Below are 60,948 nucleotides of genomic sequence, written 5' to 3' on the forward strand. Positions count from 1 at the left end.
GTCATACCTCAACATAATAAAAGCCATATATGACAAACCCACAGCCAACATCATACTCAAGGGGCAAAAACTAAAACCATTTCCCCTAAGAACAGGAACAAGACAGGGATGCCCACTCTCACCACTCCTATTCGACATAGTACTGGAAGTATTAGCCATTGCAATTAGACAAGAAGAAGAAATAAAAGGCCTACAAATTGGAAAAGAAGAAGTAAAACTGTCCTTATTCACAGATGACATGATATTTTACATAAAAAAACCCTAAAAACTCCATCAAAAAACTATTAGACTTAATAAATAAATTTGGCAATGTAGCAGGATACAAAATTAACGCCAAGAAATCTATGGCATTTCTATAAACCAATAGTGAGCTTACAGAAAGAAAGATTAAAAAAGCAATCCCATTTACCATCACACCAAAAAAATTAAGATACCTAGAAATGAACTTAACTAAAGAGGTAAAAGGCCTCTACTCAGAAAACTACAGGACATTGAAAAAAGAGATAGAGGAAGACATAAACAGATGGAAGAACATACCCTGTTCTTGGATTGGTAGAATCAACATCATCAAAATGTTCATACTACCCAAAGCCATCTATAAATTCAATGCACTCTCCATTAAATTACCAACGGCATATTTCACAGACCTAGAACAAACTCTCCAAAAATTCATCTGGAACAAAAAAAAAGACCCCAAATAGCTCTAGCGATCCTGAGAAAGAACAAAGTAGGTGGGATCTCAATACCATATGTCAAGCTGTATTACAAAGCCACTGTTCTCAAAACTGCCTGGTACTGGCACAAGAACAAACATATAGATCAGTGGAATAGAATAAAGAGCCCAGAAATCGACCCAAACCAATATGCTCAATTAATATTTGACAAAGGAGGCAAGAACATACAATGGAGTCAAGATAGTCTCTTCAATAAATGGTGTTGGGAAAATTGGACAGATATATGCAAAAAAAAAAAAAATGAAACTAGACCACCAACATACACCATACACAAAAATAAACTCAAAATGGATAAAGGACTTAAATGTAAGATGGGAAACCATAAAAGTACTAGAGGAATTCAAAGGCAACAAAATCTCAGACATATGCTGAAGCAATTGCTTCATTGATACAGCTCCTAGGGCACTTGAAAATAAAGAGAAAATAAACAAATGGGACTACATCAAAATAAAAAGCTTCTGCACAGCAAAAGAAACCATCAACAAAACAACAAGAAAGCCCACTGCATGGGAGAACATATTTGCCAATGTTATCACCCATAAAGGTTTAATCTCCAACATTTATAGGGAACTCATACAACTTAACAAAAGGAAGATAAACAATCCAATAAAAAAAATGGGCAAAGGACCTAAATAGACACTTTTCAAAAGAGGACATTCAGAAAGCCAAGAGACATATGAAAACATGCTCAAAATCACTAATCATCCGAGAGATGCAAATCAAAACAACAATGAGGTACCATCTCACACCTGTCAGAATGGCTATCATCAACAAATCAACAAATGACAAGTGCTAGAGAGGATGTGGAGAAAAAGGAACACTCGTGCACTGCTGGTGGGAATGCAGACTGGTGCAGCCACTATGGAAGACAGTATGGCGCTTCCTCAAAAAGTTAAAAATGGAACTTCCATTTGACCCAGTGATCCCACTTCTAGAAATATATCCCAAGAAAACAGAAACACCAATCAGAAAATATATGCACCCCTATGCTTATAGCAGCACAATTTACCATAGCTAAGATCTGGAAACAGCCTAAGTGCCCATCAGCACATGAATGGATTAGAAAACTGTGGTACATCTACACGATGGAATACTATGCTGCTGTAAAAAAGAAAGAATTCTTACCATTTGCAACAGCATGGATGGAACTGGAGAGCATTATGCTAAGTGAAATAAGCCAGTCAATGAAAGAAAAGTAGCACATGATCTCACTCACTTATGGATAATTAAGAGCATTATAAACTGATGAACAAAAATAGATACAGAGGCAGAGCAACATCGAACAGACTGTCAAACTACAGTGGGAAGGCCAGGGAGGGTGGGGAGGGGGGTAAGAGATCAACCGAAGGACTTGTATGCATGCATATAAACATAACCAATGGACACAAGACACTGCGGGGTAGGAGAGGCCAGGGGAAAATCAAGGGGAGAGAAAAAAAGGGAGACATATGTAATACTCTTTATAATACTTTAAGCAATAAAACAAAATTTAAAAAAAGAAAATATAGTCAATAATCCTATCTAATAAAAGACAAATAGGGTAATTGACCTACCTTCGCTACCTTCCCATTGGCTAATCAGGGTGATATGCAAATTAACCGCCAACAAAGATGGCAGTTAATTTGCATACATAGGCCCAATGATGGGAGGCGAAAGGGGAAGGATGGAAGAATGGTGATCAGAAACCCAGGCGGCAGGCAAGAGCCGGGTGGCAGGGCAAAGAGAAGGAACCATGGGCTTATTTGCCAATGTTCAGTTCCTGCCTCCAGGCCCTGGATCTGAGAACTGGGGCTGCCTTTGCCCGCCCCCCCAGCTGGTGATCGGGATCACGGCACCCCCGGGACCCAGGAGCCGCTTTGCCTGCGGCCATAATCTTGATCGGCCCCCTGGAACCCAGGAGCCCATTGGCGAGGTCTGAAGGTGAAGCAGCGATCAAGCTATGAGGAGGAGGGTGAGGGGCGGAAGGAGCTACAGGAGCAGCTCTGGCCAGAGACTGAGGAGCAAAGACTGAAGGCTCCAGCCACAGTGAAGACTGTGTCCAGAGCGAAGATGGAAGGCGGTGGCCAGAGTGAAGGTCTGGGTCCCGGGTGCCAGAGGAAAACTGGTGCCAGCAGCCAGGGGAAGGGAAAGCCTATTGCAGGAATCTTTTCGTGCAACAGGCCTCTAGTATTGTAATAACTATGCATGGTGCCAAGTGGGTCCTGGAATTATTGGGGGTATCATTTTGCGAAGTCTATGATTTTTCTAACCAGTATGCTGTACACCTGAAACTAATATAAATAAGTATGAATCATTTAATTACTAAAGACCATGTCTCTCTGACTGTAAATATTTTTATCATCACTGAAATCACTGAAGGAGTTCTGTTGCCTTTCTTGAATCTTATTGGAGGACACATCACACACAAAAAGATGTCAGTTAGTAGCTTATCAGAAAAGTGACTGGAGATCATTTGAGCTAACACAGAAACCATTCCAAATGGATTATGGGATAATAGCAATTTCAGATTTTGTTGTGTTTTCCATTTCATTTTTTAACATTACTTTTCATCCGACCTTTTCCCATAAGTATTTGGGGACTAGATAACAAAGGAGAATTATATAACCCAAGTATGTATGATACTTACAAAATTATTTCAAAAGGAATTTCTAAAAGGGAAATATTTTTTCTTATTAGAATAAATAAAAATGAATTTTTAAAGATATATTTTATTGATTTCAGAAAGGAAGGGAGAGGGAGAGAGAGAAAAATCAATGATGAGAGAGAATCATTGACCAGCTGCCTCCTGCATGCCCTCTACTGGAGATACAGCCCACAATCCAGGAATGTACCCTGACTGGGAATCAAACTGTGACCTCCTGGACTCTTAACCACTGAGCCATACCAGCTGGACAATAAAAAAAATGTATTTTAAAATGTGATTGCTTTCCATCTAGCTGAATCAATGAAGAGTTATAGCTCCCTGATAGGAACTTGCTATTAAAATTAAAGGGGCCCTAACTGATTTGGCTCGGTGGATAGAGCATTGGCCTGTGGACTGAAGGGTCCCAGGTTTGATTCCGGTCAAGGGCATGTACCTTGGTTGCGGGCACATCACCAGTAGGGAGTGTGCAGGAGGCAGCTGATTGATGTTTCTCTATCATTGATATTTCTAACTCTCTATCCCACTCCCTTCCTCTCTGTAAAAAATCAATAAATATATATTTTAAAAAATTAAAGGGAAAGCTGTGTACATGATTTATTTTCACTACTCCCCTCCCCCATTTAGTTTGATGTGGGGGAGGGTGGGAGGGCGGTGTTTGAGGTGAGATATGCATTAAACTTATTAGATTACTCTTATTTTTGCCCCAAGGGGAAATTTTACAGGGTTTTAAGTAGGACATACTACACACCAAAAAGTTCTCTGGTTTTTAAAATTAAACTTAAAAGCACACACAGTCTTCTTACAGTTTACTTACTCTCGTTGTTGCTACTGTTCTACATTTCTAATCTCTAAGCTCATGGTTCCTTCTCTTTAGATAATTTACATTTTCCTAGAAGTATGTTTTACATTCTTTACTTAGCATTTTTTTCTGCCTGTGTAGTGGGGACATTTAAGGCCAGGCCAACATAAGGGCTTTGCTGTCCTCTGCTTCCCACCACCTCGGGTCAGACCCTGGGAAACAAGGTCGTGAGAATGCAGCTGCTTGCTTGCACTGCTCCTTCTCCAGCCCTCAGGGAGGCCCTTTTGGACATCATGTTGAAGAAGGTAGTAGTATTTAGTGCATGAATTCTCATTATTCTTGCCCATATTATTTTAAAACTTCTTCTTACAATCAGACTGAGTCCTTACTATTTGGCAAGAGGCCACTTTGTTTACATTGGCATTTTTCTAGAAAACATCTTAGATATAGAGTCTCATATTAAGCAAATAGGTTGGAAGAGCTGGGAGAAAGGAACACAGCTGAGAAAGGAAAAATTAAAGCAAAAGGAACTGAAATGAAAAACAAATGGCTTTTTAAAAAAAAATGGAGTAAAAAAAAATGCCTTGCTTCATTCTTGCTTTTATTTCATTTCCCCACATGGCTTTCTATATTCAGTAATCAGCCACTAATAAGAATAAAGCCACTTATTACAACATATTATTTTTAATTTCATGAAACACTAATAGTACTTTATATTAAAAACAACAACAACACATTTACATCTTTGCAAATCAAGCACCTTTTATTTTGCCTAATATACCCATGATACCTCTCCAGTTAACAGGAGGAAAGTATATAATACAAGGCAATATTACAAACTGAAAAATATTCAGAATTAATAATACAATTAATTGAAATCTACCTTTATCAATTTCCAAATACCTTTTCCTCTTTCTTATTTCACTTAACCCAATAATACATGTGTCTGGCTTATTCCCCATATTAGAAATTGCCATAACCTCTCCTTATCTTACTTTCAATGATCAAGGTCCAACTCAGACCCTACCTAGCAACATGGGATTGAAGAGTTACCAATTCCAGAGGAAACTTAAAATTACTTAGTTTTCATTTATACTGGTTATGGTTCAGGACACTGCCCAAGCCCACGTTTACTTCAAACTGTTTTTCCCAATCCATTCCCCAGTGCTTGGCAGGTAAACCATAGTAGCTGGCCTACAGCGCGGCCATTGACTGGCTAAGGGAATGGAATCTAACCCAAGGAGAGCTCATTCCTAGGCGGGCAGCCACCCAAGAGGATGTGTGGTTCAAAAGGCTGTGCTCAGCAGAGGGAGGTGACTATAGTTAGCTGAGCATGTCAAACTCACTTCCTAGATTTTGCCTAGGAGAGATTAATAGCTAGGAGAAATGAGGAGCCAAAATTAAGATAAAGATAAGCTGGCCATGACAGGCAGAGAGAGCAAACATCTAGAGCTATCAGGAGCCCTGCCAAGTTTTCTAGTCCTAGATCTAGTATATAAATACTTCTAACAGCTACCCCTCCTCATTTCTAAGGAGCTCAAGTAAGTTCCTCTTACTTGCAAGCAAAATACACGTAGCCTACTTCTTATCCTTCATCACCCCCAAGAACACTATAATACGACATCCCTGCCCAGTGGTCATGCCTTTGTGTAAATATCTCCAGTAGGAATTTACCTCCCAATTTATCCCAGTATATCTCTAGGTAATTAGATTATGAAGCCATTTCTTACATTGAGTAACCCCTTAATCCTCTGAGTCTTATATTCTTCAGTTATTTAAAGAGTCAGGAGACCTTTCATCATTCTGATTCCTCTCTTCTGAAAATGGCCTAATTTATCTGTAAATTTTCCAAATTGTGGCTTCCATAGCTGAAATAATCTACGCATGTGTGATGTAACCAAGACAGATGGCCTGGGCTACTACTTCTCTTGTTCTGTGTCATATGTTTCAAGTCCTGTTGCCTAAGACTGCAGTAGGGTTTTTTTCAATGACATTGTTGAATCATTTAAAACTTACTGTTAATTAAAAGCACTAACTCATTTTGAAATGAGTTTCAGATAACCCATATGTTCCCACCTTGTACCTATATAGTTTGTTTTTTAGATCCAAGGTTAGGATGTTAAGTTTACAAATTAAATTTCAACTTTGCTAGGCTAAATTTTATCAGTTTCCAGTCTTCCATCAGATGTCACTGACCAACCACCCAGCCTTTTAAGATAACTTGATCCTTTGAATTGTTCTAGCAAATATATCTATTTTACTCATTTGGTACATTACTTACACTAATTACCTAATCAAGTTATTCATCTTTTAATGAAGGTTGGCTCCCAATTACAGAGCTAATATGTCTTATTTTCAGAAACTATAGAGTGCTATACACAAAAATTTTACCCATAGTAATAATGTTCAAAAAATGAAAAAAAAATGTGAGCATACCTGGTGGATCATACACTACTTTTCTAGTCAGAATCTATGCACTTCTAGATATGTGGCTAGTATGGGACTATGAAATGGAGCATAGTAAATTTTCCCCTTCCTTATAGAGGACGAGTAGATAATCCTCTTAAAACATGAGTGGATAATTGTTACCTTCAATTGCTAGTATTTGGGGCATGTCTACTAAACATTTGTAAGACAGACAGTGTCTGTCACAGGTGGTTGAAAGGGTCATTTATTTGACTTGAGTCTTCAATGCTTAATGAATCTCAAATTTAGACCTTAATACTACATGAAGTTATACATATAGTTTCAGGGATGCATTAAAGAGATTAAACTTTGTCCTCCATAATCAATTTTAAACATTAAAACACCATCACACTGTTATGCATTATAAATAAATATATTTTAATATATCCTATTATTGTCATACTAGAGGCCTGGTACACGGATTCGAGCACCAGTGGGGTCCCTTGGCATTGTCTGTGGGGATTGGGCCAAAACTGACAATCCAATGCCACCTGCTGCTTCTGCCTGCCAGTCCCGCTCATCCTGGCCCCACTGTGCCTGCAGCAGGGTCATGCTGCTGACTCAGTCCCGATCCAGGAGAGGCTCGCACCCCCATAGCAGTGCTCGCCAGCTGTGAGCCCCGTGTCTGGTGCCCATAGGTGCCCTATGAGCAGTGCTCCCGCTGTGGGAGTGCACTGACCACCAGGGGCAGCTCCTGCGTTGATTGTCTGCCCCCTATGCTCAGTGTGCATCATAGGAACCAGTCAACTGATTGTTCAGTCATTAGGTTGCTTAGGCTTTTACATATATAGATGAATAACAGTGATATTACATCGTATTTTGGAGTTAACAGCAGAGGATTAATTTGTTAAATAAGAACATTTAAAACTGTATCACAACTGTGTGTCATCTTTTCCTATATTTTCCTTATTTTTTCAATATTCTGGTTGTATTAATAGATGGAGATGATCCAGGCCTTTCTCAGTTTCTCAGATGCCCTAGAGGCAAATGAGCATCATGATCTCATTACTGAAATGTTCTCCTGATGGCCCTGATTTCTGGCCACATTAAACTCATTCTCTCTTAACGAGACTTTTTACTAACTGATTTCTCTTGAGATTGTTTCTTCTACTTGGTACATTTTTAATGAGCAGCAGTAACTATACTGGGTTCAGTGAAGAAAGAAAATCATCATCATCAACAAGAACAATATAGATGTGATCCATTCCATTCCCACAGACATTCCACAATTACATAGAGCACTAAGTAAATGACTGGGTATTATATTTTAGGAATAAACAAAAATACCTGAAACCAGAAAGAAAGAGACACAGTCAGATTAGGAGGTTTAGAAGAAGTTTTCCAGCCCCATAGTTCTATATTATTGGCAATCCAGGCTCTAGTCACAAAGTTATTTTGGTCCCTTTAATCCCACTTCCTGACCTTAAGCCCACTTGCCATTGTTTTTTGTTATTGTTGTTTTTGTTGTCAATCCTCACCCCTGGATATTTTTCCATTGATTTTTAGAGAGAGTTGAAGGGAGGACAAGAGACACAGAGAGAAACCATAGATGTGAGAGAGACACATCAATTGGTTGCCTCCTGCACACACCCCTACCAGGGCCAGGGATCAAGCCTGCAACCAAGGTACATGCCCTTGACCCTTCAGTCTGCAGACTGATGCTCTATCCACTGAGCCAAACTAGCTAGGGCCACTTGCTAGTCTTTGTGATGAAGAGTATTTCTGTCACACATCATTCATGAGAAGGCAGCATTCCAGCTAGGAGAGAATACTAGTACACACCCATAGGTGTCATTCACACTTCCGCTGCCAGCGTCCCACCTCACTCTCTGCTCCAGTTCTGCAAATCCTAGAGATAGTATAGTCTCTAGAGCACTATCTGGGAGAGACTCTGATCTTCCTACCGGATCAACTGAGGGCACAGAATTTCATTTCTCCCAGTTTAGTTCAACTGATACAGGATTGAAATATTGCAAATGGAAGTTTATTAAAACAAAAGAAAAAAGATCAAAATAGGTAAATCAGCTTTTATTTATCCTAGTGTAACCTTCATAGGATAAATGAAGGTTACATAAAAGGTATGAAAGGGCAGGTAGCACCCAATTTCATTTCTTCAACATTGTCACTTTCCAGGTGCTTGAGCTTATTTATTGAGTGATAAAAACTGGTACCATTTGAGGACCAATCACGGCTTGCTCACCTATTGTGTTACATTATGCTCTTCATATTGTAGTAGGTGTGGAGTGGCTAATGCATAATAGCTGCTCACCTCCAGCTTCTGGAGCTTGGGGAACGGCTCTGAGATTTACAAAGTAAATACTGTGAGCTATACAGATGTAGGTCAAATTGGAGTTCGATCCCCAATAAGAAACCTTTGCAGAGAGACTTTAAATGCACTCTCTATCACATGTGCAGAAAATACAGGCAGCAGTGCAGAAGGTGCTGAGAGTGCACTCAAGGCAGAGTCACAGCTCCAGTTTTTCTGGGTCAGTCCTCAGGTTAGTGATCCAAATCTAGTAATAATTCTCTGTGATAAACAATGCAGACCCTGAAGCAAGACATGCACAACCAGTGCTGACCAAACGATCTAAGAATATGACCAACATAGCACACACAAAAGGGAACCCACACCATATCAACAGAGAGAACATCCCCTTGGCCATATTAGCCAAGGTTTTTACCAGTTCATTAATGAGGAAAAACTAAGAATATCAAAATCAATTGACTTATAGTTGATTATATATTCATTTAATAGTAAACTGTGTATGTTTTTAATACAGAGTTTAATTAAGTGCAACAAACATTTTTATTGTTCCCACAAGGAGCTCAGTTAAAGAACTTTAGGTGCTGTTATATAAAAATATCTGGATTGCATGAATCCTTTTGACTATTAGAATCACAGTCTTGGTACCCATAGGAGGTGTTATTAAGGGTTATATTTGTCTGTAAATGACAGAAAATCCCAAACAGCGTAGTTTAAACTAGATGAAAGATTATCTCCTTCTCACATTACCTGAACAATCCAGATCTAGCATATCCACCAGGACCCAGCCACCTTCTATCTTGTTACTCCGTCATCTTCAAACTGAAGTTCCCAACAGGTGGTTGGTCCGGGATAAAGCTCCAGCTTCAGCCTTCATGTCTCTTCATTCCAGCTAGTAGGAAGGAGCAAAAAGGAGGTAAAGGTATTAACCTTCTCCTTAATGATGTACATTCTACCCGCATCCTCTTGGTCAGAACTTAACCACAACCAGCAGCAAGTGAAGCTGTGAATTTTATTCCTCCTTTCAGGCGGCTGTGGGTTAGACAAAAACGAGGGGCTCTATAAAGCCAGAAGAAAGGAGAACAGTTAGCGCCAATAGCAGACAGTTGCCAAAGCTCCCTCTACATTATACTCTTATCCCCAATGCGCCTTTGTCGCATAGTATTGTAACCTGTCATTCAAACTGGGACACTTTTGAGAATAAAAAAGATGCTATTCATAATTACACTGGGACAAGAAGCCTAAACCAGGACTGTCTTGGACAAACCAATGTTTACAGTCACACAATTTATACTCATTCCTCAGGGCCCCACTCCCCCCGATTTCTAACCAAAAATGGCATAATAATGGCTTTACACAATTCTAATAATTACATTTAGAAAACAACAAAAATACCTAAACTATAAAATAATAATAACATGGTACCACAAGAATAAGACATCCCTTGATAATGAGTAACATAGATCATAGAAAATAGTTACAAGAATGATTTTGTAAGATAATCAATGCTCCCCTCCCCCAAAAGAGTATGTTTTGATTATTTAGCCCAGGGTGTGGAGAATGTCTGGCCTGGCCAAGGCATTCGGGGTGAGTCAATTAAATATTTGACCAAACATAGCAGGCTAATTTTTAAGTTGATAATTTTGTATATAGCCCGTGAACGATGTTGTACATATCCAAATGGCCCTTGGCAGATTTGGGGGCCCTACGTCTGGAAAGGGGTGGGGTGGGGTGGGGGGGGAGAGAGAGAGAAAGAGAGAGAGAGAGGGAGAGAGAGATATCTTATTTGAGACACTGCATATTAATACTAAGGCTCTACTTGTTCCAGCAGCTAAGCCAATGACCTAATATTATAGAGAATATCAAGCAGCCATTTTTCAAAAGGACAAAATTATACCACTCTTCAGACTCTTTTCCAAGGCTGAGGAAAATGTAACTTCCCTAAGGATGTGGGTTGAAAGTTTTTATCTCTATTCTTATGCAAATTTGAATCTTAACAATGTCAGAAAGGAGTCTGGTTAGCCATCAGGAAGAGCTTTATAAATTTAGACTTCTGCCAAGAGAGATCTTTCTCTGGTTACTTCTAAGAGAGCTAGATGCCCTTAGAAGTCACATAGCCTTCACTGTAACCAAATAATGAAGAAAAGTGATAATCCTACGTGAGCATAATATGCTACCTACATAATTATACCATCTGATAAAAAGTTCAGATTAAGGCTTTCTACATTCCTGAAAGTCTGGCTCCCATGGCCTTTACCTGGGGCAAAGACAGTTTAATAAAACTGCTTTATGTGCATGTATATGCATTTATCCTCTACCTCAAACACTGTAATATCTGAGTAAACTATAGGCTTCTAAAACATTAACTATGCTTACCTCTGCATGGGTGAATTGCCAGTGATTCTATGTATCCAATTCTTTCTTCTTCATGTTTTGTCATTAACACTATAGTACTTTTGAAATTATATTAAACAAATAATACTTTTGAAATTATAAAAAAAAAAAACACTTTAAGATAAATTGTTGAAATATGTCTAATGAACTTCCAATTTCTGGTCCAGTATACAAAAAGCTGGGACCAGAAGCTGGAATGCTCCACTCCAACCAAAACAAGTAAAAAGCTGAACAAACTCAATGTTATGTATCACTTATAGCTACAAATGAATGAATTAAAATATAAAGCATGGGTAGAAAAGATACACACCAATTTCCCAAATTGGATGCCTCTAGGAGTGAAGCAGAATAAGTGGGGTTTCTATTGTGACATTAAATGTTTATTTTTGCAATTTGAAAAAAAATATGATGAGATGTTAGTGATTGTTAATTTGATGGCAGAGAGTATAGGATGCTTTAGAATTCTCTTAGATTTTCCATGTTTTTAAAATGCCTCATAATTATAAATAAATGTCTAGGAACAAGAACCTCCTTAATTCTTTGATAAGTAGTCATATTACATTACCACTCTTACTGTCCCTGAAACTGCTCTCTATGTATCCTCTGTGTGATTGAATATTTGCTGGGCCTTTTCCTCATCTGTAACATAAAAGGGTGAATAAATGGACATTTTTAAGACTTTTTTCTAGCTCAGGTGTCTTCCTTTTCCCATCACCTTACAAACCACCCCCTTTAAAGTTCACTCCTTGAATGCTACCAATCCATCTTCCTTTCCCCTCTTCAAGTCTCCTTTCCTGAAAAGTCACAGGAGATATTTAACCAAAGCATGGTCAGTAATCGAGTTCGTTAAAACTCTAGGAAAGTTGTTTGTTTTCCACTTAAATGAAAAAGCCTGCGTTTTCATCCGTCACATTTGCCATAGAAGTGGTATGGGGAGGAGGAGGTAATGGAAAAGATACTGAGGGTGAGGGCGCTACTGCGGCCTTACCTGGGCTTCAGTCCAGCTAAGGAGCTGCTAACTTGGGGGTGGACTAAAATGAGGCCACCGTAACTGTACACGCTGGACAGGCACCGGGGGCAGAACCAACTATACTTTGCAGCTGGAGCTGGGGTGGGAGAGGGAGGAAAGAGGGCTGCCCAGATCAGAAACATCTGCTGGCTTCCCTGCAGGAGGAGGAAGGTGCTTTTAACTGCACTAGTCCTTCAGGGAAATCACCCGGGGCTGAGCCAGCCGAGTGAGCTGCGGGCTGCAGCCAGCGGCGGCGGGAGGGGCGGGGTGGGGCCGGAGGAACCGCGGGCCTGGCGGAGGTTTCCCGCCGCGGACCCCGGATGCGAGAGGTCTCGGAGGAGGCAGGTGCGGCTAGAGTGGGGCACCCAGGACCACTCACCTTCCACCTGCTAAGGACCCGCTGCTGCCATGGGCTACCAGGGGCAGCAGCCCATCATCCCGCCACAGGTAACGCTGGAGGCTGGGACAGGTTCTGAAGCCAAGTCCCCGCAAGATTCATTCACCTGCAACGGAGGTCAGCTTACCTGCATTGGGTCTGGCGTTAGCACCACGGGAAGTTCTCCAGGAGAAAAAGTTTTGCCTTGATTTGACTTGTTTGTTTTCTTTCTTTTTCTTTTTTTTCTTTTTCTTCGCAGGCACTTTTAATGTAACCCCTTTAGTTTCATAAAATCACATCATTGGCTCCCTAACAGATCCTTTATGGGGTCCCATGTAGCAGTCCTTGAACTTGGTGAAGCTGTAATCAGGACATTTTAGGATGGAGTTTATTTACAAAGCTCTGTTGAGCTACTAGCCATTATTATTACTATTTATAATTATCTTCATTATTTCCTCATCATGATTGATGTTATCATCATTACTGCTATCGTTAGTCTCCTACGTTGCATATTTGTCTGACACGTTTCTGTCTTTCGAACTAGTAAATGTTTGTTTAATTTTATAATTATTGGCCATTTTATATGTTTAAATAGAGAGACCTAGCTGACAAAGAAACCCTCGTTTCTGAACATGAGCACAAAGGGAAAACTTGCCGCCAGTCTGCTGCTGTTTTTAACGTTGTCAACTCTATTATAGGATCTGGTATAATAGGTAAGTGTTGCTTTGTTGTTGTCTTTTTGGTTTTATGTGAAAAGGCCAAATTTAAGACTCTTATTATGTTGCTGGTGTTTATTGAATTTTTAAAGTAAAGATCTTAAATAAGTTGGTAATTTTCTTTCATAAAAGTCTTCCATTTTTTTTCCAGTGTAACAATGGGCATTACGTAAGTTCCCTTTTCCCTGAAGGTTGGGTGGTGATCCACACTTTTTCTAAGTTTGAGAACATCCTCCACATGGGTTAGGTTAGGGGGAGCATCATATGAGAGATGCTGAAAATTTTTCATAGGCGGCCTGGTTATTGATAATGTGACCTAATTTATTTTTTCCCTCTTCCTGAAGTGTCCATCATTACTTGAATCACCTTTCTATGACCTTCTTGAGGTGTGAGACCTCAATATTTGGAAATATTGGAGGTACAAAAATTTAATGTGAAAACATAACAATCCCATCTACATAGTGTTAAATTTAAAGCACAAACTTATGAATTTATATCAATGTTAAATATCATTTACTAAATAAATAGAAATTGGTTAAACAAAAGTGCATATGATTTTTTAAACAAAGGAGCCAAATCATAATGGAAAGAAATGATCAGCTCATATTTTCTCAATTTGAAGCAAGGGGAAAGTTATGACAAAATTAAGTTCATGGTATTATATTAATAAAGGTAGTTATTTTTTTCATACTTGCTATTCTTTTTGTTATTTGAAAATATCCAATTTAAGAAAAAGTTGGGACAAAATTAAACCCTGCACTACTCATTGAGAATATTCTTTTCTCCTGTAAAGTTTTGACATTTTAATCACAGTCATCATTGAATAGTTACCCTTCATAATTTAATGTTTTAATTTTATCTATATTGTCCCAATATATAGATAATTTCCTTTTCAAATGGTACATCAAGTGGAGAAAGCTGAAGCAGAGTAGTGACACAGAGTTAAAGACTTATTTGAAATTTTGCCTCCATGTACCACAGATGAGTGGGCAGCTCTACTTGGCAGAATTCCAGACTTAATTCCTGATGTGAACATTTTATGCTGATCCATGTCAGCAACATTTAAAATGCCTCTTAATCTGTTCAGCAGACTTTTTAAAAGAAAAATATTTCAGAAAGTAAAATTTCTGGGTGGGCATATTTTGAATATATTTTACTTTAAATACTTTATTGTTCATTTCCCAAGCAATTCATAAGAAAATATTTTGTATTGTCCCCTTCAGCTTTATTAAAATATTTTGGCCTTCTCATTTTTCTCTCCTTTTCTTACATGGTTGCCCATTTTGACTCCTTAAATCCCATCACCCTTCTGTGCTCTTTTTATCCTCTGTTTTCCCAGAGAAGAAAGCTTTGGGTCTTTACTCTCCATATTCTAGATCATATGATTCCTTCACTCTGAGGTGAACATTATTTGTGTGAACTGACATCTATTTTTCATTTGCTTCTTTCTTATTCTTATGTCATCACCTTATAAACTTGTTCTCTTGACATGTCCTTAATTTAAAACATTTTATTCTGAAATAAGTATTAATATATTATTGTTTAAATTTAGTAGTCATATGCATTGTTTATAATTATGTCCTATAACTATGTCAGTTTACTTAGCCTATTATATGCAGGAATTGGAGAAAACTTGTGTATTTCTATATGTTTTATTAATATGATGGGTGGGGCATTTTGTGTGTTTTTTCAGGATTGCCATATTCAATGAAGCAAGCTGGCTTTCCTCTGGGAATATTGCTTTTATTCTGGGTTTCATATATTACAGGTAAAATACTGTATAGTTGCTAGTTCCTGCAACTTAAATTGCACAAGGACTATTTTACACACACACACACGCACACACGCACACACACACACACACACACACACACACACAGTACAGTAATTGATTTTACTGGATCAAAGAATCCTAAAGAATTTAAACATTACGTCTGAGGAGATTTACTTTTCTTGCTAATCCTCTGAACAGATTAGAAAAGCATTATATATTACCAAGCCTAAATCCTTTTCATGTGCCTTTCACTTTATGCAGAAAGTGGTAGGTGGGAAAGTCATTTTAAAGGCTGACTAAAGCCAAGTCAGCCATGCCCTGAAAGTGTCCTCATCAGGACCTCCTTTCCCACAGTGACCATGGGCAGGTGCACAAGAATGAGCGGCCTTTTCCAGCTACGTCTGTGCAGGTGGAACTGAAAGCCCTGGTATTCCCACCTTCCCCACGCCTGCTCAGGCTCCCCACCAGCCCCTGTCTTTAAGTGCAGCAACTGGGTGCTTTTTACTACTTCTCTTCTGCTTCCCCTTTTTCACGTACCATGTTCATTCACACCCACGTTTTGCCACTCCCCCCTCTAAGTGCAGACTATACACTTGTAATCAGCTCCTCTTCCTGTTGTCCTCCTCTCTGCCTTGTCATACCATCAGCTCACGTCATGACAAATACAGGGTCGTTCCTCTTCCTTAGGATCACTGTGAAAGAGGCAGCCATCACAGAAACCATCTGCTGTGGTTGCTGCTATGGTGGCCGCTATGTGTAGCCACCCTGATCCTTTTTTACCAGATAATGCAAAACACCTCAGTGTTCCCTTCTCCAGAGTGGTGACCTGAGCCTCAGTGGCACCGCCTTCCTTGATGAGGTTACGACCCCCAGCTGCCATGTCCCCACAGCCTCCAGCCAATGACTGACTGATGATATAGGAACTTGCCTCCAGGAAGGAACCGATGTGTGGTGCACTTGAGCTCCAGAGCATAGCTGGTCTCCACCTGGGACCTCATCCTTGCTTAGCCCTTTCCCTTGCCCTGTCCTCTCACTCACCTTCTCCTGGGAGCACTCCCTCAATTGCCCAAGAATCTCTATCTCAGCTCTGCTCCGGAGACCCTACCAAGATATTATCTACCATAAACTCTCAAGCTTCCAAGCCCAGCCTGTAACTGCTCATTTTCTCAGGCTGAAAAAGAGAGAGTAAAGCATGAAGTAGACACCATGGTCAGGGCTGCGAAGGCACTGGCCTCCTTCCTCCTGCCGTCTCCTCACCACCCAAAACCTGAGCTGCTTTTAGCTTAGATAGTTCTTAATTTGTAGCTTAATTTGTAACTTAGTAATGGGATCCATAACATTCAGAGTTGCTGGTGTTTAAAAATTGCAACCTATTCATACAAGCATTTATCACACAATAAAAAAATACCTCATTTAAGGATTTACCCTTATCATTTCTAATTTCCTGCTTCCCAGTCAATCAGCACTGACAAATAATTAATTTTCACCCAGGCATAATAACCATGGTCTATTTAAGTGCACTGTAAATATTTACACACATTAAATAAATTAAAATATATAGATCACCTAAGAATTCAATACTTAAGGAGAAGGAATAGTTCATTGAGTAAAATGGGGAAAAAATTAACTTTTATTTATATAATATTCAACTCTCACATTGAAACTTAAATCTTTAAATTATAAATTTCAAAAATTCTTAGAGTGCTTTAACCATAATAACTATAAAATAGAGTTACTAGTTGTACTTTATTATAAAACAAATGATCTGAGTCTCATAATCTATTTTTTATGTATGCTCACAGCATTTTTCATTCTCAGTCTTCAGATGTTGAATGCCTATGAAATATTTGATTATCTACATTCTATTGCATAGATGATTGAGCCACATCATAATAGTCTTTGCATTGGTTAATTAGGAAGTAAAATGAAAAACTAATGCTTGACTCTAGTCTGTCCAGTTCATTGCATAGATGTGTTAAGTATACTGGTATCTTGATTGAAAAATACATAACTGGAAACAGTACCATTTCATGAAAAGTAATATATAATGAAAAGAAAGTAAGGCTTGCTCTACTAATTTACTGTAGCATGAAATTAAACTTTTTAAAAAATTTCTTTTTATTTAAGTCAAAAACATAAAAAACCTTTGTATTAAATATAATCTGACATTTGTTTGTTATTTTTGCCACAGACTTTTCCCTTGTTTTGTTGATAAAAGGAGGGACTCTCTCTGGAACAGACACTTACCAGTCTTTGGTCAATAAAACCTTTGGCTTTCCAGGGTATCTCCTCCTCTCTGTTCTACAGTTTTTGTATCCTTTTATAGGTAAGATGAATGTGAAGATACATATTCTACTTATTTGCATAAACATACTTTTATTTCTGAGTAAAATAGTTTTAATAGTCATTGCTTAGTCATTAAAGAGTACCAGTCATTGAAATATATTCCAAATTAAGCATTTACTTCTTTAGCCATTTCTACTTATTTCCTGGTCCTTTTGGTTGGTTTTCTGAGTATTTTATTGACAAAAAATGAGAGTAATTTTCATTAGGTTAGTGCTTGTGCTTCCCTAGTTTTGTGAAAAATAGAATGATCTGGGATTAAAAGTGAGTGAGAGGAACAATAGATTTCTTCTAAGGCTGAAATACAATTTGAAAACCTAAGGATTTATGGAAGTCATGTACCATAATGGTGAAAATGTCACCTAGCACTTATTAAGTAAAATGTTAACATTCAACAATGGCCAAATTGTAATAGTAATACAGAAGCTATTATTTAAACCAGTAGTTTCTTAAGTCTCCATCAAAAACTAAGAACATATTTCTCAAAAATCTTACTTTTTAAATGAGGAGATATTTTGGAGCCCTTACAATTTTCTGTTATTAATACTCACTTTGAGCAATACATGTGTTCCTGAAAAATGATTTGGAAACTGAATTTTAATGACAAGTAAGTCACATTTTAAATGACTCACCATTATTTAAAAATGATTAAGTGAAAATATTTTTAATACAAATTGATAATCTCCCAAAAATCTATTGTCTAGTTATTTTTAAGTTGTACATGTTGGTAATCAAAATTGATATTTGAAAGTAGTAGGATTATACAAATACTTGTGAAGTAGTAACTGATTATTTTCAAAATATTCAATATGAAAATTGTTGGTAACTGTATTATTTTAATTATGTATTTAGCCATGATAAGTTACAACATAATAACTGGAGACACTTTGAGCAAAGTTTTCCAAAGAATCCCAGGAGGTAAGTAATATATTTATTATATATAGTTAATGTGGTTCATAATAGCTTATAAGTAAAATATTTGCAAGTTCAAGAGCTGGAGGACCTCAAATATCTGGCAATATTTATGATCCATCCTGATCCTAAAGTATTAATCTACCTTTACATACAGTGTAATTCTTATTTAGCTATTTAAAAATGTTATTACTATTATTGCTATACTCAGAAATATTATCACTATTAAACTATACCTAGCATAGTAGTAAGAATTAACAGTAATATGTATTATAACTAATAGTAAATATTATGATAATAAATATTATTACTATACTTAGAATACTGTATATTTGAAATATCTTATGCTACAAATCCCATCTGTTAGTAATATTTTCTCATGTACTATTTTTACTACATCATTTCTTAGATAAGCAAGCGATCTTTTCCCCCATGACTTCTATTAATATGTAACTTAATATAGTAAAATTAACCCTTTTTATTGGATAGTCTTGTTAGTTTTGACAAATGCATGTAGTCATATAGCAATAGCCACAATGTAAATACAGAACAATTCCATAATATCCAAATTTTCTTTATTTCTATGCTTAGTCAAACCCTCCCTCATCTCTAGCCCCTGGCAACCACTGAAATCTGATTTCTCTGTCTAGTTTTGTTTTTCCCAGAAGGCCAAACCAATGGCATCATATAGTATGTAGCCTTTTGAGACTAGCTTCTTTCACTTAGCATAGTGCATTTGAATTTCAGCCATGACTTTTGGTATATAGTAGTTTGCTCTTAAAAAAAAATGCTGGGGAGTATTCCATTGTATGAATGAATAACAGTTTGTCACATAATTGAGGGACATTTGGGTTGTTTCCAATTTGGGGTGATTATGAAAAAGCAGCTATGAATATCAAGTGGACCTTTTTGCCATGTGACACAGCCCCCTCCCTGTTCAACCTTTCATTCTATTATGACTATTTGCATAATTCAGAGTCTTTGTGCTTTGAAGAGCTTCTCATCCAAGCCACATAATCCCCATTTTATTGTGACCTAACTCTATAGTTGTTATTGTAGCTGAGATTGATGCCATAATGCCTGTCCTCTTAGTACTTGAGACACTCATTCTAAAAGACATACAAAACAAAACCCAGCCCTCACCGGTTTGGCTCAGTGGATGGAGTGTCAGCCTGCAAACTGAAGGGTCCTGAGTTCGATTCTAGTCAAGGGCACATGCCTGGGTTGCGGGCTTGATCTCCAGTAGGGGGCATGCAGGAGGCAGCCAATCAATGATTCTCTCTCATCATTGATGTTTCTATCTCTCTCTCCCTCTCAGTTCCTCTCTGAAATCAATAAAAATATATTTTTAAAATAAATAAATAAAACATCATAGACAAGCTAAAGTTCCCTTTGAAACCCATTCCTGGTTATTAATTTTATAAAACATTAAAAATTACTTTTAAAACATAGGTTACATAGCAAAGAACACACTTTTATTCTTGTCACAGTTTCTTTACATCATTGAATGTTGTTTTGTAATGTATGATTATTTTATAAAGATTAATATGATGCCAAAGTATTTTTAGAAGTAGATAAAATCCTTAGTATTTTTTTCTTCTGAAATAGATCACCAATGTCTTAGACTGACAAGTGGGCAATTGCTTATACCTTTTCCAGATAACTAAATTCTTGGATCATGATACAATGAGAAACATTGCTGTAAGAAATAGTATGTCTTTGATTTTAAAATTTTTGAAATATTACAATGTTCAGTACTCCCTACTATTGTTAAAACATTTAGAATGCGTATTTGGGTGCATTTTTGTTAAAAGATCAGTAGAGGTAATAGATCTCATCATTGGATCATTAGTGAAAAATGTCCTTTACATGAATAGAGATCCTGTTACTAAGCTCCTTCAGGCTGTTCATAGCAGTCTATTTTAGTGTTTTTCTAGGCCTTAGAATTTTCCCAGTAAAGAAAATGTATCTTCTACTAAATATATCATAGGGGAAGCAGTTTGAAGGGGTAAATAGAAACAGATATACAAATAATTTAATTCAAATTATGTTCACCAGAAATATGTAAATATTTACATTCAGGGTTTTGGGGACTTAAACTTTTATTGTTTTAATTCACAAGTTTATGATGATTGTTAGCTGTGGCTGAGTTAAATACTCATGATTAATTTTTCCATTCATGTGTGAGTGTGTGAGTGTGTGTGTGTTTGTGTGAAATTTATGCCATTTTGAAATTCCTATCTTGGAACTTTCTTTTAGTTAATTAGCCATATTAGAAAATTAGTCCCACTTTTCAGACTAATAGCTTCTTTTTTATTTTTTTTAAAATCACACACACTTATTTGACAGATTTGGCTTCTACAGACTTTAAACTTCACAGAATTAAACACACAAAGACTTGGTACCACTAAGGATATTTAAAAAATATAACTACATGATCTCTGAAGGAATTCAATATGAGTTAAAAAATTAAAACAATGGTGTCTTCATTGGAATAGATATAGAGCTCCTGAAGCAAATACAGTACTGTGATTAGCACAGCTTTAAAATATATATAAATCCTTGTAAGTATGTTTTAATTTATGTTTACAATTTTGGGGGTATTTGATGATAGACACACACACACAAACACACACATCCTCTCTCTCAATCTCTCTCTCTCTCTCTCTCTCTCTCTCAGTGGTTCTCAACTTTCCTAATGCTGTGACCCTTTGATACAGTTCCTCATGTTGTAGTGACCCCCAACCATAAAATTATTTTCGTTGCTATTTCATAACTGTAATTTTGCTACTGTTATGAATCGTAATGCAAATATCTGATATGCAGGATGTATTTTCATTGTTACAAATTGAACATAATTAAAGAATAGTGATTAATCACAAAAACAATATGTAATTATATATGTGTTTTCCGATGGTCTTAGGTGACTCCTGTGAAAGGATCACGGCCCACAGGTTGAGAACCGCTGCTCTAGAGTCTAAGACATTGTATACTAGGTTTCAGCAGTTTCCCTCTGACTTACTTCTCTATTCAGGTTGCTTCTCTCTGTTTTCCTTCAAGGAAAATACTTCTTTCAACAAAAGGAAAAAGTATCTAGTGAATATTTTTACCTAAATATTTATTTCTAAAACTTTGTTAAAGTTTTACTGTTCAAGTTTCTTTGAAATACAGAAAAATATTTTTTAAAGCTTCAGAATAGCTCTGGCTGGGTTGGTCAGTTGGTTGGAGCATTGTCCTGGGGTTCGATCCCTGGTCAGGGCACATACCTAGATTTTGGGTTCAATCCCTGGTCTAGGTATATACGGGAGGCAGCTGATCAATGTTTCTCACATCAATGTCTCTGTCTGTCTCTCTCTCTCACTAAAAAATCAGTAAATGTATATATCTTTGAGGATTAAAAACCAAAAGCCTCAGAATATGCCTTGTCCCTGTGTAGCTTATTTTCTGAATGTACAGTTTGGCCATTAGAGGGCTTTGGACAAGGAGTGACATAATGTTTTTTTGCTTTTGGAAAAGATCTCTGTAGTGTCCAGGTTAAGACTACAGTGTACTCTAAGGAGACAAAAAAAGGTAGAAACAAGGAAACTGACTAGGAGGCTATGAAAATATTTAAATGTAAAACATTTTAACATTATTTGAACTATAGGTTTATCCTTAAGTTATTTTGTATTTGTACTTTCATGTATTATTTCTAGTTTTACATGGTTTTATGGAGCATATTTATTCTCAAAACTTTCTCTTTTAGATATTATTTAATATTAAAGTCATTTGATAATTCAATATTTACTGTGTCACTGGTATGTTACGCAGACCTATAAACACTTCATAAAATTTGTGTTTTAGTTGATCCTGAAAACTTGTTTATTGGTCGCCACTTCATTATTGTGCTTTCCACGATTGTCTTTACTCTGCCTTTGTCCTTGTACCGAGACATAGCAAAGCTTGGAAAGGTAATTTTTACATTTTAAGTTAGCACAGAAATGTACTTCCTAATTTGCATTAATTTTGTCCAACTGCTCTCTGTATGGCTAAGTTCTTATTTACAGTATTTATCTTCAGTTTCTTTTAGTTTAATTATAATTGTGCTACAGTAAACTATGGTTGAGTCTTTAGCTTACTTTGGGGAATGGGAGGTTAAATAGTTGATGAGTGTGAACTAAATATGCCTTTCCTTTTTATTTTATTTTTAATAATATATTTTTATTGATTTCAGAGAGGAAGGGAAAGGGAGAGAGAGAGATAGGAACATCAATGATGAGAGCTAATCATTGTTTGGCTGCCTCCTGCACTCCCCCCCAATGGGGATCAAGCCTGCAACCGAGGCATGTGCCCTGACTGGGAATCAAACCGTGACCTCCTGGTTCATAGGTTGACATTCAAACTCTGAGCCACGCCGGTTAGGCCCTTTTTCCTTTGTGAGGTAGATACTCTAACTGATGTCAGGCAGCCACCCTTTACATTTAGAAAATACAAAGAGCTATACTTAAACCAAGTTTAATTTCCAAAAAAGTTTTATTGTTTTTATAGACAGTAAGTTAATTTAAAAGTAAACAATTTAGAAATAGGGATGAATCACTTTATTGGCTTAAAATTTTGTTTATAAATTACAATGTCTGTTGTGCCTATTTTTTCATTCATTGCATGTCAATGTGTTGATTGATTAATTGTTGAGAATTTAGTCAATATTTATGATTTGTATTGCTGAAGACAAATGCTGATTTCTTTCTAATGAGGCCAATCACATAATTATTCGATTTTCTGCATATGCCCATCAACATAGAGTAGCCTTTATCTGGTTATATTTTATTTCCTTACTGTCAAGGATGTTTGTATTTTACCCAAAATATTATTGATGCTGTACCTACATGATGCCAAGCATTGCAATGAAACATTTTTAAAAAGAATTATACATATGTTTTTGTATTCTGCTTTGAAAAATCCAACAGCTGATTGAATTTTACTTTTTACTGTGATGTTTGATGTGTGTCCACAGTTAAGAAGTCCCTCTTTTCAGGTAGAGTTGAGAATGGAAATGATACCTGAGTATTCTGACTATTCTGCCTGCCTTCCCTAACAGTCATCTGGAGATAAACAAGGGTATATCAAAGTGGGCTTTTTATGGTAAAATATCTGAAATGGCTCAACTATTTTCTATTCAAATGTTCTATGTAAACATAAATGTTGCCTTCACAGAGCAGAAGATAAGGAATTCATGAACAGAAGGCTGCTAATACTCTATCATATTGTTACCTAAACATTTTCTCCTAAATGCCCCTTCAAAGTGTCATATTGGAATATCTAAATAAATTTCCTAATGAGTAAATCAGGGTAGTTAGAAGCCATGATCTGGAGTCAGGATTCTTGCATTTGAGTTTCTCCTTTGCCACTTTCTTGCTGTGTGACCTTGGGAATGTTACTTAATATTTCTGTTCCTCAGTAGATCAGAGGGCTCATAATAGAACTTTCCTTCTAGTTAAAAACTAACAACACAGAAAACAAGGTTAACAACCATTAAATGAAATGAAATAAAGTTTGTCTTATATTTATCTTATCAGAGAAGGAAGTCTAAAAATGTGTTTATCCATAAAAACTAAGAGATTAAATATAGATCTAATGTAATGAGTGTGTAGAACATATACATACACAGATCAGTTTATATTGTAACCAGTTGAAATAGTGACCAAAGAGAAAGGAAGAAGCAAAGAAGACTTAGAAATACAGACCAAATGGCAAGATCACAAAGGCAAACAACTAAAACTAGAGAACAAAAAGGAAACATCAAAGGCACCCCAAAAATGTGGGAGGGGATTGCTGGGTTGGAAGGGTGAGGGTAAGATAAAGACAAGCAGAAGGAGCAACTATAGATAGTAAAAAAGCATAAGTCAACACTAAAATAGGGCCTGAAGAAAAATAAACATACTTTCACTTTCATAAAAGAAAATCATCAATTTTGTATTCCACACAGGAAGCCACTAAAATCATGTAAAGCCATCTTGCAAGATTACAACAGTCATATATGATACTTGCTCTCCTACTTAAGTGGAAAAAAAACAGACTATGATCTGATAAAAAGTTATGTACTTGAAATTATCAACCCAATCTATAAGAATAAACCATTAAATTATTGTATTTGAAACTGGGCATATATTTACTCAAGTAAAAAGAGAAATACCTATTACTTTCAATAAAATAATTCCTATACCAGCGATTTTCAACTTTTTTAATCTCATGGCACATATAACCTAATTACTAAAATTCTGTGGCACACCAAAAAAATCTTATATATTTTTTTCTGATATGACAAAAGAAATAGGCATATTGATGCATTCACACCATATGGCTATTGTTGTGTTGGCTGTTGTCATTTTTTTATTTGACAATGTAGGGGAAAAGAGGTCAGTGCCCCTGACTAAATAGTCGGGTATTGCATTTTTAAATATTATCGCGGCACACACACTGCTCTATGAAACAACTAATGGTATCTTTACATTTTCTTTTACAGATCTCCCTTATTTCCACAGTTTTAACAACTGTGATTCTTGGGATTGCAATGGCCAGGGTAATTTCATTGAGTCCACACATGTAAGTTTTATTGCTATATTTATTGGTCTTTGATTTATGACCTTCACATAGATATTTATTTGGCATAAATCCTGAATGTAAAGTAATAGTGGTACCAGAAGCATCATTTTTCTTTCTTTATTATTTGCAAAAATAAGAGAAAATAATTACATGTAGGTAGGCATGCATGTTTACCTTGGACTCTGCATGGCTGATGAGAATGGTGAGAAATAGGATCTAGATAGAGCACTCAGGAGGAAAAGTGGTAGATGATAGAAATTTCTATATATACCTCAGAGATAGACTTGTTCTTAACAAATTTCATCAATCTAGTTGAAATGAGAGGAATAAAGAATATTGTGGATGCTTTTGGCCACTAAACAAAATGTAGTCACATTGAAAGCCACCCTTTACTCTCTACTAAGATTATATTCTTTAATTATGTTATGTTAAAATGCTTTGTCATTCGTGAACTAATAGTGAGAGATGATAGTAGTATTTGTTTTTACTGTTAATAGTTGGCCCAATAAATGTTGGCAACTTGGTGTCAGTTTCCCAAATTTTATTTACTCATCCATGAAATTCAAAGTGTGGGTACTGCTGATCTAAACAGCACAGTTTTATTATTTGGTTGTAGAATAGATTCACCAGATAAGGACTGAGTAGTTCATATCCATAGTCCCAAGAGAATGCTGGAATGAAACTAACTAAATTGGCTTTAAATGCAAAATTAGATTCCCATAATGTACAATAAGTATTTGTTGAATAAATAAATAATACATTATGGAGTTTCCATGATGTTAAATATTTTCACTATCCCAAATAAGACAAAATGAAATTAATTTAAGACATAATTACAGGCTGGATCTTCAAAGAATGTGACCTGTGAGAGAGGGAACAAAAGAAAGCCTGGTGAATAGCTACAATTAATAATGTGGTCCCCAAGGTAGCTTACTTTTTTTCTATTGATTAACTGTTCTTATACAAAAATCACTTCATTTGTTACTCGATGCTGTCAGGTAAATACCAAAAATGATGCCTCACATTTATTGGGAAGAAAATATGAATTATCTCATCTAACTGCATTTGATATGGCCTTTCCTTTGTAAAAGCAAACACTTAAATTTTTAAAGACTTAAATAAAAGGGAAATGTGTAATTATCTATGATGTTTATGTTAATGTTCTCTTCAAACAACTTAATCTCAGCTCATAATTGTATTAGTCAGCTTGGGTTGCTGGAACAAAATACTATAGGTGGGTGACTTAAACAACAGACATTTATTTTCTCACTAAACGCCCTGTGCACAAAATTCATTCTCCCAAGGGGTGGAGGAGGTCCCTCAGCCCTGCCTGCGCCCTCTAGCAGTCCGGGAGCACTGGGTGGATGCTGCAGAGGTGGGAGAGGCTCCTGCCACTGCTGCTGCGCTCGCCAGTCATGAGCCCAGCTCAGGGCTTATGGATGAGCAGTGCTCCCCCTGTGGGAGCATGCTGACCATCAGAGGCAGCTCCTGCATTGAACATCTGCCCCCTGGTGATCAGTGCGCATCATAGTGACCAGTCATTCCACCGTTTGGTCAATTTTCATATTAGCCTTTTATTATATAGGACTAGAGGCCCAGTGCACGAAATTCGTGCACTGGGAGATGGGGTTCCCTCAGCCAAGCCTGCCCCTCAGACCGGGAGCCCTCAGTGGATGTCCTACTGATGGCCACAGTCTGGCAGTAGAGGCTCGGTGCAGGCGTCCCGTGTGTGTATGTGTGTGTGTGTGTGTGTGTGTGTGTGAGTGTGTGTGTGTGTGTGTGTGTGTGTGTCTGCTGGGGGCCTGCCCCCAGCCACACCCTGGAGGCTTGGAGCAGGCGCCCCTCTCTGTTGATCTCTCAGGCTCCTGGCCTCCACTGCATGTTGTACTCTCCCTTGAGCTGTGGCCAGGGTGGGGCGCCCTTTCCTACTGTGGGATTGCCAGGGCGACCTAGAGACAGGCGCACAGGGGGGCTGGCTGCAGGCCACCCTATCCTGCTCTGGGATTGCAGCGGCGACCCAGGGGCAGGTGCACACGGGGCTGGCTGCAGGCCACCCTTTCCTGCTCCATGATCTCCGGGGCGATCCCATGGGCAGGCGCACAGGGGGGCTGGCTAGAAGCTGCTCTTTCCTGCTCAGGGATCACAGCAGCAACCCAGGGGCAGGCATACACAGGGGCTGGCTGCAGGCCCCCCTTTCCTGCTGTGGGATCGCATCGGCAAGCCCATGGGCAGGCAGGTGCACACAGGGGCTGGCTGCAGGCCCCCCTTTCCTGCTGTGGGATCGCTGCAGCAACCCACTGGCAGGCACACAGGGGGACTGGCTGCAGGCTGCCCTTTCCTGCTCCATGATCTCCGGGGCGATCCCATGGGCAGGCGCACACAGGGGCTAGCTAGAGGCCACTCTTTCCTGCTCGGGGATCACAGCGGCAACCCAGGGGCAGGCACACACAGGGGATGGCTGCAGGCCCCCCTTTCCTGATATGGGATCGCCGTGGTGACCCAGGGACAGGCGCACACTGGGGCTGGCTACAGGCCGCTCTTTCCTGCTATGCCCTTTCCTGCTCTGTGATCGCTGCGGCGATCCCATGGGCAGTCGCACATGGAGGCTGGCTGCAGGCCCCCCCTTTCCTGCTGTGGGATCGCATTGGCGATCCCATGGGCAGGCAGGTGCACAGGGGGGCTGGCTGCAGGCTGCCTTTTCCTGCTGTAGGATCTCCAGGCACTTGCTTCTTCCCTGCCCCCCTCAGCTTCTCTGATCACCAGCAGGGGGGCGGGCAAAGGCGGCCGGTTCTCCGATCCAGGGTCAGGGGCAGTGCCTCCCGGCTCTTGCCTGCCGTCTGTGTTTCCAATTACCATCCTTCCCCTATGGCCTCCCATCATTGCACCTATGTATGCAAATTAACCGCCATCTTTGTTGGCGGTTAACCTCCATCTTTGTTGGCAGTTAATTTGCATATCACCCTGATTAGCCAATGGGAAGGGTAGCGAAGTTACAGTTAATTACCATGCTTGTCTATTATTAGATAGGATAGTCTGGAGTCTGCCAGTGTGGTCGGATTCTGGTGAGAAATCTCTTTCTGGTCTTCTTGCTGTGTTTTCATGTGCAGAAAGCAAGCTCTCTGGTGTCTCCTCTTATAAGACCACTGATCCCATCAAGAGTGCCCAGCCCTCATGACCTCATCTAAACCTAATTGTCTCCCAAAGTACCCCTCTCCAGACACCATCTCACTGGAGGTTAGCACTTGAACATTGTTGGGGGAGACAGTTCAGTCCATCACAATAGAGTTTTTGAAATGCACCTGGCTCACTTCAATGTGGCCACTTATTCTTTCATATAGTAAACTCAGAATGCCTATTGTTCCTGCCTATTTTGGTGTGTGTGCCCTGAGAGAAAAAAAGCAGAGAGGCATAAGTCAGCACCTGCTGCAAGTTGTTCACAATCAGTTATAGAGAAGGGACATATTTTTAAAAAGAAAAAGAAATGACAGTATAGTAGGAGTGCAAAATAGAAGCATAAACGAGGGGTAGTGGCAGTGCCACAGAAGAGAGTGCTTAATAGTCTGTCTGAATCAGGGAGGGCTTCCTGGAGGAAGAGAAGCATGATCTGCATGTTTTGAAAGATGAATCTGAACTTTTCCAGATAGATAAGGGTGTAAAAGGCAATACAGGCCCAGGAAAGGAAAGCATAAAAACCCAAAAGCATATATTAAATTCTACTGATATTTACTTAGCATCTATTATGTTGGACTGTATTCAGTTCTGATTTTCAAAAATTGATTGCACAGCAACAAAGAGCTAAGAAATATATTGAACACAAAATTCAAGTAATAATTTTTGGCTTAATTTTTCAATTGTATAAGCCAACTATTTTCATTGAAGGTTTTATTATGAAAAGTGATTCTAAAGAATAAATCAGTAGGATATAATAAAAGGTCTTATCGATTTGGTATAGCACTGTGTTACAATATTGAGGAGAAAAAACAAGTCCTTAAAAATTGAAGGAAAATAAATTATTCATTAATTGACCTTCAGGAAAACCATTTAAAGCAATGATTTTTCAACTCTGGCTACTCATTAGAATTACCTGAGCTGAGCAGCTTTTCAAAATACTGATGTCAGATCCCTAACTGCAGAGATTCTGAGGGATCTGCGCAGTGACCAGGCGATTAGGTTCATTATTTAACAGTTATGAATCTGTGAACAAGGATCTAGAGCCCCTTGGTTTAAAGAGATTAAAATTATGAGCACACTTTCAACTGATGCATCATTTCTAAAAATAGACAGGAGATTTTATGTTATTTTAGTTACTCTTCTGCCATTATTTTTCAGGATTCATTTTCCACTTACTTTTTTCTTAGTATCTTTTATATACAAAATGTTATGTGAGATACTATTTTGAATACAAAGAGCAGTAAAATATATCACAAATCATCATCATAAAGGCAGCATATCTCGATACAAAGGAAGAGAAAGGAGAAGACACTTCCTGGTTGGGCTTAATGAATTGATTTTATGGCCACAGAGCTATTTATTTCTGTCGTAACCACAATGAGGCCTGCATCTTTCTTAGCTTCCTCTAGTGGTGATGTCTTATTTTATCTGAGCCTTTGAAATTTTCCTAATAACAGTGGTTATTTACTTCACTCTTTCAATATTTAGATGTTAAAGAAGTGTGTTTCCTAATACTGTGCCGCCTTTTATTTCTGTTTGAATACTACTGCAAACAACTTCTGTTTGTCCAGTTTTACAATCAGGCTAATCAACTCCCATGTTCAGGGGCTGGCATAGCAGCTAGCCAGGCAGGCTTCTTTCTGAAAATATGACAGCCACAAATGCTCATAATCCATAAAACATGAGAAATTCAGTAATCCAATGTGTGTTTTTCCTCATTCTTGGTTCAGATGAATGATCAGAAAAACTAGATTTTTTCGTAGGGCTTTTAAATTGGTATTTGAAAGATTTTTAAACCCACTATCAGAAAGGAGGAAGGTCTGTAATGGCTACTGGTATTGACCTTGTTACTATGGAAACGCCTTTTTAGTGGTTGTGTTTTAAAAATAAAACACAGTTCAATTTCCTTTTTCATAACTCAGAGGGCCATAAGTTCTGCTTTTTGATATGATGTCAAATAGCTCACAGTCCAATGACTTTCAGTTCTTTTTGGAAATAATGGTCAGTTTATTGTATTTTCAAACCTTTTGTTTTCGAAGAACTAAGGCAGCAAAGCAATTTAATTGCTTTCTAGAAAGTGTGCTAGTATGAAAATGCAATAGCACAGTCCTCCCATTATTTTTTAAACTAGGATCAGAGACATCATTGCTATGAAAACCTTCATTCTGTGCTATGTTAATATTCAATTCTTTATATTTAAAATAGAAATGATAGTATGCAGTCCATATTTACAGCTATTTTTTCTTCATGTGGCATCTCTTTTACAGCATTTTAAACAATTTTGTGTGTGATTGGTGTCCCAAATATAATTCCAAAAATGCAGCTACACTTTCCCCAGGAATTAATACTCATAAAATGTGCCTTCCCCAAGGACCTCAACACATATTAGTTCCTCTACCCCTTATCCATTCTAATCCTGAACTTCTACAATATAATCCTATACATAAGAAGGAATAAAGGGAATTAAAGAAAGGATCAGAAAAAAATGTGTTAAGATAGAGGAACAGTGCATATTTGAAAAAATGGAATAATTCGTTTTGTTAAATGGAATGTTTTGATAATGTATACATTATTGCTCTTTTTGTTGCCAGTGACAACAACCACAGACCCTAACTGAATGAAGAAAAGGGAATTTATTGCTCACATTACTGTAACGTTGAAGGGTAGTTCTGTTATGAGATTTGGTGGAATTTAGGAGCTCAGTCAATGAAATCAGGCATAATTTAATCTCTTTTTTTTAATCTCTTGGCTTCACTTCCTGTTATGTCTCTAGTTTCTGACAGGCTTTCTCTTTATTGTAACAAGATGGCAGCAGCAGTCTCAGCCTACATCCATTCAAGTTCAAGTCCATATAAAAAGAAAGAGCTTTGTTTTATAAATTATCGCCAACTTTACTTCCAGTGTCAGTTCTGCTTGGCTCTACTGAGGACCTGTGACACTCACAAACCCTATCATCATGGCCTCTTTGAGTTGCTCATGTTTAGATTACTTGATTACCCTACATGCTAAGGATAAGGTCAACCAAACTAAACCACATGGACTAAGAGTGGGGGGAGGACGATCCCAAAGGAAAGCAAGGCAATGATGCCAGGAGCAGACACTGCCTGATGCAAACCACAGGTTTCTACTGCAGGTGACAGGAAGTTACTGGTAACCTTCCAGAGATTCAATCAAATAATATGGGTAGAAGCCAGATGAGAGAGAATTAAGATGAAAGCAAAATGATAAGAAAGTACATTTTGCAGATCCTCTCCCTCCTCCTTCTTATTTGTGTGTGAAGAGCATAAGTAAATGCAAATGACATGACAAAACAGTGGTTTGAGGGAGTAAGAACTCTAAAGAATATCTTTTTTACCATAGAAGATATTGAACTTGTTATAGATCAAGCCAGGAGATCTTGAAAAGTTGGAATTTACAATATAGAGTAATCCTTGGAGAGGAGTTGGGATACTTCTTCCTGTTGAAACAGTAAGAGTATGGAGGGTAAATATGGTTTCATTCTGAAGACCAGTAAAGGGAATTTGCATGTCCATGTGCAGCACCCTCTATTTTTTTCTGAAATGGGATTATCTGAGAGTGTGGTAGACGGGAGTAGGATCTGAACTTGAATACTTTGGTTGGTTAAATTTGGAATTTTACCATAGGACGTGAGAAGGGACTTACACATAGGAATACAATAATAATGCTATTTGTAAAATTATCTTTATTCATCTTTTGTATGTTTTGTTGTGTATTTTATGTATTTCTCACCATATTGTGAACTCCGTGAGAACAGAGATCACATTTGTTTTACTTCACACCGAATCCCTAACTCAGCATAGGGCTTAACAGTTAGAATTCAGCAAAGAACTGTTGATCAGTTGAATAAGTGAATGAATCTATGTTTTTTTCTGATTTTAGTTGATTCAACTTGAGGATTGACTGACCAAATTTTTGAAGTAATGAAAAAATAAAAATTACCTTGGGACAATAAAAATTTCATACAAGGGGGTTGGGGGTGGGCAATGGGGGATAAGGACACATATGTAATACCTTAATCAATAAAAAAAATTCATACAAAAATATTCTCTTGTCAAAGAAAATTTTCCTAAGGTTATTTTCATACTAGAAAAATTTGCTGACTCATTGCTAAAATATCATTTGACTCCAAGTTTTGCAGCACTGTTAGAGCTACTGGTAAGTTTTACCAGTTTGCCTACATGAAGCAACAAATAGAATGTGCCCTTGACTGGGAATCAAACCTGAGACCTTTTGGTGCATGGGCTGATGCTCTAACCACCTCACAACACTTGGCCAGGGTCCATCACTAATATGATTATAAATGGCTGCCTTAGTGAGGTTGACAACCTGTTTGTTATTGCCAGTTAGAATACATACTGGTCTCTGGTATAGATTTAAAGGTATTGGGACTGTGAAGATGAAGGGAAAAAAAATCCATGGCCTTAGACACCTGTAGTGTGTAGATGGGGAGAATAGATACCAGAGAGATAATCTGAATAAAATACTTAATAGAATTATAGGAAAGTGCCATGGAAACAGAGGAAGAGTCCTTAACACAAGCTGGGCAGGCAGGCAGGTGGGGTGGACAAGCACATAGAAGGTAATCTCCATAGACTATTTAATAGAATTTCAAGATAATGCAATATGTGCTCTGCTGCTTAAAATGTGCTGGCATTAATTGGATGAAAAGGAGAGTGGGAGGAGGTTGGAAGCTATTGTTGGCAGAAGTGTGTGAGGCCAAGAGGTACGATGCATATAATGACAGAATCAGTTCAAGATGATCACATTAGGAGAGGGACATGGAGAGGACGGACACTTTGCCATTGATTAGGGGACTATCAAATAAAAATAAAGGTTTCTCCCTTAAGAATGTCCTCAAAAACTCTATCTTGCTTTTATGTTGCATCAGAGGTGAGCACAGATTGGGGGTAGAAAGACATGATACAAGAGAAGAGGAAGTAAAGAGGAGGGTGATGCCAAAGTTTTCTGTTTGGATAACCAGACCGGTAGATGGTCCAGAGCTCACCACCAAAACGAGGAAATGGAAGAGTCTGTTCAGTCAATTAGCATTTACTAAATGCTTCCTTGCTTTAGTCACTTTTCAGGTACTGGGACTGGGAAGATCAATAAAGCAACAATCCCTTTTTGCAGGACTCTTAAAACTTATTGGGGGTAAGGTGGGGTGGACAAACACATAGAAGGTGACCTCAGCAGACTACTTAATAGAGTTATGAGCAGGTGTATTGAAATGTAGAGGAAGGGCCCCAGATTTTTCTAAGTTACTAACCAGGATAGGAGAGGAAGCAGTCTGGGAAAAAATAATGAGTTTTTAATATTTTAACATCTTTATTTTGAGTAACACCTGGTGTTCAGAGAGCGGAAGAAGAAGTCACCCAGCGTTTTGGAAATGCAAGTCTGGAGTTTAGGGACAGTCTGCTATGCACAAGATTGTACAGAGACAGTGTATAAGGTGAAGAGAGGTAAATCCAAGTAGACCCCTAATAGAAAATAATTAACTGCATTACATTATTTTAATGTAATTAAAATAATGTAATTAAAATAATGTAATGTAAAATATTTTAATGTAATTCTGTTCTGCGTAAAACACAGTTGAGAATCAAACAACACTCATAAATCTAACAAATTTTTATTATATGAAGAAGTGAGGCCCTGGCCGAGTAGCTCAATTGATTAAAGCATTGTCCTGAGGCGCCAGAGTGAGTGTTCCATCTCCAGTCAGCCCACATGCAAAGAGCAACCAATGAATGAATAAGTGGAACAATGAGTTGAATCAATCTTTCTCACCTCTCTCTCTCTCAAATCAATTTAAAAACTAAATTTAACTTAAAAATTATATAAATAGAAAATGAAAAGGGAAATCCTGCCCCCTCTGATCCACTCTCTGCTTTTTCAACCCAAACTGACAAAATAGTTAACACCAGTTTGTAAAGAGTTAACAGAGGAATTAGAGCCAATAGTGGAGGAAGAAAGAACGAAAGAAAAAGAGAGAGAGAGAGAGAGAGAGAGAGAGAAGAAGTGACAATAAAAATCAAAAGTGGTTAGTGTCCCAAATGAGAAAAAAGAAGTATTTGTGATATTTGTGGTGCCAAGCTGTGCAAGCTTTTTATATGATTCACATAAAAAAGAAGATATTTTGGCAAAAAAAAAATTCAGCATAATGTCTTACTCAAGATTAGCTTTATGTAAAATGTGTTTTTCTTTAAAAAAAAGAATCAGTTTCGATGTTTAGAGTGATTCCCAAAAAGAATTTTCATGAATAGCTTTATATATTCATGTAAATCACAATTGTGTAGAGAACAGAATCAGAAGAAACGTGAGCTGGGAGCCAGGAAGCGGCAGACAGCTGTCAGCCAAGGCCCCGCTGGGGAAGTGGGCAGATCTGCCTCCCTCATTAATAGCTGGTGGCCTGACAGGAAACGTGAAGCTTTTGTTTGCCTGCCAGACAGAGCCCTTAACTCTCCGATGTATCTGGTTGAAGAGGTTAATATGTAAGGCTCTCTTAACAAAAATGCAGACCCTGCCGAGACCATCTGATTTGGAAGAGGCAGTGCCTGTGTTTAGCGGAAAAGAATCTGGGCAGGTACCACAGAGAGGTGTGATGTTTGATCTTTTGGATCGGAAGTCTTATGTTCTGGGGATCAGAAGCAATCCCCCTGAAGCTTGTTTTCATAAGTCTGTGAAGACTGAAGGCATATTTGTTAGGGCTTGCTTCCTATTGCTTTGCCTTATTACTTCCACCCAACTGTTGTCAACGTGGAATTTGTCTTTCAAAATAGGATGAAATGCCTGAATCCAAGAATACAAGCTGAGATAATTTTGCAAAATGAAGAACTCCCCCAAACCTCCCCACTCCCACACAAAAAGGCTTCTTAAAAAATGTAACTACGTATATGACTGGATTTTTTAGAGTAAGGGAAGCAAGCTATTATTCTTTTGAAAGTATTTGCCATACCAAGGCTGCAAACTGCTGTAAGCCAGCCTCTATTTTTGTTAGTATTAAAATATATTAAAATACGCCGAAACCGGTTTGGCTCAGTGGATAGAGCGCCGGCCTGTGGACTGAAGGGTCCCAGGTTCGATTCCGGTCAAGGGCATGTACCTGGGTTGCGGGCATATCCCCAGTAGGAGATGTGCAGGAGGCAGCTGATCGATGTTTCTCTCTCATCGATGTTTCTAACTCTCTATCTCTCTCCCTTCCTCTCTGTAAAATATCAATAAAATATATTTAAAAAAAAATATATATATATATATATATATTAAAATACTTGAAGCATTTAACCTTACAGTAAGCCTCCATTATGTTGCCTTGATCTATTTGAAGCTTTATGGGACATTTTAAAGGATCCTGATTTACCCCAATATTACTTTCATTTGGATTTATTTTTTTCTCAAAAGAATACATTCATATATTTCTACAAAATCAAATATTACTGATGGCTTTTAATGAAACAGAGAGATCTACTACCAAATCTTTTCCTATTTCAGATGTATCATTTGGCATTTATATTTTTTACTTTACATAATATGCTTGTAATTGCTATTTCTGGTTTCTCACTGTTCTCTTGTCACATAGTAAATGAGGATTTAGCTCTCTCAAATGATAATTTCTCTCCTTCCATATCATAATATGCAAATATATAACACAGTGTTCAAAATTAAATAGTTATAGCTCTCTTCTTGCACACTTGTTTTTCTCAAATTAACACTTGCTTTTGGCTTTGTTTTTAACCATGTTTAGCTAGATGTCCAGTTATATATTTTTTAAGACTTTGTTTTTTTAGAGCAGTTTTTAATTCACAGCAAAATTGAAAGGCAAGTTTTTCCATATATCTTGTACCACACACCATAGGTCCCCCATTATTAGCATCCCCTACTAGAGTGGTGCATTGGTTACAATTGATGAATGTAGATTATACATCATAATCAACCAAGGTCTATAATTTAAGTAGAGTTCACTCTTGGTATTGTACATTCTGTGGGTTTGGGCAAATGTGTAATGACATGCCTCCATCATTATAGTATCATGCAGAGTATTTCACTGCCCTAAAATTCCTCTTACTCTGCTTCTTCATGCCATGCCCTAAACCCCAACTCCTGGCAACCACTGATCTTTTTACTGTCTTCATAATTTTGCCTTTTCTGGAATAAAATATAGGTGGAATTATACAGTATTTCTCTTCTTACATACTTGTTTTTTCCCTAGAATTAACACATGTATTATGGAAAAAGTGATGGTGAATATCCTTATCCGGTTTCCATCTTTAACTATAATATTGATAATTTGCCACTTCTAAGTATGTCATATTTCTATTAGGTTAAGGAAGTTCTATTTATTAATATTTTGTTTATCAAAATAAATACTGGATTATAGGCTATTCAAAATATTTTTCAATGGTGTAAGCTTTTAATTCCATTAACCTGTTAATGTGATGAATTACATTAATAGATTCTTCAGTTATTGAACTACCCTTGCATTTATTGGAAAAACTCTTTTTAGTCATGATTTTTTCTTACATATTTTCTTGATTGCATTTGATATTTCATTTTCTCTTTCAGCATCTAAGCCTAAAGTCAGAACAATCTGTAGTTCATTTTCTCATCCACATTGGGTATCAAGGTTTCAGCAATCTCATAAAATATCAAATGACACTTTTTCATTTTTTTCTCTTGAAATGGTTGTCTAGAACTCAATCACAGGCTATTTCATAAGCAATTGCAAAGCCATATTCAATATCTTTTTTTTTCACTTTATCTAGATTTGTATACATATTTTTTTCCCAAGCTATAACATCTTTTTTGGTACTTTACATCTTATAAAATCAGCATCATTATGCTGAACACAGAAAATCCAAACTGATCTCTAGTTACTGTTCCATATTCCATCTTTGCTAGGAATATACTGAAGGAACCATATGGGCCAAGAACATTTTAAAAAACTTAAATAAAGAAGAAAAATGAATATCAAACTCCTATCTTTTCATTACTAATATAATAGTTAAAAAGACACCACTACAATCCGTACTGGACAGAAAAAAATGAGTTTTATTTGCCTGCAAATACTTTAACAGGAAAAGTACATCATTTAAAATATATTAGAAAGTTAAAAATAGTCAAGTTTCTGCAACTGTTAGTACTGCCTTTAAAAAAATATTTAAAGATCATGAACAAAATATGTATTTTTTCACATTAACATTGGAACTTGACAGGTAGTAGTGGAGGCAGCAGGTGGCAGCAACTCCCACTCAAAAAACTAAGGGAAGTGGAGCAAGCCTTGTACCAGCTGGAGGCCTCCCTTGGAGGCTAGCTAGTTCCTTTGTGTCTGCATCTGCTCATTTCAAAAGTGGAAAGAAATGGCATAATGCATAAATCTCACTAACTTTGATAAAACCAATGGTATGTTTATGTGTCTACTTTACCTGTAGAATTAATAACAAACATAAAATAGATGGCTTTGTGCTTTTTAGGACTTTTCTTCCCCACCCCCCTCTTCTAATGTCATGCATTCTTTGGGTCTTGCTAAATCTTTTTCTTTTCAGGGAAACTAGCCATACTTTTTAGACTTTTGCTACCTTTTAGTTCATGACAGTGGATAATAACAACAATTCAGTGCATAATCTGAACACAATATATTCCAGGCTCTCTGTCAGGAGTTTTATATGAACTCAATGAATAAGGTACTCTCATTGTCTTCCTTTTGTAGAGATCAAAACTGAAACACAGAGAGGTTAAGTAACTTCCCTAAGATCACACAGCTAATAAGTGGAAGGAGCCAGAAAACGCAAAAAGGCTGTCCTTCCTGGGGTCTATGCTCTTCACCATTACTGGCGAATGTGTTAATCAGGGAAACCAATCCCTGCCAACAGAGAGGCTAGCAAATATTTTAATTCCACCAAGAAAGAGGTTCCTTTGAGTCACTTAAAGAGTATATGTTTTCAACCTTTTTGAGAAGTATGTCCAAAGGTGGAAACAAGGTGACTGAGAGTTCAGTGTGGAAGAGATATTGAGATGGACAGACCAAGGAGAAATCTCAACTTACTATCTGAGAAGATTGACCAATTATGTGACCACCCAGAACTTTACTCTCCTAATATATTACATGGTGATAATAATACTTGGGTTATTGTGAAGATTGAGATAACATAAGATAGTTTCCCGAACATGGCTAAGTTCATCATTGATTGACATTAGTTCATGTCCACCTTCCTCAATAAAGTAGTGCCAACTTTGAATTTCTGTTGTGTAGGATGAATCTGGAAGAATTAGTTGGAGGGGAATAAAGGGCAGTATTGATTAATTGAGGAATAACACTGCATTATTAATTTTTGTATCTTTCTCCATTATATCAAATGAGTGCATAACAAATGTTTGTTGTTAAATTAATGACCAAATAGTCACAAAATTAGGTAATCAGTGGATATTTAAAATAGGTAATATAGCCTTTCCAAGTATTTGACATGCATTTTTAGAGGACTGGGGTTAACAGAAAGCATTGATATACCTAAGGAATTTATTTTCAATTAATGGAGGCCCCTTATTATTTCTGACATAAAGATATTCCATTTATATTGTGACAACATTCCTTGTTCTCAGATATGGTTATGCTTGTATCTGTTTAATTATTCATTAAATTAACTATCTTTTAGACCAAAAACAGAAGATGCCTGGGTATTTGCAAAACCCAATGCCATTCAGGCTGTTGGTGTCATGTCTTTTGGTGAGTATATGGTTTCAAAGGCTTTTTCTCAATATGGAGTCTTCTGTACAGTGAAGAAGTGCTGTGTTTCAGATCTGTGTCTGGCGAACAGATGTCCTATGTCCTAGACATCCTATTAGCAGCATATGATCTAGTTTGTGCCAACATAAAATTAGGCCCAAACTTTTCTCACTCATCACTAAAATTTGCTTCCATTTGGACAAGTCTCTTTCTCATGCAGAACATTCATAAAAGCCATCTTATTTCTTCACTTGAAAATCTAGCAAATGTTATGGATTTCTTTAAAACCTTGCACATAAAGTATTAGGAATTGGCCGGATGTCTAAAGTGCCTCTGTTACATCACAGATTGGGAAAGAAGCTGTGGACCGGAAATATAGTGTTATTTATATTCCCCTTAAGATTGGAAAGGCCACTAGAAAATGGAAAATGGGAGAGAAAATGGAATAGGCCTGGTTTATATCAAGAGTGACATGAAGAGACTACACAGGCCTAATGTGAATGAAATTTCTCGTTCCCAAAGCTGTTAGAAAGATTATTTTTTGATATATCTCATAAATTAGTATATTTGAACTTCAGTTCATCTTCATTCCAAAGTAGCATGCATCTCTGAGTTTCCAGAAGTAAACGGAGGACACTGATGCTTGTTCAATAATGATTTTTCTTGTTTGTTTGCAGCATTTATTTGCCACCATAACTGCTTCTTAGTGTATGGTTCTTTGGAGGAACGCACAGTAGCTAAGTGGTCCCGCATCATCCACGTGTCCACCTTGGTTTCTGTGCTTATCAGTATTCTCTTTGCTACATGTGGATACTTGACATTTACTGGCTTCACCCAAGGTAAATGAGAGGTTTGGTCTTACCATATTTGGTATTCACATGGAGTGGTGTTATCACTTTTCATTTTGGGTACAGTTATACCCCATGTTCTACTTCAGACAAATGCTCTCTCTTCTATCTATTTTTTCCTCTACCTCCTACCTCTCTGCTGCTTCTGTTTCCTAATTTTCTCATTTTAAAACTGCTAAACTTATTTTTTTAAATATATTTTTAATTTTATTTTCTTTATTGATTAAGGTAGTACATATGTGTCTTTATTGCCCGCCCCCTCCCCGCTCATGCCCTCACTCCCCTGGTGTCTGTGTCCATTGGTTATGCTTATATGCTTGCACACAAGTTCTTTGGTGATGAGAGATAATCATTGATTGGCTTCCTCCTGTACGCCCCCTACTGGGGATCGAGCCTGAAAGCCGGGCATATGCCCTTGACCAGAATCAAACCTGTGACCCTTCAGTCCACAGGTCAATGCTCTATCCACTGAGCCAAACCAGCTAGGGCTATAACAAAAAATATATAGCCCTAGCTAAATCCCCAGTAGGGGGCATACAGGAGGAAGCCAATCAATGATTATCTCGCATCACTGATGTTTCTATCTCTCTCTCCCTCTCCCTTCCTCTCTGAAATCAAGAGAGAGGGAGAGTGAAATAGTAACATCAATGATGACAGAGAATTATCAATCCGATACCTTCTGCACGCACCCTGTTGGGGGTCAAGCCTGCAACCTGACTCCCAACCACTGAGCAACAATGGCCCGGCAAAACTGCTAAAATTCTGTAGCCCATTCTCCCTCCTTCATGCTTTCCCTTCAGAGTACCTGAATTCTAGTTTCCTTCTTTGCTACTCCACTGCAACTTTATTTTCGAAAACAGCAATATCCTCCCACGCTTCAAAGCTAATCAAAGCTAAGAATCTTCTTCTTGGTTCTGCTTCTCATAGACTTCTCTGAATCACTCATTAGTACTGAACATCCTTTCCTCCTGAAGAGAAAGGAGCACTACCATGCCCTCATTTGCTCTGTTAATAATTTTTTTCTCTCCAAGTAATTCATCTTTGCTTTCTCATCCCTCCCCCTCTCTACCCCCACTTCCCATTAATTGGTTCAGGCAACTTGCCTTTTTTCCTCTTAACAAATTCTCTGCAGACTTTCATTATCTTAACTAGTCCAGAACTGTTTATAGCCATCTTCAGCCTCTTGCCTGCAGGACATTTCTACTTAGTTGTTCCATTCTTGCCTTGAACACAAAACATCATTATTCTCAAAGCCAGCCTCTTCCCTTCCCCCAACCTCACCTCACGGCACCGCACCGAACTTTCTCCTCTGGTCTTCTATGCAGCCAGGCCCAGCAACTGAGCGGTCACCGTTCTCTTCCTTTGACCCTCACACTCCCTTAGCTATGTCGTATGATATTCAGTGTGACAGCCTGCTAAATGCTGTGATTCATGAACCGCACAGCTTTTGCAGGTCTGTTAGCTCATTTGACCTTTAAACAACTCCGTGAAGGTAAGTGGAAAAACCAGCTTTACCCCCTTTTAAAACACAAACGGAAGTGACTTGCCCAAGCTGGCTGGTGACAAAGTAGAAAACAAGTCTCCAGACTTCCAGTACAATTTTATTTTCATTTTTGTGCTGCTTACCACATTTTGGTCAAGTGTGACCCATTAAAAGCTGTCTCTTAGACGCCTGCTCCCCTTAGGTGAGTTTTCAAACAGAGGTTACAGGTGACTATGATTAAAGACAGATATTACTTGAGAAATAAAGATGGTTTCAAAAGAGAGTGATTAACATAAGGCCAATGCAGTAAAAATATAATACATGTGTGCGCCATAAAGGAGCAGTAATGAAGTCCCTTGAGAGTCTTGTTAAGAATCTTCTCAAAATATTGTCACGTGTCACTATTTTTGCCAAGATGAATGGTCCATAGGCTCCAATCTATACAAAACCTTGGTTTTTAAATGTCTTCTCTGTAACACACAAACCCTTTTTATTGGTCACAACTCATTGGTGTATTTAACAGTGGTAATTGCTCAGATACAATTAAATCTTTATATAACAAAGCTGACAGGTTTGGTAGGGTTGGTGTGTGTGTGTGTGTGTGTGTGTGTGTGTGTGTGTGTGTGTGTGTTTCCCTAGCTATAATTCCCTAAAATACACTTAGTCTTAAGCTAGAGAAAGCTGACATTGTTTCTTCAGGCCATTTCACCTAAGGCAGATCTGGTCTTGTTTGTGCAAACTGTGTGCTTCTTTTCTTTTCCCTCTAAGTAGATTAATTTCAGCCTGTGAGGAGGCAGTCAGAACTCTAGATTGTTCTTGACATTCCCAGTGACTTTTGAATCGGTGTCAGGCTCATTTTTTAGTGGAGGTTAGTGAAGGGGAGCATCTGTCCTGTTTTCTTAAAGTGCTGGAACCTTTTCCATCAACCTTAAAACAGGTCTCTGCCAATACTGCTCTGTGGTTAATCCCCTTCGGCCCCAAAGAAACACTAGGGAGTAATATACATTTGTTCTAGTTGATGGTGGGAGGAGAGAAGAGTCACTTGAAATAAGTCTTATGAAGAGGCAGGTCATTTTGCTTTTTAATGAAAGTACAAAAGTATTGTTTTCTTTTTAAACAATGGAGTAGTGTGTGACTTTAAACTAATTTCCTAATCAGTCTAATGAAAACTGACCAAAATTTTAAGACGTAAGTATGTTATATTTAGGAAATAAACAGACCACAGGTTTTTTTTTGTTTGTTTCAGTACTGGGAAACTTTTTTTGCTGACCTGTCTTTTGTGCCCTCATCAGATTACAGAGGTATCTGAGAAAATACAGTCTCTATGTAAGAACTGGTTCAAGGGATATATAGTCCCTCATTGAGTTTGGAACTAATGAAATATACTACACTTCCATATTTTCACTTTTTTTAAAATATATTTTTTATTGATTAAGATATTACATATGTGTCCTTATCCCCACGTTAACCTCTACCCTCCCCCCCCCCCCCGCTCATGCCATATTTTCACTTTTTAATCAGTGCATATACAGTGGAGTTCATTGGATACCATGAAAGATAATGTATGTTTGGAATTTCTTGCTGTGGCCTGAGTTTGTGATTAGACTCTGTGGTGTGATACACAGGAAATTCATCTCCCCAGACACAATGGTCCACTCTTCCTTTCAAGATTGTCCTTGATCTATGAATAGCATTTCAAAAGGAAATTTGTTTATTTTAAAAGACCCTTTAAAAAAATAATGAAGTCACTTACTTACCAGAAACAAAGACCAGAAGCAAGTTTATAAAACCAATGCACAAGAATTTAGGGAGTTGATTCTGGTGTACGAAGACAATGGATAAAAATACTTTACAGAAGCTGATACAAATTTAAGCAAATCTACCAAAGAAAAAAATGAGAATAAGAGGAAAACTATTAGTGATTAATTAATCTTCAGGTGGAACATATACTAGTTTTCATATCAGACAATAATTATATAGTTATTGAATTCAAAAACATATTTAGATTTGGCAGTTTATTCTATGGATTAAACAGTGAAGTTTATGTAGCTTCATTGATATAATAAATATCCACCATCTACTTTATTAGATATTTATATCAATGTATAATATTTATTAAGTAAATCTATTTTATATCATTCTCTAGGAGACTTATTTGAAAATTATTGCAGAAATGATGACCTGGTAACCTTTGGAAGGTTTTGTTATGGAGTCACGGTCATCTTGACGTACCCAATTGAATGCTTTGTGACCAGAGAGGTAAGCACAATTCCTTTCCAACACTTTGTCTAGGGCAGTGATGGCAAACCTTTTGAGCTCGACGTGTCAGCATTTTGAAAAACCCTAACTTAACTCTGGTGCCGTGTCACATATAGAAATTTTTTGATATTTGCAACCATAGTAAAACAAAGACTTGTATTTTTGATATTTATTTTATATATTTAAGTGCCATTTAACAAAGAAAAATCAACCAAAAAAATGAGTTCGCGTGTCACCTCTGACACGCGTGTCATAGGTTCGCCATCACTGGTCTAAGGGATCTCTCTACCACATTTAATTTAGAAAGATTTGTAAATAATCTGAATCTGAAAATTCCCAAAATGTTCTTTTCAATCAGTTTAAAGCTAAACTTATATTCAGTGTTTACAAGATATATTTTTTAAAGTTAGATTTGGTTTCATTTATATTAGCATAAGTGTAAATATTTACACAACTGCATTCCAAAATGAATGCCAGTCTTTAATAGAGCCAAACTGAGTTTTTAAAAACAAACTAAAAAACATTCTTACAAAGAAATTAAGTACTAAAGTTTAAAACATGTTTTACAAAATTATCTTTTTGCTAAGATATTTTATAAGTCAACATGTATTAAAGGCACCATAGGGCAGATTCTGATCAGTTTTCATATATTTTAAAAACAAAAATATCTTATTTCCATGGAAAACCAAAATTCCATTTAAACCATTCATTTTATGGATATATTTTATATGTTTATATAAATTTATTTGTATTTATATACCATATAAAAGAATATAAATAGTATTATATATATTTCACTTTTAAGTCAACTCCAAGTTATGTTATCTAGTCCACCTGGGTTTGTGGAGGAAGATTAGGTGAAAGAGAACTAATCCTCTTTGTATAAAATTTAGAGAACATGGCTTGTCTGGAGTCCTTTATGCAAATTAGCTAAAAATCCACTGTACCAGTTAGCAAAAAAACATGATCCTGCTTCACAGTGGTTCTTTCAGGAGTCACACTGAGAAGGGATTAGTCTTAGGATCTGTTCCTAAAGGCTGTTTACACAGTGCACCATGTGAATGGCTCCCATGTGTGAAGTGAAACTCCTACCAAGCTTTAACTACACTAATGGGCCGGCTTCTAGAGGCAGAGCTGTGTTTACCTTCTGCCAATGCTGGGGACCAGGAACAGCACAGGGACACGGAATAAGGGGAATGTTCAGCACTATGTAGGTCCTTTACAGTCAGCACGTGCCTTCACCTGCAAATGTGTAACTCACTGGTCAGTTCTCCACGTTGAATATAAGGAAGACCTAGACCAGTGATTCTCAACCTTCCTAATGCTGCAAGCCTTTAATACAGTTCCTCATGTTGTGGTGACCCCCAATTTCATTGTTACAAATTGGACATAATTACAGCATAGTGATTAATCACAAAAACAATATGTAATTATATATGTATTATCCGATGGTCTTAGGCGACCCCTGTGAAAGGGTCGTTCAACCCCCAAAGGGGTCGCGACCCACAGGTTGAGAACCGCTGACCTAGACTAAATTTATGTTGATTTTTTAAATCTAAGAGCCTTTAGAATTTTGCCGACTAAAGTTGGAGGCAGGAAATGGTTTTATGTTAGCTTCTGCCCAGTACTTTAGGTTCAGATCTGATCTCTAGATGAGCAATAACAGATGGTCATCCTCATATGGTTTCTTGGTGAACTGTCTGTGGACAGTGTGAGTCATTCCACCTGCACAGCTATGTCTTCAATACTTGGAACTTGTATTTCCTTTCTAGCTGCCACGACAGGAAGACAGAACTAAATCAAGATCTCTGCCATCAGAACAATTACTAGGCAGAGGAACCTTGCATATACCTCACCCATTCACTTCCTTTCTCTTTTTCTTTTTCTTTTTCTTTCTCTTTTTCTTTTTCTTTTTCTTTTCCTTTTTCTTTTCCTTTTTCTTTTTCTTTTTCTTTTACTTTTCCTTTTCCTTTTTCTTTTTCTTTTTCTTTTTCTACACGCGCACACACACACAAATATACAGTTGGTAAAAACATAATTACAGCCATTTCTGGTTATAGGTAAAGCAGCCAGCCGCATACAAGGGTGTCCAAACGCGTGTCTCACTATCCTGCCTCACTAGTGACTTTCCACAATTACAATTCTATCATAGAGGCCTCTATAAAAACGAATCTTAAGCAAGTTAATATTTGGAAAGACAATACCAATTGTAAAACCATAAATGAGTAAAAGTTATTAGTATCCCCATTACATTATTGCCAAGGTTACAGTGGTATCCCTCTATGGGGAATGTTACTTATTTAGGACATTTACTTATCACAGCTTAGAGAGTTGGCTTTGTGAAGGTCCCCCACCCTCTGGCGATCTCCTACCATTTCTAATTCTTGCCTCATGTTTTTTTGTGGCGCAGTCACCATCCTGTTGAGACTGTCTCCTCTTTGTCCTTCATAGGTTTCATTCCTGTTCTTACCTCATTGTTCTTTTTTACACTGTTGCATCAGTTTATAATTCTGCTCTAAATTCTATCCATGTTTCCAGCCCCACCTCAAGACAAGGTAGGGAAAACACATTTCAGTAATGCTGTAAAGCCAATTACTTTAAGACAGACAGAGCTAGATAAATAAAGCTCCTAGACATTTTCTCTTTGCCAACATATCACAGTATAGGACATATTAAATAGTTAACTGTTGATTGATTTCCTAATCTAAATATCAGTGGAAAATGATGACCAACTTTTCTCCATTTATGTTGAGGAAAGGCAAGATAAAATAGATTTAACTTGTATCAAATAGGATTTAGATTTCATAAAACTAATTTCCTGTCAGTAAAGGATATTACACATCCATTATTATTAAAGAAAATTATGGTAACTCCTTTCTTAGAAATCATTCAAATAATCTCAGTAGCATCTGTGGATTGTCTTAGTGGTAACCTTGTTGGACTCAAGGAAGAATGATAGGCAACTTTCAAAAGTCTTTCTTACACTTGAGAAATATATTTATTCACACATTAATATGCTATGTACTGCCTGTATAATAGTTCAACAAAAAATCCTTGTTATTGATCTGTGTATGTCTATGTCTAAGTATTTGGGAAAATGTACAACATTCATATGGCTTAAATTTAGATTGGCGGTATTTTATATAGTCCTAAGTGCCATAATATGAAATACTCTCTTAATAAATCCTGCCTGTGTCTGTGAATCCCTTTCTAAATGATCTGTTTATTTGGCAGGTAATTGCCAATATATTTTTTGGTGGGAATCTTTCATCAGTGTTCCACATAATCGTAACAGTGGTTATCATCACCATAGCCACGTTCGTGTCATTGCTGATTGATTGCCTTGGAATCGTTTTAGAACTCAATGTAAGTACATTTAAAGGTTTACTCCTTCCATTCTAAACATCCCTTTAAAAATGATGTTTACATTTAACATAAGATGTGTTTTCCTTAAAAATTCACTTTCTGAAGTAAATTTAAAATGTGTTTGTTTTTTAATAGTAACTATTTATAATGATGATATTTTTAAAAATCTTTATTGTTGAAAGAATTACATAGATCCTCCTTCCCCTTGACCCCCATTAATCTCTTCCTATAATGATGATATTATGCACTTCATAGGACTCTACTTTTAGAATAGTGGTTCTCCAACAGAGGAAATTTTTCCCTTCCTTCCCCATGGGACATTTAGCATTGTCTAGATGTATTTTTACAATATATTTTTATTGATTTCAGAGAGGAGGGGAGAGGGAGAGAGAGATAGAAACATCAGTGATGAGAATCATTGGTAGGCTGCCTCCCGGGAATGGAGCCTGCAACCTGGGCATGTGCCCTTGATCAGAATCAAACCCAGGACCCTTCCGTCTGCAGGCCAACGCTCTATCCACTGAGCCAAACTGACTAGGGCTAGAGACATATTTGATGTCACAGCTGGGTAGGCAGATGCTACTGGCATCTAAAGGCTAGAGGCCATGATGCTGCCAAACATCCCACAATGCACAGGACAGCCCCCATGTCAAAGAACTGTCCAATCCAAAATGTCAAAGCGGTTGAAGTTTAAAAACCCAGGTTTAGAGCACTTTTTCATATTTTATTTCCTATAATACATAGATATTACTAAAAATAACTATAAATTAATGTATCTGGAATTTCATTGCCAAGTAAAAATAAGTCTAGAGAAATTCATTAAAATACATGAAGAAAGTGATATCCATGCCCCACATTCACTGACAATGACCCAAGTTCTTTTTCTTTAAAACATTTTTTCTCTCTCTGAAACTTTCTCTTGTAAAACCTACTGCTACCTTCCAAATCCGGGTCCTCATCATATCACATCTGAATTAATACTGGCTTTTTTGCTTCAACTACTACATATTTAACTTTTCCTTCCAATTTATCACCATCCTGCTTAAAATATCTCCACTTTCCCATAAACTCTGTTTCCTATGCCTTCCATGGAAAGTTATTTACCATTTACACAAAACCTATCATTTCTAGTCCATCTTATTTTTGGCCTACAAGTCATATTAGTTATTTTATTCTTTAGCTTATGTTTATTCTTTCTTATAATTATTATTTCCCTTTCATTTCTGTACAAATCTGTACACAGATTTAAGGTTTAGTGTAGCTTCTCATTTATTCATTAAACAGATATATATTGAACAATCATTGTGTGCCACACAATAATAATATAACAATGGGAGGAAATCAGGAAAGATTTATGCTTTCATGGAGCTTACAACCTCACAGGTAAACATGAAAGTTCAGTTGCTATATAGGCAATAAAGAAGACAGAGGGAAGTAGATGAACTCCCAATGACGTTTTTGAGAAAAAAATTGACAGGATTTGGTGATGGATTCAATTCAGTTAGGGGGACAAAGAGGTAGAATGACTCCTTGGTTCTACATTGTGGAACTAGGATAATGATTTCATTTGGTGAGACATGAATAATGCCTCAGAATCACAGCACTTAATATTTATTAGTCATTAATTATGGAGGGCTGACTTTTACAGGTGGGATCCCAAGTCATTATTTACTCACTCCATTGAGAGTTGAGGGATAGGTGAAGGTATTATTGTCAGTGTCCAAGACACTGTTCCTTCCAGATGCCATTTGCATTTGAAGTTCCAGACAAAGGCAGTGGGAGATTCAGTCAGGAACATACTATATGAATTTCTTGTAGCAGAGTATGTGGAAAGTAGGGAGTAAATAGCTTCCCAAACCACAGAGGACTGGGGAGCCATCTATTTGACCAGCAATAGAAAGAAATCTCATGGGAGAAATGGGCAAAATTCGAAGTAACCTGTACCTACTTCCTCATTTTGTATAGGCCAAAGCCTAGTAGGTTCACCCCAAATCATTTATTTTATTTATTTTATTTTATTTTTTATTGTCTTAAGTTTTACATATGTCTCCTTTTTCCCCAATTGATCCCCACCACAACCATTCCCACCCTGGGCAAACCCCCACTGTCCCAGTGTCTGTGTCCATTGGTTATGCTAATATGCATGCATACAAGTCCTTTGGTTGCTCTCTAACCAACCCCCTCCCCTACCATTTGTCTCTGGATCTATTCATGTTCACCAAATTATGTTGTACATTATATCCCACATATGAGTGAGATCATGTGATATTTATATCTCCAACTGGCTTATTTCACTTAACATAATGCTCTCCAGTTCCATCCATGCTGTTGCAAATGATAAAAGTTCCTTCTTTTTTATAGTGGCGTAGTATTCCATTGTGTAGATGTACCACAGTTTTTTAATCCGCTCATCTGCTGATGGGCACTTAGGCTGTTTCCAAATCTTAGCTATTGTAAAGTGTGCTGCTATGAACATAGGGGTGTATATATCCTTTCTGATTGGTGTTTCTGGTTTCTTGGGATATAGTCCTAGAAGTGGGATCACTGGGTCAAATGGGATTTCCATTTTTAGTTTTTTGAGGAAACTCATACTGTTCTCCACAGTGGCTGCACCAGTCTGCATTCCCACCAGCAGTGCACGAGGGTTCCTTTTTCTCCACATCCTTGCCAGCACTTGTTGATTTGTTAATGATAGCCATTGTGACAGGTGTGAGATGGTATCTCATTGTCGTTTTGACTTGCATCTCTCGGATGATTAGTGACTTTGAGCATGTTTTCATATGTCTCTCGGCCTTCTGTATGTCCTCTTTCGAAAAGTGTCTACTTAGGTCCTTTGCCCATTTTTTGATTGGATCATTTATCTTTCTTTTGTTAAGTTGTATGAGTTCTCTGAAAATTTTGAAGATTAAACTCTTATCTGAAATGGCATTGGCAAATATGTTCTCCCATGCAGTGGGCTTTCTTGTTGTTTTGTTGATGATTTCTTTTGCTGTACAGAAGCTTTTTATTTTGATGTAGTCCCCTTTGTTTATTTTCTCCTTAGTCTCCATTGCTCTAGGAACTGTGTCGGTAAAGATATTGCTACGACATATGTCTGCTATTTTGCTGCCTATGTAGTATTGTAGGATTTTTATGGTTTCCCGACTTACATTTAAGTCCTTTAGCCATTTTGAGTTTTTTGTGTGCGTATGGTGTAAATTGGTGATCTAGTTTCATTTTTTTTTGCATGTATCTGACCAACCAAATTTCCTAGCACCCCAAATCATTTTATGTTCCAATCTTGATTTATGTAAATGGATAACTGCTATCTTAATGTACTAACGTGTATGTTACCTTTTATCATGTACTGTTTAGACTGTCCATAAGCAGTTCTTCCCTATCAAATTATAAGCTCTTTGAAGACAAGAATGAATTTAGCTGCCTTCTCCATCCTCCACGTGTATGGCACAGTGCTAAGATCACAGTGCTCAAATTACTACATGAGTAATTGCTCCTTGGGGACCACAGTTTAGGAACTATTTCTACAAGTGCTCCTGGACATAAGGGACATTGTTGAGTGTAACACCAGGAAATTAAGTGTTACAAAAAAATTTTGGTGCCCTAGCCAAGAAGCTCAGTTGTTTAGAGCATCCTTCTCTGATATACCGCCATTGTGGGTTTAATCCCTGGTCAGGGCACATACAAGAATCAACCAGTGAATGCGTAAATAAGTGGAACAATAAATTGATGTTTCTCTCTCTCTAAAATTAATCAATAAATAACAATTTTTGAAAAATTGTTGGTGATGACAGTAATAGTAATCATTCAACGAGGCTGAGGAGAGGATCAACATAATAATTACCAGCTCTGTTATTTATTTCATGACCTGTTTTATTTGAGTTCCCTTTTTTTAATATAGTAGGATTTTGATATGAGAGAAAATATGTTTATCAACTGCCTGACCACTCACCACATCTTGATAGCCTAATAATTTTTTATACCCTTTAAGTTCACCAAGCCATACACATATTATTTACTCTTCAGGAATGATTTATTTTTGTAAATTTGACCATTACTTTCTATTAATTGCTAATCTCCCTGACACTTGCACAACAAATAGTAAGTATTCAATCCATTAAATATTCTCTATTGTACTTATGTTGAATTTTTTTTGTGGTTCAGACAGAATTCTGGTATTGTAATCAGAGAAAAATATTCAGTGAATATCCGTTATAAAGTCAAGATCTGAGCTGGCTGTAGGGGACTACTTTTTTAAAAAATTTAAAACATGCTTGTAGTTCCTTAGATTTTTAAAAACTTGGTTATATAGACATTCATTAAAAAAAAAACAAGAAAAAAAAACAACTAAAGAAGAGTGCTAAATTTTCTGTTATTATCCAATAAACCGTTATACTCGTTTTAAAGCACTTGGTATGTTAATAAAATCTAAGATCTCCTTTCTCTTCCAGACCACCTGAGCATATTTTTCCAATGAGAAGTCTTTTGGTACACACAATGACATATTTAGGCCTTCACTCAACTCCCTTTGGCGTGGAAATTTGTCATGTTTAATAGAGTCACATCAGGCATCATTTCTGTCAGTAACTAATGCAGGCTGGATCATATATCACTAAACGTAATGAAAGCATCTGTGTTCCACTTCAGAACAACAATGTGAGCTAATATGTATTGTATACTTACTCTGTACCATGCATTTTGCATGCACTATTTTCCTTCATCTGCATTAATGTTACAGATGAAGAAACCAAGGTGCAAAGTGATTAAATAAGTCACTGTGTTTACAAAACTTGAACACAGGTTTCCAGACCTAAAGCCCACATTTTTAATCATTATGCTAGTCTGAGTTTTCCAACGTATGGGCTCTAAATTATGTAAAATAAATATGTTCATTTCTCTATTCATTTTTTAAGTTAAAAATCTATTCATTGAGTTTACCAGTAAGAGTAATCCATAATATATAAGATAGATTTTAATAATGGTTTAAAATGAATACCATGAGATGAAATAAAATGCTACTAAAAGCTTTTCATCTAAACTAATAATTTTTAACTAATAGACTTTATCTTAGTTAATAATTGTAATACTTTAGGAATTATTTTCTATTTTGGCTTCTGAATCATCACTAAGTAGAATGATGATCTTCACAGATGAGATGTATAATAGAATCAGACCTTCAATTTGTAAAGTTATTGAAATGCTGTTGCTCAGGATAATAAAAAATTGGATAAATTATTCAGTGTTATATTATTTGTTTAATAAAAAGCAAAACCTCATTTAGAACTTAGCTTCCCTGTAATTTCATAGTTTTCATGGCAATAGACAACAATGACAAGTTTTTCCAAAGCAAACTCATCCTTGGTTTTAAAGGATTCATTTTAGAAGCAAAGAAAATAAATATAAGTCCCATTCTTGGTAGCATCTCACACTGATGTTGCCATTGGAGAAAAGAGGCATCTGTGTTAATTGGGCCCTAGGGGTTCCCACTTGCAGCAGCACAAACAGAAAAGATGAAGCAGCTGGTGCCTGTGGCCAGAGTAACCAGCTCAAGAAGCATTGTGTGCAGCTTACAGTGGGAGGGGAATAAGTAAGCCAGTGCCCAGATGTAGAGCTCCAGTCACGAGGGTGAGCAGGATGTGGTCCAAGCTATCAAAGCCCTCCCCAGCCAGAGTTTGTTTTTAAGATATAGGAATACATTTCATGAGTCCAAAGTATAAATTTAAAAGCATTCTTTTATTTAGTTTTCAGCTTCATTTCATCATTTGAGAGGTTTCTATTCAGGTAGGAGAATTCAGATACTTTTCCCATCTGTATTGCCAATAAAAATCTTTAACACCTTCTGTTGTTTCCCTACAGCAGACTGCAAAATGCCCTGGCATCAACAGTGTTATTATCAAAGGAAATTCTGTCCTGGCTTTATAAATAAGGCTATATTTTATTATCTCTCTAAGATACAATTATGATATTTTTATGTCCTATCAAGCAATTTCAAAAAATTATTACAAACCCAGTGGTGTATTCTGAATCATGGCCATATTAAATAGATTAAATAAACTGCACTTCTTTATGAGAAGTACAGCAGCTGGGACTGCTTGATCATTTTACACTTGATCTTGGGTCCTCACAACAACCTGTAGCAAGACTGGGCTTGCATATGTTAATAAAGTAACGGCTGCCTAGACAAGATGCCCAACTGGACTTCTTCCAGTACAAACATCAGCTATATAGTCTAACTAGAGGCCCGGTGCACGAAATTTGTGCACTGGGGGGTGGGGTTCCCTCAGCCCAGCCTGTCTCTCTCACACAGTCCAGGAGCCGTCAGTGGATGCCCTACTGACAGCCACAATCTGGCAGCAGAGGCTCGGAGCAGGCGTCCTGTGTGTGTGTGTGTGTGTGTGTGTGTGTGTGTGTGTGTATGTGTCTGCTGGGGGCTTCCCCCAGCCACATTGGAGGCTCAGAGCAGACGCTGTGTATGTGTGTGTCTGCTGGGGGCCTGCCCCCAGCCACACCGTGGAGGCTTGGAGTAGGCGCCCCTCTGTGTTGATCTCTCAGGCTCCTGGCCTCCACTGCATGTTTTTCTCTCCCTTGAGCTCTGGCCAGGTTGGGGTGCTGCCTACAGGCCGCGCTTTCCTGCTCATGGATCACCAGATCACTGCAGAGACCGGGGGCAGACCCTGCTGGGTGCTGTCTGTAAGGGAACTTTCCTGCTCTGGGATCGCCATGGCGATCCCAGGAGCAGGCCCACCTGGGGGCTGTCCGCCCTCTGCATTTGCCTGCTCTGGGATCGCCATGGGGTCCCAGCTGGCAGCAGGGCTTAGGCAGCACATGGGGGTCCCGGCTGGGGGCAGGGCTTAGGCGCACAGGGGTCCCAGCTGGGGGCAGGACTTAGGTGGCGCGGGGCTTAGGCAGCACACGGGGATGCCGGCTGGGGGCAGGGCTTAGGTGACGCGATCACACTGCCTAAACTTGGCTGCCCAGGGCCACACACAGGGCCCGGATGGTGTCTGGCACTGACTAGCCCTACCTTCAGTATGCAAATTAGCCGCCATCTTTTGATGGCGGTTAATTTGCATATGGCGCTGATTAGCCAATGGGAAGCGTAGTGAAGGTACGGTCAATTACCCTTTTTGTCTTTTATTAGATAGGATTGCTACTTTTTCAATGCTTAAGAATTATAATATAAACAGAACACCTATGCTTTGCACTGCCCAGCAAGTTAGGTTTGGAACAGTCCCAGAATGCTAACTGACAACAGCTTCTTAGCAGCAGCTGGTGGCAGTGTTCACCCTGATGGCACTTCCACAGTCCCAATTCCAGATGAATTACAGCTTGTTCCTATAAAGAGAAAAGACTTTCTCCATATGCATACATATATATGTGTGTGTGTGTGTTAATTGTCTTTTTGTTGTTTCAAAAATTATTTCCAAGATATTGAGAAATAGTTATTATTAACACAGACTAAGTCATCCAGGATTTCCCATAATTTAAAACACAATGTCAGTTTCAACTGTCACTATAGAGCTCAAGGAATCCATAATTCATTCAATTCTGTATGAAAACTAATCATGTGTATAGTGTGTACCTTTATAGGTATCCATTTGTATGACAAAATTATATTGTCCATATATTTTAAATTAGAATACAATTTGGTACCTCTTAGTAGTTTGTCATTCTTATATCTCTGACTGTAGAAATATTTTCCATGAAATGTGGTCAGTCCTGTTCATCCCCAGATTTTTAGATGCTGCCTGGCTAGTCTGATTTTATAACCTGTCCTCCTTAATTTTCATTCTTCTGTACATTTGTTGTTTTTGTTAAAAAATTAAATATATTTTGGGAATCATAGTTGCAATATTTCTGGTATGCGGATGGTACTTATTATTATAAAACCCAGTAATTTTAGTAAATGGTGATATGAAGAAAATATTTTCTTTAAACCTATTTTTAGGGTATAAAATGTTGTTTTACATAATCCAACTTCAAAATCAGTTTTTTATGATTTTACCAAATAACTACAGTTGTGTCAAAAAGCTTTCAAATCTTTTTTTAAAATATATTTTTATTGATTTCAGAAAGGAAGGGAGTGGAAGAGAGAATTAGAAACATCAATGATGACAGAGAACCATTGAATGGCTGCCTCCTGCACACCCCCTACTGGGGATCAAGCCTGCAACCCTGGCATGTGCCCTTCACCTGAATTGAATATGGGACCCTTTAGTCCACAGGCTGTCACTCTATTCATTGAGCCAAACTGGCTAGGGCTCAAAATTTTTTAGAAAAATATTTAAACTTAAAATTACCCAAATACTGTGTCATCAAAAAGCTTTTAGATCATAGGTTATAGGTGTATAAGGTTTCATTATACTAGTATTCATCTTTCTATGTTTCTGTACATTTACAAATTTTATAACTTTTTTAAATATAGCAAAACATGAATTTTATGGAAACTTGATTTTAATCTTAAACCAATGTCATATTTGCTATTGAGTATACGTTATAAAAAAACAACAACTTGTGTTTTATGGCTTAAGAGAATATTGTTTGTTATATAATTACTAGAGGCCCGGTGCACAAAAATTTGTGCACTCGGGGGAAGGGGGGGGGTCCCTCAGCCCGGCCTGTGCCCTCTTGCAGTCTGGGACCCCTCGGGAGATAACGACCTGCTAGCTTAGGCCTGCTCCCAGGTGGCAGAGGGCAGGCCCAATCCCTAGGTGCAGCCCCTGGTCGGGCTCAGAGCAGGGCCGATTGGGGAGTTGGGGCGCCGCCCCCTGTCATGCACAGAGCAGGGCAGATTGGGAGGTTGCGATGCCACCCTCAGTCACGCTCAGGGTAGGGCCGATTGGGGGGTTGGGGCACCACCCCCTGTCGCACTCAAGGCAGGGTAGATGGGGAGGTTGCGGCGCCACCCCCTGTCATGCACAGAACAGGGCCCATGAGGGGGGTTGGGGCTCCATACCCTGTCATGCACAGAGCAGGGTCAATCAGGGGGTTGGGGAGCTCCCCCCTGTCATGCACAGAGCAGGACCGATCAGGGGGTTGAGGAGCTCCCCCCGTCACTCACAGAGTAGGGCCGATAGGGGAGTTGGGGCACCGCCCCCTGTCACACTCACGGCAGGGTGGATCAGGGGGTTGGGGCACCGCCCTCTATCACCCACAGAGCAGGGCCAATCAGGGGTTTGGGGCACCGCCACTGTCACTCTCAGGGCAGGGCAGATGGGGAGGTTATGACTCTACCCCGTCACACACAGAGCAGGGCCCATGGGGGCGGGGGGGTGGGGCGCCACATCCTGTCACACACAGAGCTGCAGGGCGATCAGGGGGTTTGGGCGCTGCCCCCTGTCACGCTGATCCCGGTGCTGGGAGGCATATTACCCTTTTACTATATAGGGTAGAGGCCTGGTGCATGGGTGGGGCTGGCTGGTTTGCCCTGAAGGGTGTCCTGGATCAGGGTGGGGGTCCCCACTGGGGTGCCTGGCCAGTCTGGGTGAGGGGATGATGGCTGTTTGCAGCTGGTCACACACCCTTCAGGGTGGGGGTCCCCACTGGGGTGCCTGGCCAGTCTGGCTGAGGGGCTGAGGGCTGTTTTCAGGCTAGGACTGAAGCTCCCAACCACTCCTTTTTTTCTCTTTTTCTTTTTTTTATTCTGAGCCAGCTTTAGCTCTGAGGCCTGGGCTGCTGAAAACAGGTTTCTGGCCTTTGTTTACCGTCTATATTTGATACAATGTTGCAGTCCGGCTGGCTGAAGCTCCGCTGAGTAAAGCAGGTTTCTGGGGTTTTTTTAGCTTCTTTATTCGCAACATAGTTGCTTAGAGTTGCAGCTGAGAGGCCGGCAAGTCAGGCGGGGAACGTTGGAGTTCTCCGTCACTGAAGCAAGCAAGCCTCCCTGTTTGCATCAGCTGCCTGGCTGCCGGCCGCCATCTTGGCTGCCAGTTAATTTGCATATCTCGGCCCTACTCTGTGAGTGACAGGGGGATTAGCCAATGGGAAGGGTAGCGGTCGTACACCAATTACCATGTTTCTCTTTTATTAGTGTAGATATTTAATTAATATGTGTCATATTTTGTTTAATATATAGTAATTAACATTTAATAGAATTAGTAAATCTATTAAAATGACTTAAATTTTAACATATTTTTATTTTATTTTTAAATATATTTTATTGATTTCAGAGAGGACGGAAAAGGGAGAGAGAGATAGAAACATCAATGTTGAAAAAGAATCATTGCTCAGCTGCCTCCTGCACATCCACTACTGGTGATCAAGCCTGCAATCTGGGCATGTGCCTTAACCAGGAATGGAACTAGTGACCTCCTGGTTCATAGGTTGATGCTCAACCACTGAGCCACCGCAGCTGGGCAACATTATATTTTTTATTTTATTTTTTTCCCATCACCCTTTATCCCCTCTATGCATTCTTGCACCTCCCTTCCCCCCTCCCCCTTCCCCCCCAATGTCCATGAGTTCTCTCACTTCTTTTCTTTTTTGCTTAATCCCTCCACCATCCCAATACCCCTCCCCTCAACCAGAGCTGTCTGCCTGCTATTAATCTGTCTCCAGTGCAAATTTGGCCTCCTCCAGGGGAATGTCTCTTTTCCTTTGAAGTCAAACACTCTTGGTATTTGTATGCTAGACAAACACTACTCATAATTTTCAAACCGACATTTCCCCTCCGGTTAGACTTATCCATAAGCTAGTGTGGGGGAGGGCGAATGAGTCACAGTCATTTAGGTTCTACTGTCAATTTTCTAGGGTAATTAATGTGTTTCACTTTACTTGAAAGATGATTTAGAAATACAATTTCATGTTGAGTGCCCTTAGGGCTATAGTTATCTTTCTCAAATAGGCACTTACTTTTATACAAACTCAAGTAAAAAAGAAAAGATGATATGCCCAACATGCATCTCAATAGTTCCCTCTCGAACACAATGACAAATAGATCTCTTAGATTTAAATGGCACAGTAGATACGAAATAATTTGTATAAGGTATTATGATGATATAATGAAAATATGAAAAATGTCAAGTTTTCCAGAAGTCAGTTTTACCATCATTTTTATTTTCTGATTATTTTTCTAGTCTTAAAATTTTTATTTTATCTTATTTAATATAATTTTATGTTACTGAATTATATTTTAATCTACTGTATGTATATTTTTTTACTCCTATTTCACTCTCTCATTTGTAAATATGCCACCAGAAAAGAAAAACCCTATTTCTCAATTTATTTGGGGATTTTTTTTCCTTTCCTTTGTTTGAGTTAACCAAACCTATCTAACTTTTAACATGTGCAGTGACAAATACATTTTGTAAATGTTTTTAAAAACTGTCCAAGGAATGTTCCATCTGATAACATTATCTAATTTCTCATTTTCAATACGCAGGGTGTGCTTTGTGCAGCTCCCCTAATTTTTATCATTCCATCAGCATGTTATCTGAAACTGTCTGAAGAACCGAGGACACACTCCGACAAGATTATGTCCTGTGTCATGCTCCCCATTGGTGCTGTGGTGATGGTCGTGGGGTTCGTCATGGCCGTGACAAATCTGCAGGACTGCACGCACGGCCAGGAAATGTTCTACTGCTTTCCTGACAATTTCTCTCTCACAAACATCTCAGTTTCTCATTTTCAACTGACAACTCAACTTTCAGTTTTAAACATCAGTACCTTTCAATGAGTTGACTGCTTTAAAAAATATGTATATTTTCATAGACTTCTTAACCACATCATGGCATTCACACATGTTTTAGTATCTATATTATAAAATTATTACCTTGGCATTTATTAAGACTTGGCTTTCCTTATTCTTTAGCTCAATAGGAAATGTAAAAAGAAGAATCAAATCCACTTTTTCTTAAGCTGGGACAAAATAAATGTCTTGTTTTACCGACCGCTGCACTCATCTTAATTTCAGAAGGAAAGTGAAGCCTTTGACATTTGCTGTCATCCTCTCAAAGCATTATTCTGTTATTTAATATGTGAGCCAACATACTCTGCTTTCAAATAAGTGGGTGATTGTTGGTATAATTTTTTTATGTGTGTCCTTTATGAAAAACAAACAAAAAAAAACCCACAATTTTCGTCTATGGTATCGAAGGGAAGAGAAGGGAAACTGTTAGAGAGTAAATATTCTGAAAGCAAAGGGAAGCTCTCACTATAATTTCAGCAGCATCCCTCGTTCAGAGGGAAGTGAATCCCTGGAGAAATGAGTAAGGTCCTTGCTGTGTTAAGAGCATAAATAATAGACTGGGTTTACGGAGCGAGGTGTGTGAGGAATCAATATACCTCCCAACTTTTGATCTTGTGAGAATACGATGGTAGTGCCATTAAATAAATTATGAAACAGGAGGGGGAAAACCCACAAGTTGTTCTGAGGTAGGAGCCCACTAGGTCATTTTGCATCAGCTTTGGGCCTGTTGAATTTGAAGTGCTGGCAGGAATATACAACTGGAAGCTGAACTTTCAGACAAGAAGCTTGCAAGAACAATCAGGGCTGCAGAAAGGCATTCTCACTCCTTCCGGAGGCGGGGTGGGGTGGGTGGGGGCGTTCCTCAGAGGAATTCATGGGAGCTTTGGTTGCCTGGATTCTCCAGGAGCAGACACTGAGATGGGGTTTGGCATGCAGGGTATTTATTAGGGATCACAGCTAATGGGAGCGAGGAGGAAAGCAGGATTGGGAGGGCAAGTGGAACTGCAGTGCACACCAACAGAGCCTCAGCCAAGTCCACAGGGAGTTTGGAGCATACTTGGCCCATCAGAGTTGTCCCTGTTCAGGAGAAATGGCCGGGTTTTAGCACCACCGCCTGCATCAGTCCTTGAAGGAGGGCTCCAGTGGAAGGACGTGCCCTTGGGCTAGGCAGCTCTTTGCAGCCAACCAAACCCTAAAGCAACTGAAAGCTGGAGGCTGTCTGCTGGTAGCTGGGGCACCACATGCTTCCTTTTAGGGGACCTGGGAGGCACAGCTGTGTCCACCACAGCTGACCTCAGTTTTAATTAGGATTTCTTATATCTGTCTCATTTTTAAATTTAAATCCTCACCCGAGGATATGTTTTTATTGATATTAGAGAGAGAGGAAGGGTGAGGAAGAGAGAGAGAAACATCGATCCATTGCCTCCCGTATGTGCCCCGGCTAGGGATCAAACCCACAACCTGGGTATGTGCTGTGACAGGGAATTGAACCGACGACTCTTTGGTGAACAGGACAATGATCCAATCAAGTGAGCCACAGTGTCCAAGGCAGGAAATGAGGATGTTATGTCTTTATATCTATGACTATCTTTTATTTTGTTTTTCAATTATAATTTACATTTAATATTATTTTGTATTAGTTTCAGGTATACAGCATAGTTATTGGACACTCCTATACTTTACAAAGTGTTCCCTCGATATTTCCAGTACCCACCTGGCACCATTCTATGACAATCTTTTAAAAGTAAAACATACTTTGGGACCATCTGAGCGGCTACCTTATATCAAGTATCACTCAAGATTTTATTTCTCACCATTTCATTTATATTTCAATCAAGTTGATAATCCATAGTACTATATTAACTATTGACAAATACTGAGACAACATCACAAGCAGGGTTAATACATACATACATGTGTGTTTGTACAAATCACAGGCACACACACACACAAAAAAAAAAATTCCACAGGAAGTATATAAAGGAGAGTTTCACTGTCGTTTGAATAAAGAAGTGGTGAGGGCTGAGTCATCATGTGTTTCGCATAGTAAGAAAGGCCTATTGAGAGCAAAGGAAGCTGCACCTTAGCAAGCAGATCCATGCTCAGGCTTAGAGTAGTGATTTTGCTTCAATTCAGAATCGTGCATGCCACTAAATCAATTTAAATTCTATTGACTATGAAGATTTCCTGTATTTAATTTGTAGATTTTACAGTTGCTCAAGAATCATAAGGTTAAGTAGTTTGTGGCTATTTTTAGATTGCTACATGTTTTGGTAAAATAATAAAAATTCTTTCATTCCATACTGAGGGAGTGTAAGGAAAAAAAAAATTAGCAGCCTATCTCTACATTACTCAAGACTGAGAAACACTGACCTACATAGTTATTAGATA

At 38.1% G+C, this 60,948-nt stretch overlaps 1 protein-coding gene across 1 annotated transcript; it reads left to right on the forward strand.

Moving 5' to 3' along the window:
• The first annotated feature begins 12,608 nt into the window (after positions 1-12,608).
• On the forward strand, positions 12,609-58,639 carry SLC38A11 (solute carrier family 38 member 11). Its single transcript, XM_036320583.1, has 12 exons — positions 12,609-12,756; positions 13,281-13,398; positions 15,095-15,169; positions 17,367-17,501; positions 18,371-18,436; positions 22,274-22,380; positions 24,933-25,012; positions 38,848-38,918; positions 39,596-39,757; positions 43,396-43,508; positions 46,743-46,874; positions 58,252-58,639. The coding sequence occupies exons 1-12, from the start codon at positions 12,718-12,720 to the stop codon at positions 58,543-58,545; spliced, it is 1,392 nt and encodes a 463-aa protein (XP_036176476.1). The 5' UTR covers positions 12,609-12,717; the 3' UTR covers positions 58,546-58,639.
• Positions 58,640-60,948: the final 2,309 nt, after the last annotated feature.

The sequence above is a fragment of the Myotis myotis genome, unplaced genomic scaffold (assembly GCF_014108235.1).
Source record: "Myotis myotis isolate mMyoMyo1 unplaced genomic scaffold, mMyoMyo1.p scaffold_m19_p_8, whole genome shotgun sequence".
Lineage (NCBI taxonomy): Eukaryota > Metazoa > Chordata > Mammalia > Chiroptera > Vespertilionidae > Myotis > Myotis myotis.

Excerpts from the sequence above, each read along its gene's own strand:
- SLC38A11 (XM_036320583.1), top strand. The coding sequence starts at position 12,718 with ATGGGCTACCAGGGGCAGCAGCCCATCATCCCGCCACAG. Across the intron at positions 13,399-15,094 it reads TATAGGATCTGGTATAATAG|GATTGCCATATTCAATGAAG; the intron begins GTAAGTGTTGCT and ends GTGTTTTTTCAG. Across the intron at positions 39,758-43,395 it reads ATTTACTGGCTTCACCCAAG|GAGACTTATTTGAAAATTAT; the intron begins GTAAATGAGAGG and ends ATCATTCTCTAG.